This window comes from Mobula hypostoma, chromosome 17, assembly GCF_963921235.1.
Source record: "Mobula hypostoma chromosome 17, sMobHyp1.1, whole genome shotgun sequence".
NCBI lineage: Eukaryota > Metazoa > Chordata > Chondrichthyes > Myliobatiformes > Myliobatidae > Mobula > Mobula hypostoma.
The window spans coordinates 50,942,460-51,014,548 of NC_086113.1; the positions used below are offsets into that span (position 1 = coordinate 50,942,460).

Consider the following 72,089-nt stretch of genomic DNA (forward strand, 5'->3'; position numbering starts at 1 on the left):
AGCATCAATATTTGTTTGGAGAACGTTACAGCATATTTTAAAGCATTAAAGGTCCATAGCACGGGAAAATTCCTGCTGATTCTGCCTCTGGAGGCCAAAGAATGCAGGCTGGGCAATCCCCCTGCCTGACAGCTCTGAGATTTCAAGTGTGTCACAACTCTTTAGGAAATTCAGAATGATTCAAAAGAGCACCCTAATTTTTCTGCCTTAATGTGATTTGAAAAGGTTACCAAACAGAACGTATTGTATGTAGTTGTGCTTCAGGTTAAATGTATAACGGCAGAAGGGTGAATGGCGTCCTGGGTACAGACGGACGGGGTGGGGGTAGAGTGGACCTTTACCTGTACAATACATGACTTACATGAGAGTTCAGTCGCTTTTCTAGACTGATGGGATGCCATGTGATACCACTTCCCTTTCAAAATCTCCAGCTCCAAATCTACTCTTCAGTTATCTACATGTTATTAATGTCCTTAAAGAACAGTGCATGAATAATGTAATTAACTGTTGAGTGCACTTGACATAAATTGCACAAATTAATGTGAACATTTTGCGGGAACAGCTAGCAAACAAACATTTTAGTGTTGATCAGAAGTGGCAGCTATATTGTACCTATGTTGCCAGTGTTCATGAGCAGCTGGCAAAAAAAAAGGAGACGGGGTTTTGAAATGGAATGGGTAGACCTTAATTTGCAGTTAACGCAAAACGGCTAATAGAGATTTGACAGCCTGATTTACATGAGATACGTGAATGCAGAATGATGCAGAAATGTGAAGTTAGTGCACATGTGACAAGAGTCACTGTGCACTAGAGACACACTTGAACTATTTCAGTAGCCTTTAGGGAAAGGCTGTTTGGTTTTCTAGAAGTTCATCCCCACCAACAGCAGAAGATACGCATTAGCCAAGAACATCGTACTCCACTTCCTTTCACAACTTCAGCATCGCATTATTCTATGGGAAAACATTTCAGAAGCAGAGGAAACTGCAATACTGCTATTTAGTACAGCAGTTAGTGCTGCTAGTTAATATATGTCTCAGTAAGAGAATTGAATGGTGTAAGGTATTACACCATGAGCTCTGAGATCAATCAGCAACTTTACCTGAAAACATATCAGGCTCAAGGGGAAATTAATAACATGCAGCTTTCCCTCAACATCTGTCCTTTGAGCCCCCGACTCCTTGCTGTCTCTGAATCTCTTGGTCCCTCTTGATACTTTATGCCTTTACAGGAGTTGTGCCATATTGCAAATACTCCAATCCCAAATAAGTCAATTTACAGTAAACAATTAACTCATCTTTGGGGTGTGGGAAGAAACCAGAGCAATTGGGGTAAACCATGCAATCATGGGGGAAATGTGCATGCAGAAGAATCCAGCATAAAGAGCCAACATTAGAACTGTGAAGCAGCAGTACTAACATGCATCAAAGTCCTCTACTGCCACAAGCTCCCTTCCCCACTCACATTCCTGTATCCTAACCAGATAGTTGCAAATCTGCTATGCTGCTTCCACTCCCATATCTTCCATCACCCAGAAAATCATCCATACAAACAATGCAAAGACCTCTAACACCCTTGTCATTTTCTCTGCTCTCCACTCCCATCTGGAGGATTGTGTAAAAGCTTGAGGGCCTGGAGTTCCAGTCTCAAGGACAGTTTTAATCACTCTGTTTTCAGACTCTTCAATGGACCTCATACATTAAAAGATTAACTCACAACCATACCTCATCTTGACCTTTCCATTTTATTTGTTTACCTATATTGCACTTTCTCTTAATTGCTGCACTATATTCTGCATTATTTGTTTTTGCTATGTCAGTGGAATTATGTATGGAATGACCTGGGTGGCATACAGAACAGTGTATCTTGATACATGTGACAATAATAAACCAACTCCAGTTCCAACTATATACTTGCACACCTATGAGTTTCAGGGCTTTCATTGTTACTTCTCTATGGAATTGGGTTCTTTAGTGCTTAGAGAGAGAAAGTCATTCACCTCCAAGCTCTGAGCCGTCAGCCCTTCTGCTGAGTTAGATGGCAAAACCTCTCTGCTTTGGGCTCAAAAACAATATCAACTGTTTTCTTGGCATCCGTCAATTACATGATTGCCCTTTTTTGGTCCTTGTGTATCTGCCTGTCAGACCTTTAATCTGTGCATGTATGTAGCTATCTGCTTAACCATCTCTGAGTGTCGGTGGGACTGTCTCAATGTCTTTTTGTTGAATTCTGATTCTCTGTATGCCCTTTGAAGAGGAGACCTCTGGTCTTGACTCAGGTCGCTGCTATATTAAGCAAGACAGCGGCTATACTTCATTCGAAGTTTGAAGAGATTTGGTATGTCAACAAATACACTCAAAAACTTCTATAGATGTACCATGGACAGCATTCTGACAGGTTGCATCACTGTCTGGTATGGGCGGGGGTTACTGTGCAGGACCAAAAGAAGCTGCAGAGCGTTGTAAGTCAGCTCCATCTTGGGTACTAGCCTACAAAGTACCCAGGACATCTTCAGTGAGCGATGTCTCAGAAAGGCAGCGTCTATTATCAAGGACCTCCAGCACCCAGGGCATGCCCTTTTCTCACTGTTACCATCAGGTAGAAAGTACAGAAGCCTGAAGGCACACACTCAGTGATTCAGGAACAGCTTCTTCCCCTCTGCCATCCAATTCCTAAATGGACATTGAAGCCTTGGACACTACCTCACTCTTTTTTTAATATACAGTATTTCTGATTTTTGCATGTTTTTTGATCTATTCAATATACACATACTGTAATTGATTTACTTACTATTTATTTTATTTTATTTATTATTTATTTTTCTCTTCTATATTATGCATTGCATTGAACTGCTGCTGCTAAGTTAGCACATCACATGCCGGTGATAATAAACCTGATTCTGATTCTGATAGAGTTCAAAGTCGTATAGAAAATAAAATGAAGTTCAGAAAGCATTTGATCCAACTGATCTCCTGAATTGATTTTGATCACCTGTGGATGTCTTCAGATAAATGTTGTATAGTGTTTTCCATTTATTGACCTTAGTTATTCCTCTGATTTTATTTTTGCCTTTTCTAGCAGGCATAGTGCTTGTTGAAAGGGTACAACCACGATCCTCCAGCCATCTCTAATGGACAGAAAGCTAAAAGTCCATTGCTGGTGATGAGGATTAATTTGTAATGATCTGTGATTCTCTTCCTCTGCTGTACTTCATGAAGATTTTTTATCCTGCCTTTACACTGATATGTGAAAATATAAATGTATAAATTAGAAGCAGGAATAGGCTAATAAGAACCTTTCCGCCATTTCAACCCAGAAGTGTAAGGTTGAGAAAAATGATGACCATGTTTTTATTTCCTCTGAGCATTAGCTCAATAACTTGTGTTGCCTAAACACTGCAATGTAAGATTCACTCAGTGAATGTGATTGAAAAACACTTTAGCCTGGACATATAAAATGACAGATTACCTGTCTGGAGAATAAAGGTGCACATGGCGAGTCTCCATAGTTTGACTGAATTTTCGGAAGGTAATAGATAATCATTGTTCTGCAGTCTCAAAAAAAAAGCACATGTGGGATGAAGTTGCCAAATCTTGATAGACCAGCCTTCTCTTACAAACCAACTTTTGCATCGCGTATTCAAGGCAAAAGACTGGACCACACAATTACATGACAGTTCTCCACAGCTACTAATGATGGAATACTTTGTCAACAAAATATCAAAAGGTACAATTCAAGGAAGCTAAACCCCAATCAGAGGGACAAGCCAGAGGAACAGGAAGTCTGAATTCTCTTTTACAAAGAAAATGCCTAGTTTACAGTTCTATTGGTATGTACGCTCAGATAACGCACTGAATGAAATAATCCTTACAGAGCCCCAAAATTTATTTGCTCTGAGTGACATTACATTACCCCTGGTACAATAGTACAGCCATCAGCCAGATTATTCAACTTGCCTCTAGAGCTTATAGCAGAAACTGTTGGCATTTACCAGCTTTTTGTTGCAGAGGTGTATGGCTCCATGGAGACACATGCCTGCACCAGTCCAATGACTATCTCCATCACTGCTCCACTGCTGCAATGTTCAGAGCAACATGAGGTCAGCCTTACCGTGGAATCCACCAGCCCTTGCACTGGCAGGTGGCCCCCGTTACCAGCAATTCTGGCAGCATTGGCATGAGTTATGATAATAAATGGACTTAAACACGAACTTTGTTGCTTTCATTAATGAGATTACAAGAGAACTTAATGACAGTCAGGTTGATTTTGTTGTAACGCTCAGTTTGCTGCAGTCTTGATTGAAATTCATAAATTTATGCTCAAATTTACTCCAAAACTTGGGCAAAAATGCTAGACTAACACATTGCTATACTGCAGAGAGAGTTTTGCACAGTGACAGCACTGAAAATAATTTACTATAGATGAATTGCTGTAGGAGAGTATGGCACCTATTTTGTGAATCTCTTCTGTATGTGGGATGCTGACTAAAATAAAATGATTGGCTGTTCCCATTTGAAAAATATGTTGCAACCTTAGGATGATTTAATGCCTTATTATATAGCTCAGCTCTTGAATGTACTTTACTTCTCCGCGTATGAGTTTCACCTAACTGCACAGCATGGCTGCACATAATTGGATTTTTTTTTTGTTGCTTACTAATTAACAGAAAATGAGGAAAGGCATCTGTACCGTAGCATCCCCTTAATAATGAAATCTGTGCAAAGTGTTAGATGAGCAGCACGACTATTGGCAAGCGAATTGTTCAACCCATTAATTTCAGTATGTTATTTTTTAAGTGTTTCATAGTGACAAGTTTTGTGGGCAGCAGTCAAATTAGAAATAATCTTATTTCTCACTTGCTGTGATTTTGCCGAGGGTTTGGTTTCAGTGAATGGGAAGAAGTGTCTGGGCAATTAAACACTGAGACATCACTGGACTGACACTCTCATAATCACTTGAATCACATACTTTTGAAGAGGGGCTAACTTTACTATTTACTATTGGTTGGCTTTTTAAAAAATTATGCTCTAACATGTTTTCAGTGAGTTGATCTCTCTTGAGTAAAAGGCATAGCCGTTGCTTTCCGGAGGTGGTGATGCTTTCTTCACATCTAGGGATTGGATTTTGTAATGTACCAGAATAGTCACAGATCAGTAATCCTGGGTTACTAATCCAGGGATTTTATCAATCCAAACCCAACAAAGGATTCATTCATATTTTTGACTTCATATAATTTCATACAATTATGGTTGATGTTTTGGGTCGAGACCATTCATCTGGAGATGTAGCTTGGTTAACCTTGGTATGTAGAATTCTAGCATTTAGAGGCAGATAATGTTAGAAACATAGAAACATAGAAACATAGAAAATAGGTGCAGGAGTAGGCCATTCGGCCCTTCGAGCCTGCACCGCCATTTATTATGATCATGGCTGATCATCCAACTCAGAACCCAGCCTTCCCTCCATACCCCGTGACCCCTGTAGCCACAAGGGCCATATCTAACTTCCTTTTAAACATAGCTAATGAACTGGCCTCAACAGTTTGCTGTGGCAGAGAATTCCACAGATTCACCACTCTCTGTGTGAAGAAGTTTTTCCTAACCTCGGTCCTAAAAGGCTTCCCCTCTATCCTCAAACTGTGACCCCTCGTTCTAGACCTCCCCAACATCGGGAACAATCTTCCCGCATCTAGCCTGTCCAATCCCTTTAGGATCTTATACGTTTCAATCAGATCCCCCCTCAATCTTCTAAATTCCAACGAGTACAAGCCCAGTTCATCCAGTCTTTCTTCATATGAAAGACCTGCCATCCCAGGAATCAATCTGGTGAACCTTCTTTGTACTCCCTCTATGGCAAGGATGTCTTTCCTCAGATTAGGGGACCAAAACTGCACACAATACTCCAGGTGTGGTCTCACCAAGGCCTTGTACAACTGCAGTAGTACCTCCCTGCTCCTGTACTCGAATCCTCTCGCTATAAATGCCAGCATACCGTTCGCCTTTTTCACCGCCTGCTGTACCTGCATGCCCACTTTCAATGACTGGTGTATAATGACACCCAGGTCTCGTTGCACCTCCCCTTTTCCTAATCGGCCACCATTCAGATAATAATCTGTTTTCCTATTTTTGCCACCAAAGTGGATAACTTCACATTTATCCACATTAAATTGCATCTGCCATGAGTTTGCCCACTCACCCAACCTATCCAAGTCACCCTGCATCCTCTTAGCATCCTCCTCACTGCTAACACTGCCACCCAGCTTCGTGTCATCCGCAAACTTGGAGATGCTGCATTTAATTCCCTCATCCAAGTCATTAATATATATTGTAAACAACTGGGGTCCCAGCACTGAGCCTTGCGGTACCCCACTAGTCACCGCCTGCCATTCTGAAAAGGTCCCGTTTATTCCCACTCTTTGCTTCCTGTCTGCTAACCAATTCTCCACCCACACCAATACCTTACCCCCAATACCATGTGCTTTAAGTTTGCACACTAATCTCCTGTGTGGGACCTTGTCAAAAGCCTTTTGAAAATCCAAATATACCACATCCACTGGTTCTCCCCTATCCACTCTACTAGTTACATCCTCAAAAAATTCTATGAGATTCGTCAGACATGATTTTCCTTTCACAAATCCATGCTGACTTTGTCCGATCATTTCACCGCTTTCCAAATGTGCTGTTATCACATCCTTGATAACTGACTCCAGCAGTTTCCCCACCACCGACGTTAGGCTAACCGGTCTATAATTCCCCGGTTTCTCTCTCCCTCCTTTTTTAAAAAGTGGGGTTACATTAGCCACCCTCCAATCCTCAGGAACTAGTCCAGAATCTAACGAGTTTTGAAAAATTATCACTAATGCATCCACTATTTCTTGGGCCACTTCCTTAAGCACTCTGGGATGCAGACCATCTGGCCCTGGGGATTTATCTGCCTTCAATCCCTTCAATTTACCTAACACCACTTCCCTACTAACATGTATTTCGCTCAGTTCCTCCATCTCACTGGACCCTCTGTCCCTTACTATTTCTGGAAGATTATTTATGTCCTCCTTAGTGAAGACAGAACCAAAGTAATTATTCAATTGGTCTGCCATGTCCTTGCTCCCCATAATCAATTCACCTGTTTCTGTTTGCAGGGGACCTACATTTGTCTTTATCAGTCTTTTCCTTTTTACATATCTATAAAAGCTTTTACAGTCCGTTTTTATGTTCTCTGCCAGTTTTCTCTCATAATCTTTTTTCCCCTTCCTAATTAAGCCCTTTGTCCTCCTCTGCTGAACTCTGAATTTCTCCCAGTCCTCAGGTGAGCCACTTTCTCTGGCTAATTTGTATGCTACTTCTTTGGAATTGATACTATCCCTAATTTCTCTTGTCAGCCACGGGTGCACTACCTTCCTTGATTTATTCTTTTGCCAAACTGGGATGAACAATTGTTGTAGTTCATCCATGCAACCTTTAAATGCCTGCCATTGCATATCCACCGTCAATCCTTGAAGTGTCATTTGCCAGTCTATCTTAGCTAATTCACGTCTCATACCTTCAAAGTTACCCCTCTTTAAGTTCAGAACCTTTGTTTCTGAATTAACTACGTCACTCTCCATGTTAATGAAGAATTCCACCATATTATGGTCACTCTTACCCAAGGGGCCTCTCACGACAAGATCGCTAATTAACCCTTCCTCATTGCTCAAAACCCAGTCCAGAATAGCCTGCTCTCTAGTTGGTTCCTCGACATGTTGGTTCAAAAAACCATCCCGCATACATTCCAAGAAATCCTCTTCCTCAGCACCTTTACCAATTTGGTTCACCCAGTCTACATGTAGATTGAAGTCACCCATTATAACTGCTGTTCCTTTATTGCACACATTTCTAATTTCCTGTTTAATACCATCTCCGACCTCACTACTACTGTTAGGTGGCCTGTACACAACTCCCACCAGCGTCTTCTGCCCCTTAGTGTTACGCAGCTCTACCCATATCGATTCCACATCTTCCCGGCTTATGTCCTTCCTTTCTATTGCGTTAATCTCTTTTTTAACCAGCAACGCCACCCCACCTCCCCTTCCTTCATGTCTATCCCTCCTGAATATTGAATATCCCTGAACGTTGAGCTCCCATCCCTGGTCACCCTGGAGCCATGTCTCTGTGATCCCAACTATATCATAATCATTAATAACAATCTGCACTTTCAATTCATCCACCTTATTACGAATGCTCCTTGCATTGACACATAAAGCCTTCAGGCGCTCTTTTACAACTCTCTTAGCCCTTTTTAATGCTTGCCCTGGATTTGTCGGCCTGCCACTTTTACTTTTCTCCTTAGGTTGATCCTATGTTTCTCACATTGATTTGATCTTGCATAAATAGAGAGAAAATATGTAATCTGTGTATAAATGGCTGATATTTTACTTTACCATACTGGAGAGAAAGGGTTTCCTACCAATAAAGAACCCAAGGAGTCAATGGAGAGGGAAATCAGCAGGGTGTGACCTGCAAACAATTGTTTTCTGTGGCTGTTGAAAGTAAAATTGGCATTGGAATCTCATACTTTTCTGGTAGGAAGCTGTAGATGCTTTTGCGAATGGAGAATGAATACAAGTGAGAAGAGCAAATATGAACTAAGTTTGTCTTAATTGGTGCAAACGATTATTCTGTGAGAGACACAAGTATATCTGGAATCTTGTACCAAACATTCTAACCCCATACACTTCAAAATCACTTCACTGTCTTTCAAAGCATTCTGCAAAACCTTGTCGTATTACCATTATATTGCAGTCACATTAAAGAATTCCCACAGATATCAAATTCATTTGGAAAAAACGACATTTTTTGATAAACTTTTTTTAACATTTTTGAGAACTCAACTTAAAGATTGGGACCTATTCAACAAAGGAAGAAGCTGAAATAATCTGAAATCAAACTTCATTGAAATCTATTTTTTAAAGTATTTATGTGGGCTGTACAATTGTGAGACCTAGAACAGTACAGCACAGGAACAGGCTTTTCAGCTCACAATGCTATTCCAAACTATTGACTTTAGTAATCAAATCTCCAACGAATCCCTTCTGCCTACACATTGTCTACATCCTTTGATTTCTTGCATATTCACATGCCTCTTGGGCTCCCATTGGAACATCACAAGTCACAGACCTTGAACCAGAATAAGTATGATCAATCACTACCCTCTATTCACTCTAAAATTGTCAGGGTATTTTACTGTGAGAGTGATCAATGAAGTTTTCACTGGTTTGAGTGACTTCCTTAGAGAAAATTGCAAGCATGGTGTCGCAGCAACAACCTTACACTCAATGTCCACAAGACCAAAGAGCTGAATGTAAACTTCAGAAAGGGTAAGATGAGGAAACAAAAATCAGTTCTCATAGAGGGACCAGAAGTAGAGAGAATAAGCAATTTCAAGTCAATATCTCTGAGGACCTAACCTGGACACAACATATTGATGCAGCTATGAAGAAAATAAGACAGTGTCTATATTTCATTCGGAGTTTGAGGAGATTTGGTTTGTTAACTAAAACACTTGAAAACTTCTACAAATGTACCATGGAGAGTATTCTGACTGGCTGCAACACTGTCTGGTATGGGGGGGTTGGGGGTGAGGGGGGTGGCTTCTGCACAGGATTGAAGTACTTTGCAGTCACTTGTAAAATTAGTCAGATCCATTATGGGTACTAGCTTCCATACTATCCTCGACTTCTTCAAGATGCGGTGCCTTAGGAAGGCAGTGTCCATCACTAAGGACCCCTACCATCCAGGACATGTCCTCTTCAACTGTTACCATCGGCAAGGAAATACAGGAGCCTGAAGGCACACACTCAGTGATTCAGGAACAGCTTCTTCCCCTCTGCCATCTGATTCCTAAATGGACATTGAATCCATGAACACTATCTCACTACTTTTTATTTCTGTTTTTTTTTCCCACTACTTATTTTTAACTTAACTACTTAATAGACATGTATATACTTAATACAATTCAGTTCTTTCTCTATATTTATTAATCATGTACTGCTGACGTAAAGTTAACAAATTTTTCATGACATAGGTCGGTGATATTTAGCCTGATTTGGAGGATACTGAATCACTGACAATGATGTCAGGATAGTTGTGTTAAAGTGTACATATGTATATATCCCAAATATGTCTTCAGTTTTACAGTGCGATTATGCTCAATGGCAAAAATTTCGTTGATATTATATTGCAGAATCCAGGCTAACAAGTTCTTGAGCAGGGCAGCATGTTGCAAGGACAATTCCACAGTTACAGCAAGCTCATTTCCCCTCCTTCTCAGCTGTACTATATCAGCAGTCATACTGCCAACCAATTATTGTACAATTTATTACCTGGCCTCTTATGAAAGTAGCTGCAGCCTGTTTCCTCAGTTGCATTTGTGGTAAACCCTGTTCTTTAATTTTGCACATAAAAGGAATTGGGTAGAATGGACACACTGCAGGAAGAGAGCTCTTGTACAAGGATCAAGGAGCAGATTGCAGGACAGAGGAACTCCATCCTTAGAGAGATTTTATTCAGCAGGGTCAACAACAAGCTGGACTGCAATTTTCCTTCCGGCAGCTCATCCTGGCACAATTCCTGATGGCTCAGAGAAAAATGGCAGAAACCTGCATTGGCAATACATCATCTCTTCATCAACTGCCAGTCCTATGTTGGCTTTTTAAGTAATTTACAGTTACACCTCTCCTTGCTTTGCTGGATGCCTGTTTTCGTTCTGGCATGCCCAGCTCTCTCTGTTGTAGAGGTGATAATGATGGTTAAATATGACTTGTTCTATCAGTCCTTCATTATCTCCTCACTTACGTATGCCCAAACATACTTAGGTAGGGGCATCAGCACATGTACTCACTTTCCAAAGGATTTAAGTCACATGAATAATGACTGGGGAATATATTACAGTAGTTTCTTGAGACAATATGCAATACAGTACTATGTGAACGACAAGATGAATGAATTGCTTTTGTACAGAATTCATTGCAAACCTCAGGACTTCCCAGTGCTCCACAGTCACTGCTGGACTTCTGCAGCTCTCTATCTTGGTGCTACAGGAAACATAACAGGAAATTTGCACACAGTAAGTGGTCTCAAACCGCAATGAGATGATTATCAGTTTTAGTTACATGGTTGAGAAATAACTATTCAAAAGGCAAACACATTGCTGATACTGGAAATTGGAAATTAAAAACAAAATACAAGAAATACTAAGCAGACTGCACAGCATCCACTGACAAAGAAACAGTTAATGTTTCAGGTCAGTGACTTTTTATCAGAGCTAAGTAAATATTGCCAAGGGCACTAGATTATCATCCTTGGAATATCTTGTGTCATTGTTTGCAGTCTGCTTGTACCAGGCTAGTGGTAACCTGTAAGCAAAAACTCAAACCTGTTCACCTTAGTTGATCAGGGCATACAGCTTTATGGGATGAAGGTAAGAATAAAGTTACTTTTCCTGTTGTAAGGGGAACTAATGAAAGTAGTGGTTGAGTCAGCTTGTGGTCATGGCATGAAAAATGCACAATATGGCCAGCTATAAATTATTCAGGCGATACAACAATAAACTGCTTTCAATGAGAATTCATTGGTTCTCTTGGAGTAAAGAAGGTTGAGAGGAGATTTGATGGAGGTGATCAAGATCATGACCGTTCAAAACAGGGTAAACATGCAACAATAAACATACAAAAAAAATTTCTATTAGCAGATAGTTCAAAGAACAGATTATAGATTTAAAATTTGTTAGAAAGGTGCAGGGTGGATGTGAGGAAAGAAACATTTTCATTCAGAAATTAGTTAGTTTCTGGAATTCACTGCCAGGGAGGGCATTGGAAACAGAATTGATAAGTTTCTTTAAAGTAATTTAGAGAACCACGGGGGAAAAAGCAGGAGAATCTGACGGACTGGACTAATGTACTAGAAATCAGCATAGATGCAATAATATTACAATTTTATTTTATTCTGTGATCTTTATTCCATACCTTATGGAGTAAGGTAATAAGTCTCCTGTAAAGAGACTAATAAATCTCCTGTAAAGAATAACACAAGCTTTTTCCTGAAATAATATTTTTGACTTTGGATAAAGTTTTCATTTGTGTAGTTTTAGTAAATTCTGATTTTAATTGTTTTATTTTCCTTTCCAGACATCTGGATAAAATAGAAGTATCAAGCAGGGGAGAGCTTGCACTGAACATGGCAAATGGGTTTACATTATGTTACTAAGTATGTTCACTTACGGGAGACCTTTAACTTGAGCAGTGAATCAAACCACAAACACTCCAATGAAGGTCTGCTGGGTTCATACAAGAGGATTTGACAGTGATTCCTAATCAGTTCTGCAGCGCAGCCTTTGGTGGATTAACAAATGTAAATGTTTCTAACAAAAACCATAGTCCGAGGTTTGTTTGAAAGAAGTTGATTTGAGTTAATTGACATGTTTTCATTTCATGATGAGTTTTGTTTTAAATTGGTGTTATATAGCTAAGATGATTGAATGAATTTTCAAAGCATTCCCTTCTTTGCTTCTAAGTCGACTCAGTCCAGAGGAGTTCTATGGGACAGCTGTAGCCCTTTTATCACTGAATGCAAAACTTATGATTGAAGATGTCTTAGACTTAATCCTTTAGTATTTAGATGTGTAATTGCCAATCAAAATCAGTAGAATCAGCTATTGGTATTTATTAACGGGACTAGTTAATAAAAGGCATGTCTTGCTAATGACAATAGCATTCTTATTAACTCTCCAGGTCCTGGGAGGGGGGGGATGTGTTAATTTTTCCTGGGTCATGACTAATTGTGCTCATCATATGATACATCAGTAAACAATGAAGACATTTGGTGCAGTCGACACATCCTCCTCTAAACTGATGAGATCCATCATAAATTGCGGGACCGCTTTGTCGAGTACCTCCACTCCATCCGCCACAAGCAGGACTTCCCGGTGGCCAAGCATTTTAATTCCCATTCCCATTCCTGTTCCGACAAATCAGTCTGGTGCTTCCTCTTGTGCCATGATAAGGTCACTCTCAGTGTGGAGAAGCAACACCTCCAACTTGATGGCATGAATATTGATTTCTCCTTATGGCAAAAAAAATCCCTTCCTCTCCCTTTTTCATCTATTTCCCACTCTGGCCTCTTACTTCTTCTCATCTGCTTAACTTCTCCCCCAGGTGCCCCGCCTCCTTTCCTTTCTCATATGGCCCACTCTCCCCTCCTATCAGGTTCTTTCCTCTCCAGCCCGTTACCTTTCCTTTCCACCTGGCTTCACCTGTCATAGTCTAGTTACCCTACTTCCCCTCCTGCCACCTTTTTTATTCTGTCATCTTTCCCCCTTCCTTTCCAGTCCTGAAGAAGGATATCAGCCCGAAGCGTTGACTGTCTATTCATTCCCACAGATGCTGCCTGACCTGCATTTTGTTCCTTCAGCTTTTTGTGTGTGTTGATTTGGATTTCTAGCTTCCACAGAGTTCCTCATGTTTATACAATTAGATAGCACATTTTACAATTTTAAGACATTTTGAACCAAGGAGATATTTTAGAAGTGTATTAATTGTTGTAAGTGTTGGCTGAAAATTCATAGTAAGATCCTGGCTGAAGAAACAGTGCAAACAGTAGTTTAATACCAATATTGAGTCGCAGTTTGTTCTAAACACTTGCTTTGATAGTTTTGCTATGGGGTAAATTCACACTTGGATACAGATTGATGTAAAAATGATGGTAATAAATTTTGGCTTTCAGCTAATTCAGACATATCTGAAGCTACATCCATGAAATTTCAGACAGGACTTCTAGTCTGCACAGGGTATAGTTTACCTTCACTGTGACATGAACAGGCATTGCAGAAATGCAGCCCAGATGGGAACTTGATCTTATTAGAGATCATCTTGTGTGGACTGGGGCCAAGAATCCTATAGAGTCTATGATGGCTCTTTGGAATGGCTATCCAGTTAGTTATTCTCTTCAGCTCTTTCCTTGGGGCTCTAGATATTTTTGCTTTCAAGTATTTGAAACTTGCCATTGAAGCTCCTACTAATTGGTCATGGGAAAACATTGTTAAAACCTATTTCTCCCTCTTTTCACAGAGAAATGCTATCCTTCATTATATTCACACTCCTTAACTTCCATAGCTGGCTGGTGGCGTAGTGGCATCAGTGCTGGACCTCGGAGCGAAGGCTCCCGAGCTCGAATCCAGCCGGCTCTCTTGCACGCCTTCCATCTGTGCTGGGTTGAGCGTTGAGCTAGCAACTTGTAAAAAATAAGAAAGCCTGCTTAAAAAAAATGCCATCATGACGGCATCCGAATGACTCCACTCGGAGTTAAGGGCTTTCTCCTTCTTCTTAGTGCCTCATTCTCTCATTCCTAGTGCCTCTCCTCTGACATCATTTCAGTTATTTTTCATTTTTTCTTTTTCATTATTTTTCCCTTCAGGATTACGTGCATTCATCTCATCACGCCCTCTTCCCACGCACTATCCCTCAATAGGATAAAGGATGTAAGCGAACTGATGGCCCTCTCCTCCCATCTTTTCCCATCAAATGCCTTCATAAAGGCTTTGTATGCTGTGAAATTCAGCCTAGAAGTTAGGAGAATCTAATCAGAGTGAGAAAAACAAATCCCTGTAAAGGCTTCATTTCACAGGTGCAATCAACATAAATGATCACCAGCTTGTACCACTGTTCACAAATGTCAAATGGCTTCAGAAAAAAGTATCAATAAAGAGCCAATAATAGAGCATAAGCACCAAGGTAAATATTTTGCAAAAAAATAAACCATTGGAGGTATATAGCAAATTGAGAAACGTCTATGGAGGCAAAGGGATGGTTGATGTTTTGGTTTATGGGCCTATGTCAAGGCAGAAAGTGTAGAGTGAAGGTAGCAAGTATATACAAACGTTTGCCGAGCAACTCTGAGGGTGGCCAGGGATGGGGGGGCGGGGGCTACACATTTGTAGAAGTGAGAGAGCTGGGTGAGACATAGGTAGGTATGTTGTGTTGGATGTTCACTTTCCATGGCCCAAGAGGCTTATTACTAACTTCAGCTTTCTAGCACAGCTCCATGACCTTACCAAAGGTCACCAATATTCCTTGCTCAGCTTCATGTTGTAAACAAGAACCAGTCTTCAGTTCTTAATGTAAATTACAAGAAATAACCAGTCTGGGGGAGTGCATTTTGAACATTTTGGCACCCCGAAAAGCTTTTGGCCAAGTCTTAAATCTGTTTATCTATTCCTGGCCGCCACACATAGCTCCGGGTAAGACTCTTCATTTTGACTGTGTCCTTCATGCAGATTCTCTAACACTCTGGTGCACAGTTTGGAGGGAACCACAACACGAGATCCACACATCAGTATTCTCTGACATACTGACAGTTGGTCTCCTCTCACTGAGAACTCTAGAAACATAGTGTTACCATGAGCTGGCCATCCATGCATGGTGATGTCATAGACTTTTGACAATGCTGGGTTATTCCTTGTTTCCCTTTGTATTTCGGAAATTTGTTACTGGCAGCTGGTCCACCGATGCGGTGTGGAACACTTCTGCTGGGTCACAGTATGAAGACATTTCTTCTCCAGTTGCCAACAGTGGAAGACAATACTTTATACTTTATTGTCGCCAAACAATTGATACTAGAACATACAATCGTCACAGTGATATTTGATTCTGCGCTTTGCCCTCCCTGGAGTACAAATTGATAGTAAATTTAAAAAAAAAATTAAATTATAAATCACAAATAGAAAATAGAAAAGGGAAAGCAAGGTAGTGCAAAAAAATCGAGAGGCAGGTCCGGATATTTGGAGGGTACGGCCCAGATCCGGGTCAGGATCCGTTCAGCAGTCATATCACAGTTGGATGGAAGCTGTTCCCAAATCTGGCCGTACGAGTCTTCAAGCTCCTGAGCCTTCTCCCGGAGGGAAGAGGGATGAAAAGTGTGTTGGCTGGGTGGGTCGTGTCCTTGATTATCCTGACAGCACTGCTCTGACAGCGTGCGGTGTAAAGTGAGTCCAAGGACGGAAGATTGATTTGTGTGATGTGCTGGGCTGTGTTCACAATCTTCTGCAGCTTCTTCTGGTCTTGGACAGGACAACTTCCATACCAGGTTGTGATACACCCTAGAAGAATGCTTCCTACAGTGGATCAATAAAAATTAGTGAGGGTTTTAGGGGACAGGCCAAATTTCTTTAGCTTTCTCAGGAAGTAAAGGCGCTGGTGGGCCTTCTTGGCAGTGGACTCTGCTTGGTTGGACCAAGTCAGGTCATTTGTGATATTGACCCCGAGGAACTTAAAGCTTTTGACCTGTTCCACTTGCGCACCACCGATGTAAATGGGGTCGTGCGGTCCGCTACTCCTTCTGAAGTCAACAACCAATTCCTTCGTCTTGCTGATGTTGAGGGATAGGTTATTGTCTTTGCACCATGCCACCAAGTTCTTAATTTCCTCTCTGTACTCAAACTCATCATTACCCGAGATACGGCCTACAATTGTGTGTCATCAGCAAACTTATATATTGAGTTTGATGGAAACTTGGCTACGCAATCATGGGTGTACAGTGAGTACAGCAGGGGGCTGAGTACACAGTCTTGTGGGGCACCAGTGCTCAGAGTGATTGTAGAGGAGAGCTTGTCCCCTATTTTTACAGCCTGGGTCCTGTCTGTGAGGAAGTTGAAGATCCAGCTGCAGATCTGAGTGCTAAGGCCCAGGTTCCGGAGGTTAGGAATCAGTTTATTTGGAATGATGGTATTAAAGGCAGAGCTGTAGTCAATGAAAAGGACCCTTACATATGCTCCGTGACAAGCCATCAGCATTGCTGTGTTGTTTGGTACAGTTGAATTCTATGTCATAAGAGTGGGCTCCGAGGAATAGTGCCCAACGTTGTAACCGGGTAGCAGTCATCACTGGAATTCCCTTCCTGGGATTGAAAATGGACACAGGGAGCTGGTGACCTGTCACTAGTGTAAACGTTCATCCATAGAGGTAGTGATGGAACTTCTTTATTCCCTATACTAGACTAAGGGCCTCTCAGTCAATCTGTGCGTAGTTGCATTCTGTACTCATCAGTGATCTTGAAGCAAATGCAATCCGGCGTTCAGATCCATCTTTCATAACGTGTGACAAAATGGTTCCAATGCCATAAGGGGATGCATTGCAAACCAGTCTCTTAGGCAGGGATGGGTCATAATGGGTGAGCAATTCATCAGATGTTATAAGTCTCTTTGTTTCCTTGGAAGCTTTTTCACATCTTTCTGACCATTCCCACTTTGCTCCTGTCTGTAACAGTGCGTTCAATGGATGCAGCACTGTAGCAATGTTTGGGAGAAACTGGTGGCAGTACTTTACAAGGCCCAAGTATGACCTGAGTTGTGACACATTTTCCGGTTTGTGTGTCTGTAGCACTGTTTCAGTCTTCTCTTGTGACTTATGCAAGCCATGCTTGTGAATGACATGTCCACAATGTTAGATTTCATTCTTTAAAAACTCACATTTCTCTCTCTTTGCACGCAGACCATACTCACTCAGCCTGGCAAGCACATTACCGAGGTTCTGGGGGTGACGTATTAATCTGTTGTCTGCCCATGTGCTGTTGTCTATGCCATACATTGCACTCTCTCTCGCTGCCATGTGAATACACCAGTTAAAGCCATCCCATCCTCATTGCCAATTCGTTGTTGTCTGTGCACAACTGCATATCGATTAAGTAAAAGCACGCACATGCACGATGGCTTTATCTGATGTATTCACATTGCAGCAAGGGAGAGAGAGAGAGAGGGAGAACAATGTGCATGCATAGACAACCGATTAATATGTAGTGCTGGGGGGGGGGTGGTCATTACTCTAAAGGAAATAGATACATACATTACCCTTACAATCTGAAAATCACAATTTATCATTATTCTCTCACATATACATACAAACACATTTTTTAAAGAAGAAAATCTGTTCTGAATCTTACTTTTCATATATTTTAAAAATTAACCTTCTCACTTTTTTTGAATGATGTTATAAACCTCAATCACATGGTTTCACACCAGCGGCAATTTACGGGAGCAAATTTTTTGAGTTTTTGGAGGAAAATGGAGCAACTAAGTGAACCCCGCCCTGTCATAGGGAAAAGTGCAAACTCCACCCAGCCAGCACCAGTTATCAGGAAATCACACAGGTCAGGGATTTTTGAGGCAACAATCTACTTGCTGCACCATTACACCACCCTCTGACTGTATGTCTGAATGCTCTAGTGTGAACAACCTTGGGACATTCGCCCACATTTAAGGCACCAGATAAATGTAGGGACAGAAACCCTCATCACGTCTAAAATGCCCCTCAACATATATTTGAAGAACTGTGAACTGCAGATTTACTCATCAAATACTGGAAGGCTGGATTAGGCTGGGTAATTACTTCTTTGGCTGATGCAGGCACAATGAAACGAATGGCCTCTGACATCTAAAACGTTCTATAGTCCCACACTATAGTTTGATATCAAATTGTGTAGTTGCTAGAACACCATCATCAAGGTTTTGTTGTGAAGAGTGAGGATCTCAGTTAATCCTCCTCCACGTGCTTTCAAGAATCAGTTAGCTTATTGAAAAACATGACAGTTAACTTTCATTAGGATGTACTGAATTACATAGCACCATAACTGCTAATATATAGGATCCTATTTACGCGAAGAAGGCAACTAATCTGCTGGTAACTACTCTGACAGCTATTTTTCCTGGATTAGAACATTAATCACAAAGATTTTGAAATTGATACCTCATGCCCAATTGTTCAATTAATTATGTGATAGTCACCAACAATTGGGTGACACATGTAAATGGAATAGCCCACTGAATATTTTACATCACTTCACTTGATATACTCTGGTTGCTAAATTAATTGACACAGGTATCTTTATATACCAAGGATCGCTATTTATGACTCTCATTACTAAAGACCCTGGCTTAATAAAAGTTTGCTGCTAGCTACAGAGCAAAATACAATGTGCTTTTTGATTGAATCTGTCAGACAGTATTATGGACAAACCGCTGATCAATCCAGCACATGAGCAGTCTGGTGACTGATATTACAGAGAAGGAAAGTCAGAAATGGATAGGGACCAGAATATGCTATGGGCATCAATTTAGGGAATGCGAATGGCAAGATTTCTCTTTATCTTTAATTTGGATTGACACATGTAGAATGGTTAATTACAATGTATGTCTGTGTTGCATATTTAATATTTCAGTAATGTTTGAGTAATATTGCAAACATAATGTTTGATTAAGCATTATTTGTTGTTTACATAGTTCATTATGGGTCATATGTAAAACTATGTGAATGGCATATGTCATTACGCCACCACATCATATGGGAATGGCTTACTAACATAGAAACGAAGTAGACACATGTTCCTGGGCTCCCAGGTTTTTCTTCAGAATAGTTTTGGAATTACAAAACATAACAATGCTGATAAAGTAGTTTTAAAATGAACCCAAGACGACTACCTTCCTGTTGAAGTATAGCATGTTTTTTTCTTCAGAAGGGGGAGAGAGTTTCAAAAATTAAGCACAGTGTGTATTTCTTTGGAAGGGAGAGATTCAGTCGAGTTAAAAAAAAAGGCAGAAAATGGATAAAATTCATGGGCTCAGAAATAGTGAGTACCAGGTGATAATAATAATAAATAAATAAACAAAAGAGCACAAATGGCTGGCTACGTTGGAAAGTTCAATTGTTCTACTGATAATTGGGTGATGTACAGTATACTGAACAAATTGAGCAGTATTTTAAAGGAAATGGGATAACTGATAAGAAATGAGTGCCAGTTTTGCTGAGTGCAATTGATAGAAAAGCATACAGTTTTCTTGGAAATTTGACTGCTCCAACCAAACCAGCAGAAACGAGCTTTGCTGATATCATGAACGTGATGTTAGAATATTTAGAACTAAAATCACTGTTGAATGCAGAATGCTTTAGGTTTCATGAGAAGAATCAAAAGGTAGGGGAGTCCATTTCAGATTACGTAGCTGAGTTGAAGAAATTGTCTGAGTTCAGTGATGGGCTTAATGATGTATTGAGAAATCATTTAATTTGTGAGATCTTTCAAGAAAGCATTCAAAAACAGCTCCTAATGGAAGTACAACTTACATTTAGAAGAACTGTTAAAATAGCTGTATCTGTCACAACTGCAGAATCGGCAACACGGTAGATATGGCAATTGCACTCATGAATATGCATGTGTCAGCTAATTATTATTTCATTGTGATAGTATTTAACTCCATTCTTTTCGTCATAGTGCTTGTTGAGACTTGAACAAAACGCAACAACATTTTGCTGCGTGCTTGCATTCGGCGTTGCCTGAGAAATTCGACTGTTGAATCAATTGAGTCTGAAGACTAGCGGTATTCGTTTTATATTCGGTTATTCCTTTCAGCCGCAGTGTTGGCTTTGTTTTCCATTTGACAGAGACAGAGACGCAGTTGAGTTGAAGTCAGGAATGAAAATGAGCATGAACAAAATTGCCATATCGAAGCAGATACCTGTCTGGCTAAACACCAGTGTTACCGCTGTGGCAAGCTCACAAACAGTACACCAGGCTAATGCAGGTTTAAAAGCAAAACTTGCAGAAAATGCAACAAAGTAGGACACATACAAAGAGCATGTCAGGTAGAAAAGAAAATTGACAGCATAAGAAAGGGTAAAAGATAAAAGTCAAGTTGCATTTACTAAAAAAGCATTAGTCTGCACGCTGACGCAGGACTCGGTAGCCCTGAAGTTTACAATGCGAAAGCTAACAAAAGACAAGCAATATGGCCTATACCAGGAGTGAATGGCAAATCAATTAAAATGAAATCTGTCATTGGCTTAGCTGTTTCAATCATTTCAGGAAATGAGTTTGAATGGCATTTCAAAACTACTGAACTGAAGTCTGCAGATATTCAAACTTAATGTAGCCCACTCACAGGGCTCATATGCAAACTTGACCCATTAGCCATTTCTGGTAACAGCCACCTGACTTTGCGTGAGAAGGCCACCTTTCACAAACAATATATGTCCAGGGTCAGTATGATTTTGATTTCAACTAAATGGTCATGTCGTAATGTTCCAGTGAAAGGAACCTGCCCATACACAATTGTCAGTCGGCAAGAACTAACAGATCGTACACCATATAAAATTATAAAGAAAGTATATTTACAAATTTCAGCTTTGTCAAAGAGTTAGTATAACAGGCCCAATACAATTAAACCTGTCCACTGTGCACAGAAGGTTGGAGATCTTCCTGAAGTTGTCTTTACTAATGCACTTATCCACAGTCTGCGTGAATGCACACACCACATTCCGAATTTCCCTCAAAATCCATTTTGAGCAAACAGGCTCTCTCTCATGAGTATTGGCCCTTCCTCCTTGGAGCCATTCATCTGCACAAAGCAGACTTGCTGTCCAACTGTATTCTGTAGCATCTTTCCTTCTGTCCCCCTTCTCAGCTCCCGCCAAAAGCCCCGAACCAGACTGCTGTCCATCTCTCTCCGCCTTGCTCTCTCTAGAACTTTCTGCTGTTTCTACCATCCTGATTGGCAGACACAATATTCCTAAGCTGAATAGCAGGGCTTCTTATCGTTAGCCAAAACCAAAACATTCTATCTGCAGAACACACTGCTTTTGCAGAAACTGTTAAAATGAAATACCTACAGCATAGTAGTAGAAATCTTAACCAGGGCATTACACTAAGAACTTACACTGGAGAAAGGATAACTCCTGTGGGAATGACATTTGTAATTGTGAAGTACAACAACCAACAAGCCACCTTGGGCTTGTATGTGGTTCAAAAAAAGGAGAGCCAGCATTGAGGGGCTGTGATTGGCTGAGACAATTACAACTTGATTGAAGATCCATCCAGAATTTCCATGCCACATCCCTGCAATAGAGTCGACTGAAAGTGGATTAAGAAAGGAAGTGGATCATGCCACAGCATTTTTCAAGGATGGCATTGGAAAACTCAAACATAACAAGGGTAAAATAGTGTTAATTAAAATGCCACACTGAAGTTTTACAAGCCCATCCATTTCCTAATGCCATTATAATAAAGTAGCCCATGAGCTAGAGCACTTGGAGGCTGAAGGAATTCTTTCCATGGTTGAATGGAGTCCATAGGCAACAGCAATAGTTCCAGTAGCCAAGAAGGATGGGTCTGTCTAGATCTGTAGTGATTTTAATGTCACCATCAACCCAGTACTTTAATTACATCAATACCCTCTGCCCAGGATAGATGATATCTTTGCAAACCTTTCTGGAGGGAAACACTTCAGCAAATTGGACTTAGCTGAGGCCCATCTACAGATGAAGATGGAAGAAGAGACCAAAGTGTTTCTCACCATAAACACTTACAAAGGACAACTCGCTATCAAAGGCTTATTTTTGCACTTGCACTCTGGCAGAAAGCTATGGAACAGGGGCTACAAGGCTGCCCAGTCACTCAGTGTAACCCGAATGACATCATTGTTACCAACAAGGATGACAAGGGACATTTCTCCAAAATCCCAAGACAGCATCAAATGATTAGAAGAATATGGGCTCTGGCATGATGCAACAAGTGTGAATTGTTTAAACCAAGCATCACTTACTGTGGTCACACCATTATTACACAAGTGTGCTGAGAAAATTCAAGCAGTGGTGGATGCACCAAGGCCAAAGGACGTATCACAGTTGTGGTCCTTTTTAGGATTTCTCAATGACTATAACAGGTTCCTGCCAAACTTAGCTACTGTGCTGCACCCCTTGAACTCATTACTACAGACCAGGAAGAAATGCCAATGGATAAAGTAATGCGAGATGACTTTCCAAAAGAGAAAGGAAACGGTGACGTCAGACACTGTACTCACACATTGTGATCCACATGGTCCAGTGAAGCTTGCCTGTGATGCTTCGCCTTATTGTATAGGTGCAGTCATGTCACGTTATGAGCAATAGAATTGAACTCCCCATAGCTTTTGCATCACGTTCCCTTACCACTGCAGACAATTGACAGAGGGGCCCCAACCCTGCTTTGAGGTGTAGAACATTTCAGCCAGTACTTATATGGGAGAGAGCATATCCTTATTACTGATCATCAACCACTGGTGTCCATTTTCAATCCACTAACAACCACAGCTCAGATGCAGAGATGGGCTCTGTTCCTTGGAGACACAATTACAAGATCGAATTCAAGAGGACGAGGAATCATGGAAATGCTGATGGATTGTCCTGTTTACCTTTGGAAAAGGAAATACCTGAAAAATTTACAAAAGAGGACATTTCTTGGTAGTAGTGGATGCAGGTACAACGTAGCCAGAAGTTTTCCCAATAGCCTCCACTACAACCTCACAGCTGTTGATATGTTGAGAAGACTCTTCTCAAGGACTGGTGTTCTCGAACACTTAGTCAGTGACAATGGACCAGAACAATCTCAGTCATTCCTGAAAATGAATGGAATAAGACATACAGTAGTACATCTGCATTGTATTGCCCAGCTATAAGTGGCTTAGCAGAAAGGTTTGTGCAGAATCTAAAGAATGCACCATGAGCAATGTCAGCAGAACTCACTACACAGACACTGAATCAGAAGCTTGCCAATTTCCTCCTTGTATATCGTAATGCAGCACCCGCCACAGCCCACAGCTCACCTGCAATGCTGTTCCTGGGTCGTCCCTTACGTTCAGGCTTGGATCTGCTCACAGCCTCAAGTCTCTCCTGCCAAACAGAGTGACATCCTCCACCCCCACTCCCCGTCAGGAACAATGTTATACCACAAGAGTCAAAAATCATCCACAGTGATTAAATCTTCAGGCCTGAATGGGATAATTTCATATATATACTCTGTGGTGGTTGTCCAACGATGACAGGAAACCTGACGTGTGTGGGAGAGTGTTTAAAGTGGAAAACCCGTCGCACTGGGATAGTTCCACTCTCTCGAACTCCAGTGGTACTAACAAGTGTCACAAACCTCCTTGGTTGCAGTGGATGAGCAGGAAGCTTTCTATGCCTTGCTCTCCACAGAACGTTGTAGTACCATCCTCCTAGCCATTGGATATCACTGTAGATCTCATCCGCCCAGTCTGCCAGAGCTCACTTCACAAGTTGGGACCGCATGTCCTGCCTCACTGGGGTATGAGGCTGCCATCTACTCTCGCCTGGTTTAGCCCGCCTGTCAAAGCAGTGTGCCAGGGTGTGGCCGCTGTCGCGTGCAAACAGCTACTTGGAGCCACAGGTGAGAACTGAGTGTCCGGAGGGGACCAAAGGCAAGTGAGCTGCCCCGGAATGGACACCACAAGCCCCTTCACCAGAGGTGCTACCCCTCCCTGGACACCCCATACACCCCATATATACTTATATTTGTATTTATAAGTTGAGATGCATTCTATATTGATTTGGAGTTTATAGCTAAACAAGGAGAAGTGTTGTGTATTTAATATGTGAGTAATGTTTTATGTTGTTTCATTAAGCATTCTTTGTTGTTTACATAATTCATTACGGGTTATATGTAAAAGTACGTGAATGGTACACCACCAACCTAATTAAAGTAAAAATGAAGTAAACACGTTTTCCCGGCTCCCGTGTTTTTCTTTTGATTAGTTTTAGGAGTTACAGAACATAACAGTGTGAATAACCATGGATCTCAATTGAGCAAAAGAATGACTACAGAGGGAATGCATTAGACTATTGCTGTTAAGATCAGTCATGAAACTTTAAGCATTAGATTAATGCCATTAGTGTAAATGAGAAAGGAATTGCCCACAGGGACCATTTGCTGAAATGCTGACTTCTGCAGCCCCATCTCTTTAGCACGGAATTGATGACGACATTAATCCTCCAACTACCAGTTTTGAACTTGCTTCCAGAATCTGTTTACACATTTTTTGCTCCAATTTAATCAGAGCCATAGCAGCTGTTTTACAACACTCTACAACTGTGTGATTTACAAACAGCCCAGGAATGCCTCAGATGGTGGCAATCCTGTCACGGCTGATGAGAGTTCTGATCTGCATAATGTTGCAGAGACATTATGGAGAGGTGACAGATGACATGATACTGGCATCTGGCCAGGACAGAGACACTAAGAATGGTTCTGCTGTGGGAACTGCCCCAAACAGATGGCAGAGAGCATGGCGGCACATAAAAGAGGAATAAGAAGGAAGCTGTTTTTCTTCATTGGAGATAACGCAAGTACAATTTGGGTGGAAGAACAGGAAAGTGGCTTATTACGTGGAAGGTATGAATCTTAGTAGAATAAAAATAATCTTAAAGAGCAAATACACCAGCCTCTGAAATTTACACCTCAGATTTGCAAGGCAATAGGAAAACAAATCAACATAAGAAGATAAGAAATAGGAGCAGGAGTAGGCCATCTGGCCTGTCGACCCTGCTCCATCATGCAATAAGATGATGGCTGATCTGACCATGGACTTATCTTCACCTTCCTGCCTTTTCCCCATAACCCTTAGTTCCCCTACTATGCAAAAATCTATCCAACCTTGTCTTAAATATATTTACTGAGGTAGCCTCCACTGCTTCATTGGGCAGAGAATTCTACAGGTTCACCACTCTTTGGGAAAAGCAATTCCTTCTAATCTCTGTCCTAACTTTACTCCCTCAAATCTTGAGGCTATTTTCCCTAGTTCTAGTCTCTCCTACCGGTGGAAACAACTTTCCTGCCTCTATCTTATCTATCCCTTTCATAATTTTATGTGTTTCTTTAAGATCTCCTGTCTTTCTTCTGAATTCCAGTGAGTACAGTCTTTGGCAACTCAATCTCTCCTCATAGACTAACACCCTCATCTCTGGAATCAACCTGCTGAATCTCCTCTTCACCGCCTCCAAAGCCAATATTTCCTTCCTCAAGTAAGGAGACCAGAATTGCATGCAGTACTCCTAATATTGATTGGCACCTGATTAGTTCCAAGGGTTTAGATGGGGCAGAGTTTGTTAAGTGTGTCCAAGATGGATTCCTGTTACAGTATGTTGACAGGCCGACTAGGGGGAATGCCATACTAGATCTAGTATTAGGTAACGAACCAGGTCAGGTCACAGATCTCTCAGTGGGTGAGCATCTGGGGGATAGTGACCACCGCTCCCTGGCCTTTAACATTATCATGGAAAAGGATAGAATCAGAGAGAACAAGAAAATTTTTAATTGGGGAAGGGCTAATTATGAGGCTATAAGGCTAGAACTTACGGGTGTGAATTGGGATGACGTTTTTGCAGGGAAACGTACTATGTACATGTGGTCGATGTTTAGAGATCTCTTGCAGGATGTTAGGGATAAATTTGTCCCGGTGAGGAAGATAAAGAATGGTAGGGTGAAGGAACGATGGGTGACAAGTGAGGTGGAGAATCTAGTCAGGTGAAAGAAGGTAGCATACATGATGTTTAGGAAGCAAGGATCAGATGGGTCTATTGAGGAATATAGGGTAGCAAAAAAGGAGCTTAAGAAGGGGCTGAGGACAGCAAGAAGGGGGCATGAGAAGGCCTTGGCAAGTAGGATAAAGGAAAACCCCAAGGCATTCTTCAATTATGTGAAGAACAAAAGGATGACAGGAGTGAAGGTAGGACCGATTAGAGATAAAGGTGGGAAGATGTGCCTGGAGGCTGTGGAAGTGAGCGAGGTCCTTAATGAATACTTCTCTTCGGTATTCACCAATGAGAGGGAACTTGATGATGGTGAGGACAATATGAGTGAGGTTGATGTTCTGGAGCATGTTGATATTCAGGGAGAGGAGGTGTTGGAGTTGTTAAAATACATTAAGATGGATAAGTCCCCGGGGCCTGACGGAATATTCCCCAGGCTGCTTCACGAGGCGAGGGAAGAGATTGCTGAGCCTCTGGCTGGGATCTTTATGTCCTCATTGTCCACGGGAATGGTACTGGAGGATTGGAGGAAGATGAATGTTGTCCCCTTGTTCAAAAAAAGTTAGTAGGGATAGTCTGGGTAATTATAGACCAGTGAGCCTAACGTCTGTGGTGGGAAAGCTGTTGGAAAAGATTCTTAGAGATAGGATCAATGGGTATTTAGAGAATCATGGTCTGATCAGGAACAGTCAGCATGGCTTTGTGAAGGGCAGATTGTGTCTAACAAGCCTGATAGAGTTCTTTGAGGAGGTGACCAGGCATATAGATGAGGGTAGTGCAGTGGATGTGATCTACATGGATTTTAGTAAGGCATTTGACAAGATTCCACATGGTAGGCTTATTCAGAAAGTCAGAAGGCATGGGATCCAGGGAAGTTTGGCCAGGTGGATTCAGAATTGGCTTGCCTGCAGAAAGCAGAGGGTCGTTGTGGAGGGAGTACATTCGGATTGGAGGGTTGTAACAAGTGGTGTCCCACAAGGATTGGTTCTGGGACCTCTACTTTTCGTGATTTTTATTAACGACCTGGATGTGGGGGTAGAAGAGTGAGTTGGCAAGTTTGCAAATGACACAAAGGTTGGTGGTGTTGTGGATAGTGTAGAGGATTGTCGAAGACTGCAGAAAGAAATTGATAGGATGCAGAAGTGGGCTAAGAAGTGGCAGATGGAGTTCAACCTGGAGAAGTATGAGGTGGTACACTTTGGAAGGACAAATTCCAAGGCAGAGTACAGAGTAAATGGCAGGATACTTGGAAGTGTGGAGGAGTAGAAGAATCTGGGGGTACATGTCCACAGATCCCTGAAAGTTGCCTCACAGGTAGATAGGGTAGTTAAGAAAGTTTATGGAGTGTTAGCTTTCATAAGTTCAGGGATAGAATTTGAGAGTCGCAGGGTAATGATGCAGCTCTATAAAACTTTGGTTAGGTCACACTTGGAGTACTGTGTCCAGTTCTGATCGCCTCACTATAGGAAGGATGTGGAAGCACTGGAAAGGGTACAGAGGAGATTTACCAGGAGGCTGCCTGGTTTAGAGAGTATGCATTATGATCAGAGATTAAGGGAGCTAGTGCTTTACTCTCTGGAGAGAAGGAGGATGAGAGGAGACATGATAGAGGTATACAAGATATTAAGAGCAACACACACAAAAAATGCTGGTGAATGCAGCAGGCCAGGCAGCATCTCTAGGGAGAGATACAGTTAATGTCTCAGCCCGAATCATCGACTGTACCTCTTCCTATAGATGCTACCTGGCCTGCTGTGTTCACCAGCACTTTTTGTGTGTGTTGCTTGAAATTCCAGCATCTGCAGATTTCCTCATGTTTGCGAAGATATTAGGAGGAATAGATAGAGTGGACAGCCAGCGCCTCTTCCCCAGGGCACCACTGCTCAATACAAAAGGACATGGCTTTAAGGTAAGGGATGGGAAGTTCAAGGGGGATATTACAAGAAAGTTTTTTACTCAGAAAGTGGTTGGGGCGTGGAATGCACTGCCTGAGTCAGTGGTGAAGGCAGATACACTAGTGAAATTTAAGAGACTACTAGACAGGTATAGGGAGGAACTTAAGGTGGGGGTTGTATGGGAGTCAGGGTTTAAGGGTCAGCACAACATTGTGGGCCGAAGGGCCTGTACTGTGCTGTACTGTTTTATGTTCTATGTAGATACGACCTCACCAGTACCCTGTACAGTTGCAGTATAACCTCCCTGCTCTTAAATTCAATCCCTCTAGCAATGAAGGCCAACATTTCATTTGTCTTCTTGATAGCCTGTTGCACCTGCATGCCAACTTACTGTGCTTCATGCATGAGCTCTCCAAAAGACCTTCTGCACAGTAGTATGCTGCAATCTTTTACCATTTAAATAATAATAGAATCTTCCATTTTCCTTCCAAAGTGGATGACCTCGCAGTTCCCAACATTGTATTCCACTTGCCAGACCCCTGCCCACTCACTTAACCTATCTATATATCTCTGCAGACTCTTCGTATCCTCTGCAAAATTTGCTTTTCCACTCAATTTAGTGTCATCAGCAAACTTAGATACACTACACTCGGTTCCCTCTTCCAGATCGTTAATGTATATCGTGAACAGTTGTGGGCTCAGCACTGACCCGTGCGGCACATCACTCACCACTGATTGGAAGCAGAGTAACACCCATGTATCCCAACTCTCTGCTTTCTTTCAGTTAACCAACCCTCTATCCTTTTCTTATGGTTAAGTGTTTTATGTGGCACCTGAGTCAACGCTTTCTGGAAATTCAAGTAAATAACTTCCATCTGTTCCCCTCTATCCACTGCTCTTGTTATATCCTCAGAGAATTCCAGTAAGTTTGTCAAACAGTATATCCTCAAAGAACTCCAGTAAATATGTCAATTCAAGCACTAGATTATGGCTGTGAAAAGTAGGAAGTTCCATTAAACAGGCCTTGGTTGAAGCACGCAGAGTAGTGCCCATAGTTTTGTTCAATGTATTATTAACAGGACTTGCACAATGACGGATAATTTGTATCTGCAAACTGAACTTTCCAATATCTCACAGCTATAGTATATTCCTTTTGGCATGTTTTAATATAAATGGGAGAGCTGGACATCTTTGATACTTTTGGAATTTACAAGACTATTAAGATGTACAGATGTGACTCTGCAACTAACTGCATGTCTGATGAATATGGTGATTTTAACAGAGACAATCCACCAGTTACGGACATATTTGCATCACCAACAAATATCTACAATTTAATAAATCACCCAACAGCATTGTGTTGGCAAAACTGCATAATATCGTTTTGTAAAATTCTTTGCTTTGGTCAGGTGACCTCTTCCAAACATTTTTATTAATGTTGGGAACTTCACCTTTTCCTAGTATGAGTTGGTGAAAGACCATATTGATGAGGAATGAAAAGTAGGCAAGGAGCACCAAGAAATTCACAAGTTTTATGCTGAAATGTTGCTCCCTGTGCCGGGGTCAGGGGGAGACATGCAAATTGGTTCAGTATCAGTATCGTATGATTTTTTTACAGACTAATTTGTGCTTTGGAGGTAGAATCTCCGGAATTCGTCAACTCAGAGAGTTATGGAGACAGGACCATTGTGGATATTTAAATTAAAAGTAGATTAAAAGAAACACCCAGGGCTAAAAAAAACTGGAACAGAACGAGATGTGGCCTGGGGCAGTTCAGCCATAGTCATATTGTATGGTGGGGTAGACTGATGGGACCATCCTGTACCTGATTACTTATATCCTTATGTTGAAATCTTACACAGGCTCATGTATAGGACATACAGTACATCAATGAGTTGGACTATTTGGCATGTTTCTATCCTTGATATTAAATGATTCTTAATTAGGCTGAGGAAGAGATTTGAGACCATTGCTGCTAGAGAAAGTATTTGAGGCAGGGACATTAACACATTTCAAAGGTACCTGCACACGTACATGGATAGGAAAAGTTTGGAGGGAAAAGGGTCAAACGCAGGTAAATGGGACTAGCTTCGATGGGGATCTTGTTGGCATGGACCAGTTGGGCCAAAATTCTGTTCTCATGTTGTATGATTCTGTGACTATGACACTTGGTGTGTAGTCTCCAGAAAACCCAGGAAAGGAGTGTTTTCACATTTTCATTGGACAGCCCAGGATCTATTTTGTAGAATGCTATGTTGGAAGTAAGCTTAAACCAAGAGGCTATAAAAGGAAAGTTGAGTTTCAAAGCTTTGGAATGATAGGAGTACTGATAAGTGAAAGGGGATGCACAGCTTTATTTCTACTTCACACCACTTCTGATGTTTGCAATGGGAATCCCTGCAGAGTCATATCTCAGCCAGTAATGGCTGCTGCCCTGCTTTCTTCAGAATTGCACTTACGTGCTGGGTCCAGGACAAGTCCTCTGAAATGATAACACCAAGGAATTTGAAATTGATGACCTTCTCCAGCTCTGATCCCCTGATGAGTGCTGGCTCAAGGACCTCTGGTTTTCTCCTCCTGACGTCAATAATCACCTCCTTTTTCTTGCTGACGTTGAATGTGAGGTTGTTGTAGCACCACTCAGCCAGATGTTCAATCTCCCTCCATTTTGCTGATATGTCACCAGTGTGATCTGGCCAACAACAGCAAACTTAAATATGGCATTAGTGTTGTGCTTAGCCACACAGTCATAAGTGTAAAGCGAGTAGAGCGGAGGTCTAAGCACACCGCCTCGTGGTGCATCTGTGCCATTGGAGATTGTGGAGAAGATGTTGTTGCCAATCTGAACTGACTGGGGTCGGCAAGTGAGGAAATCGAGGATCCATTTACAGAAGGAGTTATTGAGGCCAAGGCCTTAGATCTTACTGATTAGTTTTGAGGCGATGATAGCATTGAATGCTGAGCTGTGGTCAATAAAGGGCATCCTGATGTATGCTATTCAGATGTTCCAGATGTTGGAATTATATGCCTTGTGTTCATCCTTAAACCATATCTTCGATTTCTCTACCATTTTCATTTGCCCCTTTCTAGTTGCACAGGCTTCTTCATGGCATTCTGTAGGAACATATATCAACAAGTGAACCCTGCTGATAAGCCAGAATAAAGAGCTTACTTGATCAATGAAGATCTTATAGGGGTCCTGATGCAGCTCCCAAAGTTCATCCTGAATCTGATATCATGCCATCAACACTGTAGCAAAGAATACATCATAGTATAAATCAAACAGAGAGAGCAGAGTTTGTTTTTCAATTATTATTATACAACTTCTTTGCAAAATTGGTGGGCAGCTTGAGAATGAGGCTCTGCAAGGAAAGCACAGTGTCTATATTAAAACAGTAACAGAACAATTCACCAATGGCACTAGAATTGAGTCAGTCTGAAAAACTTCTCACTCCATGTTGGAGATTCAAGTTATGATATTGTGGAAGGAATATAGTACTTTCTATTTAGTGAATTTTGTGATAGAAGAGAGTTTTTTTTAACTCATTGAGAGATGGATGCAACAAGCTCTTATATTATGATACATCTATGGGACTATAAAGTCAGACTCTGAAACAATTGGATAGGTGCTCTGCTTGCACCAACCATTGCAAGATGAGGATCTGGATAGATATCTGCTGGATAATGCTATCAGAAAAGAAGGGCCACGAATAGCTACAGTATACTGTATTTCACATGTAGGATTTTCACACAGTCTGAGGTTTTATGTGAGTGTTGGTTTTGATTATTAAATAACATTGGATAATATATGTCAATTCTCAGTGGTATTGTCATTGGCATTGCTTTATTATTGTCACATGCACCAAAATACATGGAGAAACTTGTCTTGCATAATGGTTTATACAGATCCAATCATTGCATAGTGTATTGAGCTAGAATAAGGTAAAACAATAACAATGCAAAATAAAGTGTAAAATCTATCAAAAAAGTGCAGTTTCAGGTTTTAAAGTGTAAAATCATAACGGAGTAAATTGTGAAGCCAAACGTCCATCTTATTGTAAAATAGGTCCATGCAAGAATCTAATTATGCTATAGAATCTGTCCTTGAGCCTGGTGGTAAGTGTTTTCAGGCTTTTGTACCTCCTGCGCGATGGGAGGGGGAGAGGAGAGAATATCAGGAAATGTGGAGGGGGCTTGACCCAAAAGCTGAGACTATGCAGTCAACAATTACTGAAAAAAAATGCAAAATAACAATCTACAATGGGCCACAAAATCAGAAAGAACATAAACTAAACACAATAGGTGACAAGGTAAAGTTCAGAGAGGGAGAATGAACACTAGGAGCAACTTGTTGAGTCCGGCTGGTTTGATGAGTGAACAAGGACTGTAGATGAGAACAGGGTTTAAATAGGCTGCAGGTGATGAGTCTGGTATGAGCGGCAGGTGAATCCTCTTAGCTGAATGGAGACTGGAAAAGCCTGCATGTGCAGACTGGGAGGTATCAGCATGAGCAGGTCTGACAGGACCACTCCACCTTCCTCACTACCCTACAGATAGTCCCTGAAAACCTGGGATGATCCAGATGGGTCCTCTGAAACTCATCAAAGAGCATTGGATCCAAGACGTAACTGGACGGCACCCAAGACCTCTCCCCCAGGTTGTACCCTTCCCGCTCAACCAAGAACAGAACACTTCATCCCCAGTGATGTGAATTCATCAACCAGCAACAGAAGGCAAACAGTGGTTGTAGACGGGTCATATTCCTCATGGAGCTTGGTGACCAGAGGTGTGCCTCAGTGATCTGTTCTGGGACCCCCTACTCTTTGTGATTTTTATAAATGACCTGGATGAGGAAGTGGAGGGATGGGTTAGTAAATTTGCTGATGACACAAAGGTTGGAGGTGTTGTGGATAGTGTGGAGGGCTGTCAGAGGTTGCAACGGGACATTGATAGGATGTAAAACTGGGCTGAGAAGTGGCAGATGGAGTTTAACCCAGATAAGTGTGAGGTAGTTCATTTTGGTAGGTCAAATATGATGGCAGAATATAGTATTAATGGTAAGACTCTTGGCAGTGTGGAGGATCAGAGGGATCTTGGGGTCCGGGTCCATAGGACAGTCAAAGTTTCTATGCAGGTTGACTCTGTGGTTAAGAAGGCATATGGAGTATTGGCCTTCATCAACTGTGGGATTCATCAACTGAGCCGAGAGGTAATGTTACAGCTATATAGGACCCTGGTCAGACCCCACTTGGAATATTGCGCTCAGTTCTGGTCACCTCACTACAGGAAGGATGTGGAAACTACAGAAAGGGTGCAGAGGAAATTTATAGACTATGGACAATAGACAATAGGTGCAGAAGTGGACCATTTGGCCTTTCGAGCCCGCACCGCCATTCTGAGATCATGGCTGATCATCTACTATCAATACCCAGTTCCTGCCTTGTCCCCATAACCCTTGATTCCCCTATTCATAAGATACTTATACCTATTTACAAGGAAGTTGTCTGGATTGGGGAGCATGCCTTATGAGAATAGGTTGAGTGAACTCAGCCTTTTCTCCTCGGAGCGACGGAGGATGAGACATGACTTGATAGAGGTGTACAAGATAGTGTGAGGTATTGATCGTGTAGATAGTCAGAGGCTTTTCCCCAGGGCTGAAATGATTAGCACAAGAGGGCACAGTTTTAAGGTACTAGCAAGTAGGTATAGAGGAGATGTCAAGGGTAAGTTTTTTACGCAGAGTGGTGAGTGCGTGGAATGGGCTGCCGGCGGCGGTGGTGGAGGTGGAAATGATAGGGTCTTTTAAGAGACTCCTGAATGGAGACATGGAGCTTAGAAGAATATTGGGCTATGGGTAAAGCCTAGGTAGTTCTAAGGTAGGGACATGTTTGGCACAGCTTTGTGGGCCGAAGGGCCTGTATTGTATGTTTCTATGTTTCAAACCACCTTCATCCTACATTCTGGAAGTGTACTTTCAGGAGGGTTGTGTTCCATGGACAAAGGGCTTGGGGCATGAAACATGGAAGGTAGGTATGATCCTGAGGGACAGTGGCAACTGGAGATGACAAGTGACTGGAGTGATGCAATGGGTGATCTTGAAAAGACCATAAACGGGGCCAAGAGCTTGTAGGAATCAGTGCACTGGGGCAGATCTCGGGTGGACAGCCAGACACGCACTCTGGACTGGAGTAAATCCAGATGGGTGTCAACGTTGCTTGACCTGGTGGCAGTAAGTGAAATTGACAGCTAGGATGCCTTCTGTGCCCTCCCCCGAGCATTCTGGCAGTGGAAAACCAGGGCCCTTGCAGACAGGACCTCCACGGTGGGCTCCTCCATGGGGAACAATGGGGTTTTGTAGCCATGAAGCACTTCAAAGTGAAATATACCCATGTGGAATGGTAAGAGGCAGCGAAGCAGGAATGTCTTCACTTGCTGATTGGCTCCTTCTTACTGACATTCTTTCTTCTGCTCCCTCATCCCCATCTCACTGAGTTTGTCCTTCAGAAGATAGCCACAGGACAAATTCAATGAGATGCAAATGAGGGAGCAGAAGTCTCAACAGAAGCTGGAGATGAACTGTGAGCACCAGTCTGACGCAGTGTCCTGAGGGAAGCCATGGAAGTAAACTGAGAAGCAGGTGTGTTGCCCTAGTGGCTGACAGAAGCATGGGGAAGCCAATGAAGTGGGCCGCCTTGGAGAACTGGTCCACTACAGTCACGATCACCATGAAGGAGGCAAACCTGTGATGTGGGACCATGGGTGTCGAGGGACTGGTAGGGGCCGCAGGAGCCCAGGAGCCTGCTAGTTGGAGGAGTTGGATGGGCCAGGTTGAAGGCAGGCTGCGACAAACTGACGCAGATCTGCGATCATGGTGGGCCACCAGCACCGGAGTCGCAGAAAATACAGATTCTGCCGTTTGCCTGGATGGCCTGAGAGGAGTGAGGAGCGGAATCACTGGAGTGCATCGAAGTACCCAGCTGCTGGCATGTACACACGGTTGTCAGGTATACCAGCCGGAGCAGGCTCGTGTTGTAGGGCCTGGTGGATCTGGTTCTGAGGGTCCCAGATGATTGACGTCAGGATCTAAGAGGATGGAATGACAGGCTGAGGGTCCTTCTTCATTTCAACTGGGTTGAACTGTTGTGACAGGGTGTCTTTCTTAGTGTTCTTGGAGCCGGGTTGGTAGAAGATGGTGAAGATGTATCGCTGGAACAAGAGGGCCCAGCGAACTAGAAGCGGGTTGAGATGGCAGGTATTTTGTATAGATTTGAGGGACTGGTGGTCTGTTCAAATCAGGAAGGGCTCAGTGTCTCCCTTCAGCCAACGCCTCCATTTCTGCAAGGCCCATTTAATTCCGAATAGCTCCCTGTCTTCCAACCCTTAACAATGCTGTGCAGAGTTGAACTTGCGAAAGAGGAAGGGTGTCTCTTTCCATCTGCTCCTCGCTGGGTGAGGATGGCCCCAGTACTCAAGTCAGATGCGTCTATCTCTACCACCAAAGGTCTGGAGGGGTTCAGATGGTGTGGAATGGGAGCAATGGTGAAGCATCTCTTGATCTCTTTGAAAGTGTGGTCCGCGGCAGCATACTAGGTTATTACCAAGCTAGGTAACTTGATGAGGGAGGTTAGAGGTGCAGTGATTTGGCTGTAGTTTCTGAATTTGGCAGTAGATGCTGCAGAAGCTCAGGAAGCTCTATAACTGTTTGATTGAGAGTGGTTGGGGCCACTGAATGATGGTGTGCACTTTCTCTGGGTTCATGTTTACTCTTGGGGTGAAGGGACATAATGCAGGAAGGAAATGACCGGGATGTGGGACCCGCATCTTTCAAACTTGCAGTACAGTTAGATTATCAAGCAGATGTAGAAGGACTAAACAGACAGAACAGATGTAGTCATGGGGATCCTTTGAGAAGATGAGGATGTTGTTAAGGTAGACGATCACACAGTGTGTAACTAGTTTCAGAGGATCTCAGTGAAGGCTTGGAAAATGGCTGGAATGTTGGGAAGTCCAAGTGTTCATAGAGGCCAGTAGGTGTATTGAACGCCATCTCGCACTGGCGGATGTATGCTCTCTGTAGATCCAGTCTGGTGAAGATCTAGGCCCCATGGAGAATAATGAAAGCATTATCCACCAAGGGGAGAGGGTAGCAGTTCTTACTGGTGATTCTGTTGAGTCCATGGTCATCAATGCAGGGATGAATACCCACCATTTTTCCTTTTTTTGCAAAGAAGAATCCTGCACTGGCTGGGGACTGGTTTGGGAGAAAGAAGCTGTGCTAAGTAACACTTCAGTGATGTAGTCATTCATGCTTGGGTGTCAGGAGGAGAGAGGGAGAACAGGCAGCCTCTGGGACGGTTGCTGCCCAGGAGGATGTTGATCACGCAGTGGTATGTTCTGTGAAGCGGCAGAGTGATGGCTTCACTTTTACTGAATGCGATGGCTAAGTCATGTAGGAGTTGGGGGAGGCTGAGGGTGTCCTCTGTCTCCACGGATTTACGGGTGAAGTCAGCTGAGGTTGCAAGTAGTGTTACGTCAGGTGGCTCCCAACTCAACCGAGGTTCTGGCTGAGCCGGAAATTGTTCTGGGAATGGAACCGGGGGTCTGGCTGATGATCTGGGGGGTCTTTCCATACTTGTCAATATGGAGAACCAGAGTGATGAGGCTTTCAACAGCTCCTGGGTAGACAGTTCATCTTTCAAGTACTTCGAGAGGCTGTGGCAGTAATGGGCTAGCAGCACATCCGCACACTTCAGCTACGGGTGCTCTGGATTCTGCAGTGTAACTCTGTGCAGAGTGTGAGCCTTGGCGCAGGCGAAGTATCAACTCTGCAGCCTTCCTTCCACTTCCTGCATGGTCAAAAACCCGACACAGCTCAACGGTGGAATCCCCATATTTGTTGCAAATGGAGATTTCATCATCCCACGTCAGAGCCTGCCCAGTCAAGAGAGGGAGATGCAGAAGGCAGACTTGGCTTGGTCTGTAGAATACAGAGATGGCTGGAGCTCAAAGTGAAAAATACAATGGGATAGGGTATTGTGGCATTGGGTTAGAGATTGATCGAATCACTCTGGCACAGGAATCCAGGGCTCCGATGGAAATTTCCTGATCAGTCAGGGTATCAAAAGTTATGGCGAGAACCCAGGTGTATGGGGTTCAGTGGGATCCGGGATCAGCCATGTTGGAATGGCAGCGCAGACTCGATGGGCTGAATGGCCTAATTTTGTCCCTGTGGTCTAAGATGGACTGGTGTGGAGTTGCTGCACTGAGGCATAGCGTTAGATGAGAGTGGCGAACAGATGGTAATGGTTTCCTGCTGCATCTGGAATATGTGCTCATGTTGACAGCCAACTTCCTTTAGGGAAGCATACTCTGCTGGGCCAATCGATGGGTCATTCATCCTGTTAGGAAATATAGAGGAGGCTTGAACCAAACCAGACGATTTAGCAGTAAATGATAACTTTAATAATAGACCACAAAATAACAAACCAAGAGAGGACGCAAAACAAGAGGCAACAGAAACAAATCACAACAGGCAAGCTTCAGAGAGGGAGAGGGAAGACTAGAAGTATCTGGCTGAGGCTGCCTGGTTCAATGAGCGAACAAGAATTGTGAATGAGAACTGGGGTTAAATAGGCTGCAGGTGACGAATCTGTTATGAGCGGCAGGTGAATCCTCTTAGCTGAGTGGAAAGCGGGAGGTGCCTGCATGGGCAGGCTGGGAGGTGTCAGTGGGAGCAGGCCTGACAGAGAAGGTCTAGGGAGACTGGGATGTTTGATTATGCTGGCTGCCTTACAGAGGCAGTTGGGAATATAGACAGCCTGTAGAGGGGAGTTTGATTCTTGTGACGTGCTAAACTGTGTCCACAGCTACCTGTAGTTTTTTTTTCACAGTCATGTGCAGAGCAGCTGATATACCAGATGGAATGCTTTCTATGTTGACGGGGACGTGCCCAATTTCTTCACCTTCCTGAGGAATTAGAGGCATTAGTGAGCTTTCTTAACTGTGACCTCAATGTGGTTGAACCTGGACAGGCTTTTGGTGATGTTTACAGCTAGGAATTGAAATTCTCAACCCTCTCATCCTCAGCACTATTGATGTGGACAGGCTCATATGCGCGGGCCTCCTTTCTGAAGTCAATGACCAGCTCTTTGTTATCTTGACGTTGAGAGAAATGTTGTTGTCATGACACCATGTGACTAAGCTCTCTTATTTCCTTCCTGTACTTCGACTCATCATTATTTGTGATGTGACCCACTACATAGGTGTCATCTGCAGATATGTAGATGGAATGAAAGCAGAATTTGGCCATACAGTTATGAATGCACAGGGCGTGGACTAGGGAGGCTGAGAAAGCACGCATGTGGTACACCAATACTTAGAATAATCATGGTGGAGGTGTTGCTGCCTATTCTTACTAATTGCAGTCTATTGGGCAGAAAGTCAAAGATCCAGTTGCAGAGGGAGACATTAACTCCCAGAATCTGGTGATGCTTTTGCTTGGAATAATAGTATTGACAGCAAGATTATAGTTGATACGCAATATTCTAATATAGGTGCCTACACTAAAGGCTCTGTAGTAGATGCTCTGGAGATGAGTGTGGGGCCAAGGAGAAGGTGTCCACTGTAGACTGGTTTCAGTGACAGGCAAATTGAAGTGGGCCAATGTTGTCTGGACAGTTGGAGTTGATCTAATCCTGACCAGCCTCTCTAAGCACTTCATGATGGTGGACGTTAGAACAACTGGGTGGTAGACATGAAGACGTGTTATCTTGTTTATCTTGGGTATTGGGATGATAGTGGTTTTCTTAAAGCAGAGGAGAACCACAGACTGAAGCAGGGAGGGATTATAAATTTCCACAAGCACAATTATCACATCAAGTTTGAAATAACTACAAGGCAATGGCGAAGCTGGTGTGCGATTATATTTTTTTAAAAACAAGAACTCACCCTGATGTTAGAGGGAAAAGCATATGCCTCAGTGAGTACTTGACAGACATGTTGGTAAAGACTGGTCATGTTGTTTCCATCATGTGTGCTGGTGTGCTATGTAAACATTCCAGGGAGATGAAGTAAATCTACTACACAATCTGCCAGGAAATGGGTTTAGCATCAAAAGTGATTCTGTCAGTGACTTTGTCACATGAATTTTTCTTACTGAGGTTGTTGGCAGTTTGATTGAATGCTGGAAACCATTCATAAAATTTATGCTAGGCCTTAGGCTGACAAACGTGATCGCACTGGTGGTTATTTTTTCTCCATTTCCACCCAAGCTTTTACCCATTTACTTAATCCAGGACTTAACCACAAGACCATGAGACACAGGAACAGGATTAGGCCATTTGATCATAACAGATTCATCATCCCTCTCAACTTCATTCTGCCCCCTCCCCATTGCCTTTGACACCCTTACCAATCACGAACCTATCAGCCTCCAGTTTAACTGTACCCATTAACTTAGCCTCCACAGCAAACTATGGCAATTAAACATGATTGCTAATTAGCAGGATAGTCCTGGTCCCCTAAAAGGGCCACGCCAGCTATCCATTCTCTGGAGAGTGAGGATGCCTTATCCCCAGATGCTGGTGCGGTTGGGTGCATCTCGTAACAGGATGCCCTCCCCTATGGCCAACTCCTGACAACCTGGCTGTTCAGCGAGATGGTGATGGTAGTAGTGTATGAGAACTGGATCCAAGATGTCTCTTTCAGGCGCCCTGCATCTTTCCTCGATCCGAATCCCTCCCAGTCCGTGAGGTATTGCTAAACAGTTTGTGAGTCCAAAAGTCTTCTCACTATGAAGACCTGTTTCCCATCGATAAACATGGATGGTGGTAGGGCCAAGAGGCTGATGCGGACTGGTTTTATTTTGGAAATGTGGGAGGTGAGATTGATCTTTAGGATCTTAGGGGCTGCAAGGTGTAAGCTACCAGATATACTTCCCCTCAGGACTCTGAAAGATCCAGTGAACGTGGGCACCAACTTTATAGACTCTACCTGGAGAGGCAAACCATGAGTGGACAGCCAGACCTATTGCCCAAGCTGCAAAGCAGGTCCTTACCTTCTCCTTCAGTTCACTTTGGTCTCTGCTGTCCGGGAGAGTCCAGCAAAATCTCCTTTGCTCCAGCCCATTTCTGCTTGGTCGCAGGAACTCCAACCTTAATCTCCTGTTCTGGAAAGAGTGGCAGAGGATAACTTGAATGGTGACATCCCTTGCACTGAACACTGTAAGGTGTTTGGGTGACCCCTGCCCCCATCAAATGGTCACACCACTCCTCAGGTCTTTCTGAGGTCAGGCCAGGGTGCATTCTAAATCTTGGTTGGTCTGCTCCACCTGGCTGTGGGACTGCAGGTGAAACCCAGGGGAAAGACATGCCCCAATCAAATTACAGAATACCCTCTAGAAAAGTGATGTGAGTTCTGGCATATGACACAATGTCTATTGGAAATCCATGGATCTTGAAGATCTGGTCCAGGATGATTTCGGCCGTCTCCACCAGAGATGGTAGTTTATCAAAGGCAATGAAGTTGCAGGCTTTCGAAAACCAATCAACAATGACCATAACGACAGTCATGGATGATGGGAGAAATGTGACAAAGTCCATGGGGATGTGTGCCCAGGGTATTTTTGGAATGGGTAGTGGGGGGAGGAGCCCTTGAGGTCAGGCACAGGGTTTCTTGTTCTGGATGGACACCTCGCATACCTGCATGTACTGCCAAACCTCTTTCATCATTCCAGGCCACCAATACCTTTTCTTGATAAACTTGAGGGTCCTGGCAATCCCTGGGTGAGCAGTCATTCTCAATGAATATCCCCATTGGGGTACCTGAGACCGGACGGGACTCGGGGCGAATAGCTGACATGGAGGACCATTCCTAGGGATCTCCCCTTCTGCTTGGGCCTTGCGATCAAGAGCATCGATTTCCCCAACGAATTCCCCACCTTGGCTCGAAGCAAAATGGTGGCAGGCTGCTTTTCTCATTCAGGGTTATCAGGGCTTCTGGTTTCTGGCTTTTTGACTCTGATCGATAGTTTAGGATGAAATCAAAGCAGTTGAAGAAGAAAGACCACCTGGCCTACCTAGAATTCAGTCTCTTGGCCTCCTGAATATACGCCTGGTTTTTGTGGCCTGTCCAAATGATAAAAGCGTTCTTAGCTCCCTCTAGCCAGAGACACCATTCCTCCAAAGCTAGCTTAACTGCAAGAAGCTCCTATGTCATAGTTTCTCTCTGCTGGGGACAACCCACCTGACGAAAGTACATGGGTGCAGTTTACCATCCAAAGGTGATTGTTGAGACAATAGTGCTCCCATTCCGATGTCTGAGGTGTCCATCTACATGAAATGTAAGGATGAAGTTAAAGGGAAAGAGAGAATAAGATAAGTTAAGAAAGACAACCGAATTAATGGGGCAGGAAGTTCAGGAAGGGATCAGAGAGTATGGCCAAGTGCAATAGGAATCGATGTGAAAGGTGAGGGGAGTAATGGATTAAAAGTATTACATATGAATGCACGAAGTATAAGAAATAAAGTGGATGAGCTTGAGGCTCAGTTGGAAATTGGCAAGTATGATGTTGTAGGAATAACAGAGACCAGGGCTGGGAAATGAATATTCAAAGGTATACGTCCTATCAAAAGGACAGACAGGTTGGCAGAGGGGGTGGAGTGACTCTGTTGGTGAGGAATGTAATTCAGTCCCTTGCGAGGGGTGACATAGAATCAGGAGATGTAGAGTCAGTATGGATAGAACTGAGAAATTGTAAGGGCAAAAAGACCCTAATGGGAGTTACCTCCAGGCCCCCAAACAGTAACCTGGATACAAGGTGTAAGTTAAATCAAGAGTTAAAATTGGCATGTCGCAAAGTTAATGCTACAATTGTTATGGGGGATTTCAACATGGGGGTAGACTGGGAAAATCAGGTTGGTACTGGACCCCAAGAAAGGGAGTTTGTGGAATGCCTCCGAGATGGATTCTCAGAGCAGCTTGTACTGGAGCCTACTAGGGAGAGGGAATTCTGGATCTAGTGTTGTGCAATGAACCGGATTTGATAAGGGAACTCAAGGTAAAGGAGCCACTAGGAGGTAGTAACCATAATATGATGTTTTAATCTACAATTTGAGAGGGAGAAGAGAAAATCGGAAGTGTCAGTATTACAGTTGAACAAAGGGAACTATGGAGCCATAAGGGAGGAGCTGGCCAAAGTTGACTGGAAAGACACCCTAGCAGGGATGACAGTGGAACAACAATGGCAGGTATCTCTGGGAATAATACAGAAGGTGCAGGATCAGTTCATTCCAAAGAGGAAGAAAGATTCTAAGGGGAGTAAGGGGTGACCGTGGCTGACAAGGGAAGTCAAGAACAGTATAAAAATGAAAGAGAAGAAGTATAACATAGCAAAGATGAGCGGGAAGTCAGATGATTAGGAAACTTTTAAAGAGCAACAGAAGATAACTAAAAAGGCAATACGGGGAGAAAAGATGAGGTACGAAGGTAAGCTAGCCAAGAATATAAAGGAGGGCAGTAAAAGCTTCTTTAGGTATGTGAAGAGGAAAAAGTTAGTTAAGACCAAAGTTAGGCCCTTGAAGACAGAAACGGGTGAACTTACTAGGGGGAACAAAGAAATGGCAGGCAAGATGAACAGGTACTTTGGATCTGTCTTCACTAGGGAAGACACAAACAATCTCCCAGATGTAATAGTGGCTAGAGGAACTAGGGTAACGGAGGATCTGAAGGAAATTCACATTAGGCAGAAAATGGTGTTGGATAGTGATGGGACTGAAGGCTGATAAATCCCCAGGGCCTGGTGGTTTGCATCCCAGGGTACTTAAGGAGGTGGCTTTTTAAATCGTGGACGCGTTGGTAATCATTTTCCAATGTTCTATAGATTCAGGATCAGTTCCTGTGGATTGGAGGGTAGCTAATGTTATCCCACTTTTTAAGAAAGGAGGGAGGGAGAAAACAGGGAATCATAGACTAGTTAGTCTGACATCAGTGGTGGGGAAGATGCTAGAGTCAATTATAGAAGATGAAATAGCGACACATTTGGAGAGCAATAACAGGATCGGTCCAAGTTAGCATGGATTTACAAAGGGGAAATCATGCTTGACTAATTTTCTGGAATTTTTTGAGGATGTAACAATGAAAATGGACAAGGGACAGCCAGTGGATATAGTGTACCTGGACTTTCAGAAAGCCTTTGATAAAGTCCCACATAGAAGATTAGTGTGCAAAATTAGAGTACATGGTATTAGGAGTAGGGTACTGACATGGATAGAAAATTGGTTGGCAGACAGGAAAAAAAGAGTAGGGATTAACGGGTCCCTTTCAGAATGGCAGGCAGTGACAAATGGGGTAACGCAAGGCTCGGTGCTGGGACCGCAGCTATTTACAATATACATTAATGATTTCGATGAAGGGATTAAAAGGAACATTAGCAAATTTGCAGATGACACAAAGCTGGGTAACAGTGTGAAATGTGAGGTGGATGTTATGAGAATGCAGGGTGACTTGGACAGGTTGGGTGAGTGGGCAGATGCATGGCAGATGCAGTTTAATGTGGATAAGTGTGAGGTTATCAATTTTGGTGGCAAGAACAGGAAGGCAGATTACTATCTGAATTGTGTCAAGTTAGGAAAAGAGGAAGTACAATGAGATCTAGGTGTCCTTGTTCATCAGTCACTGAAAGTAAGCATGCATGTACAGCAGGCAGTGAAGAAAGCTAATGGCATGTTGGCTTTCATAACAAGGGGAGTTGAGTATAGGAGCAAAGAGGTCCTTCTGCAGTTGTACAGAGCCCTGGTGAGACCACACCTGGAGTATTGTGTGCAGTTTTGGTCTCCAAATTTGAGGAAGGACTTTCTTGCTATTGGGGGAGTGCTGCATAGGTTCATGAGGTTAATTCCCAGGATGGCGGGACTGTCATATGTTGAAAGATTGGAGAAACTGGGCTTGTAAACACTGGAATGTAGAAGGATGAGAGGGGATCTGATTGAAACATATAAGATTATTAAGGGATTAGACACGCTAGAGGCAGGAAACATGTTCCCAATGTTGGGGGAGTCCATGGTTTAAGAATAAGGGGTAGGCTATTTAGAACGGAGTTGACGAAAAAAATTTTCACCCAGAGAGTTGTGAATCTGTGGAATGCTCTGCCTCGGAAGGCAGTGGAGGCCAATTCTCTGGGTGCTTTTAAGAAAGAGTTAGATAGGGCTCTTAAAGATAGTGGAGTCAAGGGATATGGGGAGAAGACAGGAACGGGGTACTGATTGTGAATGATCAGCCATGATCACAGTGAATGGCGGTGCTGGTTTGAAGGGCCAAATAGCCTACTCCTGCACCTATTGTCTATTGTCTATAATGAAGAAGGGAAGGTCAGAGTTGGGAGAAATCAAGATGGCAACTGATGTGCACCACAAAAAGGCCTGTGAATTTCTTAGTTAGCACTGTCAGTGGAGCTGCCACCAAGCTGAAGTTCCTGATGAACTTCCAGTAAAAATTTGAAAACCACAGGAATCATTGGACATTTGACACTGGACGGTTATGGCCAGTCTCTGACTGCTTGAGTCTTCTTAGGGTCCATCTTGAGATTGCCAATGGAGATGATGAAACTCAAAAATGAAATGGTTGTCATGTGAAATTCAGACTTCTCTAGTTTAACAAAGTCCTATGGTCCAGAAGCCTCTTTAAAATGTCCCTGACGTAAGCGACGTGCTCCTCGATAGACTTGAAGAAGATTAGGATATTATCCAAGTAGATGAACACATAATAATGGAGAGTATCCCAGGGCACATAATTTATAAAAGTATGAAAGACTGCTGGAGCATTCAAAGGAATTGTAGGTACTCATAGTGCCCCACGGGTGTATTGAATGTAGTCTTCCGCTCACCACCCTCCTTTATACGGACCAGATTGTATGCACTCTACAGGTCTAGTTTTGTGAGCACTCTTGCCCCTTGGAGCATCTCAAAGTCTTATTTATGAGTAGAAGGGGATAAAAATTTTTGGCCATTAACCCCCTATAATCAATGTATGGCTGCAGGCTTCCATCTTTCTTTTGCATGAAGAGGAAGCTGGTGCCAGCCGGTGACGTGCAAGGTTGAATGTAGCCCATGGCAAGAGCCTCCTTCATATACTCCTCAATGGTGCTTCCCTCTGGGCCTGAGAGCGTGTGCAATTGGTCCCACGGGGGACAAGTACCAGGCACCAGTCTATTGCACAGTTGTAGGGTCGGTGCAGTGGAAGAGTCGAGGCCTTTCCCTTGCTGAAGGCCTCCTCCAAGTCTTTGTAAATGGAAAGGACTTTGACCAGTTCAACCGTTGCAGTCTCCTCCCGACTTTCCATCAAGGATGATTCCTGAGGCTTCGTGGCAGAGGTGATTTGATAGACCTCAGAGTTCCCTCCCCAGGTTTACAAATCTCATTCATAAAAACAGTGGCCAAATCAGAGTCTATATCCTCGTCTGTGTTCTCAGGCGATGGCAGCGAGGCATTACAAATGATCCTTGCACACCCGCAGAATAGGATTCAAGGATCTGTGTATCGGAATCTTCCCATTCTTTGAGGACTGGCAGCAGGATTCCATAGGCTTAGCTGCAAGTTTTCCAGGCTCCCCAGACACCCCTATAGTCTTCTCCTGAACTAGAGATTCCCTCTATCTATCTTCAACCTCTTGATGTAGTCCCACTTACATTCTGCCAGACAATTATCGAGAACAACGGATTGGTCAATCAGAACCTCCAGGTCCTCTGCTCGCTCTCCCAAGGTGAGGGAATCCTTCAGTTCGTCTCAGAGTACGTGGCAGTATAGAGTGGGCAAGGCCTCCTGTCTCTTAGACCAAGGTCCAAAACTCAATGTCACAGCTGGCTGCTGACTGGTCGCCCTGTCAAATCTTCATCAGGCGGTCCGAGGCTCAGCTGGCTCTAGCAGGGTGATGGAACACCTTCTTCATGGCAGCCATGAATCCATACAAACCTTCAACTTTTATTCCCAATGTGCGGTGGTCGGGCTAGGGCTCTTCTAGTCAGAAGAGAGATAATGAAGGCCACCTTTCCCCACTCTAAAGGGAGCCAGGATAGCTGGAGTTCAAACACTAATGAGCATTGGATGAGGAAGATGTGGTGTGGCAAGAGCCCGGGTCCCTGTCGAACTTCTCCAGGACTGGAAGTGTACTGGCTCCGCAGAGTAACTGACTGGCTCTGCCAAGCAACTTTGGCTTCCTCCTTGCGAAAGTTGACAAATGGCTACCTGGAGGTTGTGTATCTCCAGGTTCTGTCAGGAAATCTTCTTGCTGTGGCTGGTCACAGTGGACGAAAGACTCTGATACCCTGCTGGGCCCATACCGGCTTTATTGTACTGTGACGAGAGTCCTTGACGAGGATGTTTTGGACCCAAATGCTGAAGTATTCAAGGCCAGGAGTGATGCACAGAATAAAACTGGATTGAGAACTGAGCACAAAACAAAATGCTGGATGATATCTCTTACATTTGAGCTCTGAGGTCCCATTCAATTACTCTTTAAATACTCAGTCCTTGACACACAAAACTTGATTGCCTATTAGCAGGATGAATCTGAACCCATAAAGGGGCTGGGTCAGCTATCTATACTCTGGAGAATTAGAGTATCTAAAGCCGAGAAGCTGACATGGTTAGATGCATCTCATAACATAATGGGCCCAAAATTGCTCACAATACTTCACATGCAGTCTGACTAATGCCTTATAAAGCCTCAGCAACATAACCTTGCATTTATATTCCAGTCTCCTTGAAATGTCAAGTCAAGTCACTTTTTATTGTCATTTCAACAATAACTGCCGGTACAGTACACAGCAAAAATGAGACAACGTTTTTCAGGACCATGGCGCTACATGAACAATACAAAAACGACACTGAACTACGTAAAAAAACAACACAAAACTACACTAGACTACAGACCTACCCAGGACTGCATGAAGTGCACAAAGCAGTGCAGGCATTACAATAAATAATAAACAAGACAATAGTCACAGTAGAGGGCAGTAGGTTGGTGTCAGTCCAGGCTCTGGGTATTGAGGAGTCTGATGGCTTGGGGGAAGAAACTGCTACATAGTCTGGTCGTGAGAGCCCGAATACTTCGGTGCCTTTTGCCAGATGGCAGGAGAGAGAAGAGTTTGTATGAGGGGTGCATGGGGTTCTTCATAATGCTGTTTGCTTTACGGATGCAGTGCGTGGTGAAAGCGTCTCTAATGGCGGGAAGAGAGACCCCGATGATCTTCTGAGCTGACCTCACTATCCACTGCAGGGTCTTGCGATCCGAGATGGTTCAATTTCTGAACCAGGCTGTGATGCAGCCGCTCAGGATGCTCTCAATACAACCTCTGTAGTATGTGGTGAGGATGGGGGTGGAAGATGGACTTTTCTCAGCCTTCACAGAAAGTAGAGATGTTGCTGGGCTTCCATTGCTATGGAGCTGGTGTTGAGGGACCAGGTACGTAATGTAATGCTAACATTACATTCATCTTCCTTTCTATTGACTGTACCTGCAAGTTAACCTTTAGGGAATGCTGCACTAGGACTTCTGAATCCCTTTACACCTCTAATTCTGAATTTGCTCCATGTTTAGAAAATAGTCTACATCTTTATTTCTTTCCCAAAGTGCACGACCATACATTTCCCTATACTGTATTCCATCTGCCACTTCCTTGACCTGTCTTCTAATCTGTCCAAGCCCTATAACATCAATGACCAGTGCATCGAATAGACAAATTATGTATGACAGTGATTTATGCGGGCCTTTGAACGCCACATGCATCATTATGAAAGTAAAATATAAGCATTGTAAATAGAAAAGCCATTGAGACTGGTCTGTGTCGATTGCTTCCTTGAGAAATAAACACTGACCGTACATGAAAGTTGGATATAGACGTAGTCTTACAGGATTTCATTCAAAAGTGTAAGCTAGTTATATCAATAGGACTACCTGGATGAAAGTTTGAAGAATTTTGAAATATTTACATTAAATTACATTTCAATGGACAATTGGGCAATGAAGGACAATGGATCATACACAAGTTATCAGGAAATACCACCCCACAGAACTCATTGTAGTTTGCCATTTGCTTTAAATACTGATGTCATGCTCCAATTTATTTCAGGGAAATGGGCAAATGTCTGAAATTACTCGAAGTTGAAGGATTAATGGTGTATCTCCTAGGACTGTTTGCCAGGCTCTCCTGGGATCTATGCACATATGTTTGTGGGTTGGTGGGGATTTCCCACAAGATTTCCCCACAGTGGTAGATTATCCAAGATTTCTTCCTTTCTCATTTGCTTTTCTCAAGAGATTGGAAGCCTTGGTGGGATTGTGGAAATGAGTAATGACACTGTACATACAAACACAGAATGGAACTAACTTGAATGAACATTTGGATTTTTGTATCCTTTTGCATTTATCTTTTTGCTCCTGGGCATACCTGCTACATACTCAGAGTAAGAGAGTTTGGGTGCAAATTGACAGTCAATCCTGAGGAGCTTCAAAGTTTCTGCAAGAGAAGTACTATAGTGTTAAGTAGCTAAAGCAGTGTAGTTTAACTCTATAGAGGAGAGCAAACTTAATGCTATCAATCTAGCCAGAATTTCTGTCAGGAATTTTCTTTAAGATCATTTAGCCAATTCCTTGTGATCCGGCTTAAGTGCATTACCAAAATCCACCTTTATTCTCTCAATGCCCAATAATGCAATAATGATGATTTTTTTTTTCAGATGGAAGATGATCATGTTTGGGTCTCACAGGAGTGTATTATAAAGGGTTAATCTTTGTGATCGTCATACGTCTCACCACTACTGTGGCCTTGAACATAGCAGAACTTTGATTTCTACTATGGAAATACAACCATGAGAATGCAGTACTACTGTGGGACCAGCCATGGGAATGTGAAACTTCGTTGAACACCAGGGTGAGACTCGTGATGAATGGTGGCAAGTGATGACTGGTTCTGATTGGGTGGTTTGAGATGGAGCTATATGTTGGTTCACTTACTGCAGCATTTCATATCAGTAGAGAGAGTATAAAAGTGCATAAGTTGGGGGCTTGGGGGTAGTTGTTCGAGGACCCACATATCCTATTGGAGGTGTGCTGCAGAGAGAGGGTCCTAATAAGCATAGTTTTGTAGGTCGAAGTAGATAATCAGAATTTGTGTGTCTTAGCTTATCAGAGAGACATTGGAAAACCTTTTAATGTAACAAAACAAGGTGTCAGCTTTCTGGTTCTTGCATGACCAACAAGAGGATTTCTATCTGTTCTTGTGCATCCCACTTTTCCCACCTGTCATATGTAAAGTACTCTCCTTCATATTAAGGTGAAATTCCTTCTCACCAAACCTTCAGATGACATATGAACAAAGGTGAGTGACCCTGACAATCCTTGCGAAGTTAATTATTTCCTAGTCTATTCATTAACGTTCCATTGACTAATCCAGTTAGTTTCCAATATTATCTATGGCTGAATCTGGGATGCTTGACTCTAAGTGATCTAAAGCTGAGGTGACATGTAAGAATCTAGCCCTGTGGATCTCAAGCCGATCTTTGCTCATTAACAATCCCTTGATATAATGCAACCTGAGTGATCTCGGTGTCAGTTACTAATTCTACCATCAGTAAGATTTTAACTAATCTGTAATATTACTGAAATTGCGTATTCTGAAATGCCTGGCCTCTACTTCAATGGGCTGGATCATCTGACCCACCCCAGGCTTTCCGGCTTCCATTTCAGTCACTCCTGGGTCTGGGATCTGTTCTTCATCCCCCCTCGCAATTGCAAACTGCAGACATACCTGCTTCTGTAGCAGATCTTTCAGATCCAAACTGATCACCTACCTGGAGCAAAGTAATGAACCACAGAGATCCAAGGGATGTGTGTTTAAAATAAAAATATCAACTACTGTGGTAAAAGTTTCCATGGGGAAGATTTAATGGCATGGTTTTAAATATATATGTAACAAATACAAGTGGTTATATGGGATAAAATGCTTTTATCCTCAGAAACACATGTCTACTGACCTGCAAATTACTGCAATTAATAAAAGTCAGTACTACTTTATTGGAAATTTTATCTACTATATTGCAGCTGCAATTCTATCCCACAATCTACTGGTCCTGAGCCAAGTGACATGGCTTAGTTTTGTCATTAGTTCAGTTACAGAGGAGGTACCTCAACCCCAAAGGAACACCATTTATCACCTCTCCATGGGCGTAATGGCTCCAGCTGAGGCTGTTGTTTGTTGTATCCGTAAAGAAAAGCAAGTAAGGGTTTAATTGCCAGATAGACGAAAGTTATGAAACTTGGATTAACTATAACGAGGAAAAAATACTTTTGGAACAACTTATCTCATGAGATTAAGCTGAAGAGAGAAAAAACATGATAGGTTAAATGATGCAGTGTCTGAGGAAAAAGAGGATTCAGTGATCTGAATATCCTGTTCTTATTCCACACCCGCTTCGCTGTAAGTAATTAACAGATTTTGTATGTAGTCATGTACCAATTAAAACAGGGATTGTGACCGTGCATACTGATTTGACGTCAGCACTTTAACAGTCACAGCTGTCAGAGCAGTGTGTTTTATCAGTGCAATACTGTAAGTAAAAATCTCTTCTTTTCACAAAGCTATAAATGCTTGCACTTGGAATAGTGTGAGGTACTGGTTCAGATATCACTTTTCCTTGGAGCCAGTGTAGCTCAGTTTGATGGATTGGATCATGAAGGCTGTAATTTCTATTGTGTGAGTGCATGTCAAAACTATATGTATCATGTGATCCGACACTGGATATATCGAGGGCAGCTTTACTGGGCACAGCTAACCATCAATAAAAGATGTTGGACATATTAAACTGAAGATGCTAGGGTCCTGAGTAGCAAGCAAGGTGCTGGAAGGACTCAGTGGTTCAGGCAGCATCTGCAGAGTGAAATGGACAGTGTTGATGTGGCTCAAGACTCTTCATCTGGACTGAAAGATAGAGGGAATATAGCCAGTTAAAAAAAAAAGGTGGAGGAATGAGAAGGAGCAAACAATAAGTGGATCCAGTTGAGGAGGGTGATAGGTAGAAAGAGGAAGAGGAACCGTGACAAGAAGCTGGAAGGTGATAGGTGGAGACAACAAAGAGCTGGAAGCTGTTCGTCCAGAAGCTGGACCCTGTTAATTCACTTTCTGAAGGAGCAATATAACAAAGGGACAATGGGTGTGGTATTGGCAATCAGTTTGGGATATTGCTGCTGAAGAATTGATAAGGCAGGGACCAAGCTTGCGAGAAAAGTGAGCTGGTTTTTTGAAAAGACCGGTTAATGATGCTAGGTGGTGGACTTAACAGACAGTTGTGGAGCAGGAACAGGATAATAAGTTGTAGTGTTCTGCTGTTAACAGTCTTTTCCTTAATAGTGTACTGTCTCTTCACATTTGGGCTACCAGGATGCAACACCTCATATTTGACCGGGTGAAGCTCCACCTGCCATTTCTCCATTCACATCTGAATTTCTTCATTCATAACTGATCTATATCCTGTTGCATTCTTTGCCAGTCTTCTATGCTATCCACTACACCACCAATCTTCATATAATCTGCAAACTTAATAACCCACTCATCTACAATACATTTTCATCCAGGTCATTTATACACATCAAAAACAGCTGCTGTTCCAGTACATATCCTGCAGAACCCGAATAATGAAAAAAATCTTCAGCTGGAATAAGTCCTTTCAACCACTACCCTCTGTCTTCTATAGGCGAGCCAGTTCGATATCCAAATGCCCAATTCACCATGGATCCATGAATCTTAATCTTATGGATGAGACTATCATGAAAGACCTTGTCAAACACCTTACTAAAATCCATGTAGACAACACCCACAGCTCTACCTTCACCCTCGTGTGTGTGTGTGTGTGTGTGTGTGTGTGTGGCCTCCGTTGGTCGTGGTTGACCATGGGTACTGCACCTCTGGTAGTCACTGGTTTGTTGAGCAGCATCGACTGTGGCTATTGAGGCCAACCCTGGAACGGCAGGCTCTGCCACAGTTGCTGCATGTCTAGTGCGTTGTGGAATTGTTGTCCGCTGTCCGCTGTGCTCTCCGTTTAGCTCTCCGCTCCTCAAACTGACTCAGGATCACTCTTTCGCCTCGCTCTAGGTGTTGCTGAAGAGTTCCTCGCTATTCATTGCGGTCATCTGCTGTATCCTCCCAGCACTCTGTCTTGACTTTTAAGGCTTTCATGTCACGCTTGCAGAGGTCCTTGAAGCGAAGCTGGGGTCTACCAACGTTCCTCTTGCCTGTTGCTAGTTCTCCACAGAGGATGCCCTTTGGCAGTCTACCATCCTTCATACGACGGACGTGGCCCAGCCAGCGCAGTCTGTGTTGTCTTAAAAGTGTGAACACTGTGGGAAGTCCAGCATGGGAGAGGACCTCAGAGTTTGGGACTCTGTCTCTCCCGGTGATGCCGAGGATGCGGTGAAAGCTGCTCTGACGAGAATACACATAAATTAAGATGTTTGCTGGCCTGGGCTAGCACCAGTGGCATCAGCAGTTGGTCTGCCACCTGTCCTCAGGGGAAGGAGAGATAAGGAACACAATGAAGCAGCATTTGGAGATGTTAATGAAGGAGCCATCAGTCTGAGTATTGTCAAGAGCGGCTCCCCCTTTGAACCCTGAACTGTTTGAAGTGATGGACAGGCGATACCCCAGCAGGGGGATAAAAAGGGACAAGTTCGCTAAGGCAGGACACACACGACACCCGAGGTAACGAGACCCTGGAAGCGGTGCGCCTCTCACGAGTCGGTGGGAAGTATCGGACAACGCATAGGGTGGAAAGGTACGATCAGCGGGAACCCAGTGTGTGTCCACCCTTGCTTGGGTGCCGGGTTCACTGCAAAGAATCGACTGCATCTGGAGGAGGGGTCACAGTCGGTGACCCCAGGTGTCATCACAAAGGACCCGCCCGAAAGCTGCTTGTGAGCAATATCGCCGGTCTGTGAGTGGAAGCCGTTCTGAATGATTAGTCGTTCTCGTTCTCTCTCTCCCTCCCCCCACGTTGTCCATCGCCATGGCAACGATTACTGCGAACTGGACTTTTGTGTCACTTTGAAATTGGTCATTTACCCCTAGACAACGATAGAGCTTGATTGATGCTGTTATCTTAATTCTGTGCACATGTGTGTTTATCATTGCTGAACTGTTGCATTTATTATCCTTTCGATTACTGTGTTGCTTATTTCTTTAATAAAACTTTCTTAGTTCTAGTAACCAGACTCCAACTGAGTGATCCATTTCTGCTGGTTTGGCAACCCAGTTACAGGGTACGTAACACTGCGCAGATGAAAACTATTGAGTTTCCTTTCCTGCTTGGATTAGATGGTCCAAGTCTCGCTACCATACAAGAGGGTGCTGATAACAGATGCATTGTACACAGCAGTCTTGGTCTTAGTAGTGAGTTTCGGAATCTCCCAGACCCGCGAGGAGAGTCGAGCAAGGATCACTGTTGCTTTGCCGATACACCTATTGATTTCAGCATCAAAGGAGAGAGTGTCACTACTGGTCGACCCCAAGTATGTGAACTCGTGGACCACTTCTAGATCGTATTGTTGATGGTAGTGACTGGTGTCTCCATTACATCCTGGGCAAGGACATTTGTTATCTTTAGGCTGATGGTACCTAGATACCTCATCAAAATACTCAGTCAGGCTCGTAAGGCACAATTTGCCTTACACAATGCCATGCTGGCTCTCCCTAATTAGGCCATGGTAGTTTTAATTATTTCCTCTTTCTGGAGACATGAAGTTTGGAGGAGTTGTCCGATATAAGGAAGAACCAGTCTGTGAAATCTACCATTTGATAAAAGGAGAATTAAAGGTTTAGACATAAACCACAGCCCACAAAGAGCAGTTTTAATTAAATAAACAAAACAGGCTGCATTTTTGGTTTTTAATCCCACCACTACCTCCTACTCATTCTTCTTCTGTCACCCTCCCCTCCTTTGAAGACCCCACCTATTATGCACTCTTTTTCTTTGAAATCAGAAATAAATAGCTCTCTTAGCAGAATCAATATATGAAAAAATTCCATGACACCACTTGAAGGAAAACAGGGTGTTTTTAGAATGTCCTGGCCAACATTCCTCCTTAAACCTACGTAACCAAGAACAGATTAACTGATGAATCATCTCCTTCTTTTGATTACATTTTGCCAAAGTGTTTTATAATAATTCATGGCATACAAAGCATGCAGAGATGTTTCTAAGGAAATAAGTGCAATAGGATGCAAAAGAAAACTTTTTTTTTGTTTCAATAGTTAAGGCTTGTGTGGACAACGGGATTAATGAAGAATTTTTTTTCAGTTACCATCGGTAATGATAAGGGTTCGTCTGGACTTCTATTTAGTTTAAATGTTCAGTAATTGCAGGAAACGTAGTGGTATTTGGCTGGCCTTGCAGTCACTTTGCTCGGTGTGATACAATGAAATGGCGACTTTTAGCTCATGCAGAATCAAAGCTCCTAATCCAATCCAGCAGCGAATAATATATGAGTGAAAATAGTTTTTGACTGAATATTAAATTTTTTTTCACAGGGATGTATGCTGGCATGTAAAGAACTTTTTAGACATGTATTTGTAATGCTACAATGACACTGTAACTTCCTTTGGGATCAATAAAGTATCTATCTATCCAATTATACTTTACACGTGATTGTTTTCTGAGCTGGAATAGATACAAGTCAGGAAGGAGGAAAGTAATGGAGGGATTTGACAGCAAAGGTACTTGAGAAGAGAGGAAGCACAAGAGACCAGGATTGGAGGAGTACTGTGATTTAGAAAGCTGAAAAGCAACACATTTCAGCTACTGAAATCTGAAATAAAAATTGAAATTAGTGGAAATGCTGGGCAGGTCAGGCAGCATCAGTGGAAAGAGAAAATGAGATAATGTTCCAAGTCAAAGAGCAGGTCTGACAAGAAGTGAAAAAGTTTTCCAAAAATGTTGTCTGCCCTGCTGAGTATTTCCAGCCTTTTCTCTTTTTAATTCCAGAGAATTTATGGTACGGTGAAGACCTTTTAGGTGGTGAGACCTACAGTATTCGAAGGCAATGTTCAGAATTTTAAAATTACCATATTGAAGGAACTGAAAACCAGAGTTGGTCTGCATGTATAAGGGTAATAGTGAAATGGAAATGGTGCAGAATTCAAACAATTGAGAGAGGGCACAATTATGAACTGTGAAGTTCATGATTATGAATTATGAAGGGATAATTATGAGGCTATAAGGTGTGAATTGGGATCATGTTTTTGCAGGGAAATGTACTATGGACATGTGGTTGATGTTTAGGGATCTCTGGCAGGATGTTAGGGATAAATTTGTCCCGGTGAGGAAGATAAAGAATGGTAGGGTGAAGGAACCATGGGTGACAAGTGAGGTGGAAAATCTAGTCAGGTGGAAGAAAGCAGCATACATGAGGTTTAGGAAGCAAGGATCAGACGGGCCGATTGAGGAATATAGAGCAGCAAGAAAGGAGCTTAAGAAGGGGCTGAGAAGAGCAAGAAGGGGGCATGAGAAGGCCTTGCTGAGTAGGGTAAAAGAAAACCCAAGGCATTCTTCAATTATATGAAGAACAAAAGGATGACAGGAGCGAAGGTAGGACTGATTAGAGATAAAGGTGGGAAGATGTGCCTGGAGGCTGTGGAAATGAGCGAGGTCCTCAATGAATATTTCTCTTCGGTATTCACCAATGAGAGGGATCTTGATGACGGTGAGGACAATATGAGTGAGGTTGATGTTTTGGAGCATGTTGATATTAAGGGAGAGGAAGTGTTGGAGTTGTTAAAATACATTAGGACAGATAAGTCCCCGGAGCCTGACGGAATATTCTCCAGGCTGCTCCACGAGGTGAGGGAAGAGATTGCTGAGCCTCTGGCTAGGATCTTTATGTCCTCGTTGTCCACGGGAATGGTACCGGAGGATTGGAGGGAGGCGAATGTTGTCCCCTTGTTCAAAAAAGGTAGTAGGGATAGTCCGGGTAATTATAGACCAGTGATCCTTATGTCTGTGGTGGGAAAGCTGTAGGAAAAGATTCTTAGAGATAGAATCTGTGGGCATTTAGAGAATCATGGTCTGATTAGGGGCAGTCAGCATGGCTTTGTGAAGGGCAGATCATGTCAAACAAGCCTGATAGAGTTCTTTGAGGAGGTGACCAGGCATATAGATGAGGGTAGTGTAGTGGATGTGATCTACATGGATTTTAGTAAGGCATTTAACAATGTTCTATATGGTAGGCTTATTCAGAAAGTCAGCAGACATGGGATCCAGGGAAGTTTGGCCAGGTGGATTCAGAATTGGTTTGCCTGCAGAAGGCAGAGGGTCATGGTGGAGGGAGTACATTTGGATTGGAGGGTTGTGTCTAGTGGTGTCCCACAAGGATCGGTCCTGGGACCTCTACTTTTCATGATTTTTATTAACGACCTGGATGTTGGGGTAGAAGGGTGGGTTGGCAAGTTTGCAGCAGACACAAAGGTTGGTGGTGTTGAGATAGTGCAGAGGATTGTCGAAGATTGCAGAGAGACATTGATAGGATGCAGAAGTGGGCTGAGAAGTGGCAGATGGAGTTCAACCTGTAGAAGTGTGAGCTGGTACACTTTGGAAGGACAAACTCCAAGGCAGAGTACAAAGTAAATGGCAGGATACTTGGTAGTGTGGAGGAGCAGAAGGATCTGGGGGTACATGTCCACAGATCCCTGAAAGTTGCCTCACAGATAGATAGGGTAGTTGAGAAAGCTGATGTGGTGTTAGCTTTCATAAGTCAAGGGATAGAGTTTGAGTCGCGAGGTAATGATGCATTGGAAAGGGTACAGAGGAGATTTACCAGGATACTGCCTGGTTTAGAGAGTATGAATTACGATCAGAGATTAAGGGAGCTAGGGTTTTACTCTCTGGAGAGAAGGAGGATGAGAGGAGACATGATAGAGGTATACAAAATATTAAGAGGGATAGATAGAGTGGATAGCCAGCGCCTCTTCACCAGGGCACTACTGCTCAATACAAGAGGACATGGCTTTAAGGTAAGGGGTGGGAAGTTCAAGAGGGATATTAGAGGAAGGTTTTTTACTCAGAGAGTGGTTGGTGCGTGGAATGCACTGCCTGAGTCAGTGTTGGAGGCAGATACAATAGTGAAGTGTAAGAGACTTAAGGCATTCGTTAGTCTTGCGAGACCATGGATCTGCGCCTGGAAAGTCTTCACTCTCCAGGGCGCAGGCCTGGACAAGGTTGTATAGAAGACCAGCAGTTGCCCATGCTGCAAGTCTCCCCTCTCCACGACACCAATGTTGTCCAAGGGAAGGGCATTAGGACCCATACAGCTTGGCACCAGTGTCGTCGCAGAGCAATGTGTGATTAAATGCCTTGCTCAAGGACACAACACATTGCCTCGGCTGCGTCTTGTACTCACGACCTTCAGGTCGCTAGTCCAATGCCTTAACCACTTGGCCACGTGCCCACTAAGAGACTAGTAGACAGGTATATGGAGGAATTTAAAGTGGCGGGTTATATGGGAGGCAGGGTTTGAGGGTCAGCACAACATTGTGGGCTGAAGGGCCTGTACTGTGCTGTACTATTCTGTTTTTATGTTAAATCTGATTTTTAAAATTCAGTCTTGCACATTCTGATTACCTGGCCTCTCAACAGACTGGCAAATAGTCACACAAGACAGTTTGTCTATGGCTGTGTTAATATTTGCCACTGATGTTACTGCTGCCTGTGGAGGGACTATATAAATCATCTCATCACCTTCAAAGCACCCGGAGCTCTCTTTTTAAGTTGCAGCAACTACTGGAGGCTAAGCTGTAAAGAATCATGAATCGCACTGCAACAGGGAGTAAGGTCCTCATTAAAGCCTATTTCTTTGGCCCAGTACTATTCTTCTATTCTTTGGCTCAGTGCCAGTAGTTGCCTGATAACCTGTTTGTGTGGCATCTTGGGATATTTAAAGATGCAGCATAAATGAAATTGTTTGCTGCTGTTAACATTATGGAGTGAAATCTTTATAAGAAATAGAGAGGCTCCATCTCACAAGTAACTTTGGCAGGAGATGTTTTTCAAATACTTTGCTGGTCAGATGGTGAAATTGGAAAATGAGCAAGTGCAATTGTTCCTTCTTTATTGAGGCAGTGTCTAAAATATTGCTAGTTTGCATTTGTCCAATTTCTGTGATTCATCAGCCACCAATGACCACCACACCTTCATCAACCCCTTTCCCCTCCCAAACCCTCAAACAACCTTGAATCTTCACTCTTTTAGGAATGCATAAAGGGACCACTGCATGTATCCTTTTCCCATTTTTTAGCCTGCAGGAGGCTGAGCACACTGAGAAAGGCTGGCTGTAGAATTTACTCATAGGATCACTCCTTGAAGGACTTTGAAGCACAAAGGAGTGATGTACATCCCTAGTGCGAAAACATTCCAAAGACATTTAATTATGCTGAACATCATTTCTCTGTTCGCTGTTGAAGATTATTTTGTTTAAGGAGTGAAAGCCTGTAATGTTAGCAGTGGAAACTGGCTGGAAGCAACTTGAGCTCAACAGTTGGACGGAGCTGAATTATCACCAGCAGGGTGATTGAGTCATTAATTCCAAATGCTTCAACAACCTGGCCACTTCAGCCTTGTATGTTAATTTGGCTCCCTCACTCAATTGGACTCAGGGACTCCTCCATGGCAATAATGTACTCCCCATTATATCGCCATCAGTTCTCACCATTCCAACAAAGCTTCTGGAAAGCTGTGAGAAGGAAACCAAATCAAGGAGGAATGTTGAAATGAAGAGCATCACTTGGTACCAGTTTTTTAATGAGACTCTTGCTTTAAATTAAAAAAAAACTCCTGTGTTAGCAAAAAAAAAGAAATCCGGTTTTAATTGGTTAAAAATTTAACAATTAGGCTGCAACGAATGTTCAGATATTTACAATGCCTTAAAATGTAGTTTTGGTTTTAAAAGGAACTGCAAAGTACTTGCATTGGTTTAATTGTATGGAACATCTGATTGAAACGGTGCCACTAATATTAACATTATAAGCATGCTTTAAATCAGAAATGAGGCATTTGAAAGCTTGCATAACAAACAGAGGCTGGGATTTCTCAAAATGCTGTACACGTTGGGTGTAAAATCTAAATACCCTATAATGTCAATAATTGATGCTCTTGAGAAGTGGTAATTAAATTAGTTAATTATGCTGGTGAAATTACATGTAATTATGTGACTGCAGGGTATGCTTAGTAAATTACTCCCTCCAATACTCAGTGCATGTTTCTTTGCCAATTTTGCTACTTGATGAATAGGTGGCTTTTGGAACATCTTAATTAAATTAATGTTTGCATCTTCAATTTAGCTCTTGGTTGTAAGAAATTACTTCCGCGCAGCCCTTCTAAAATAAATCTTTTTGGGATGTAGTACCTAAACTAACAGATGATGAAATACTGACAAATGAAGTTGTGCTTATTGCTTCAAACTGAGTCAGTGAATACTTTGAGATCTTTTTTTTCCCAAAGTGCAAGAATGTAGAGGAAGGGTCTTGGTGAAGACAGCAGCAATCTTAAAACCATAAGAACATAAGATATAGGAGCAGAAATAGATCATTTTGCCCATCAAGTCTGCTCTGCTATTTCATCATGGCTGATGCATTTTCCCTCTGAGCTCCAATCTCCTGTCTCCTTCCTGTATCCCTTCATGCCCTGACTAATCAAGCACTTATCAAACTCTCTTTAAATATACCCAATGACTTGGCCTCCACAGCCGTCTGGGGGACGCATTCCACTAGTTCATCACCTCCATTCTAAAAGGTTGCCCCTCTATTCTGAGGCTGTGTTATCTGGTCTTAGATTCACCCTTCCATAGGAAAGATTCTCTCCACATCCACTCTATCTTCTGGTGAAGTATAAACAACTCACCTAATTTAATCACCTCATAACAATGACATGAAAAAATAATTAAATATATTCCTACTTGTAACTTTTGACAGTAGCCAAGAAAGTACACATGCTGTAATAAATGTTTCCCTGTTAAAATGCACGTCACCAGTTTATATCTGCAGTCGCTGTTTCCATGCAGTATACACCTTTCTGCTGGTGGTGAGGTGGGATAAATTATGTCTGCTCTGGAGGTTAGACTTCTTTAGGCTTGCCGCCAATGCTTTTCAGGGATTGGCCAGAGAGAGGTGGGCACCCTGCCAATGTTTGCTTCTCTGGCACAGATCTGTATCTGGGGAACCAGCTGAGAGCTGGTACAACTCGCCAAATGAGAGCAGGTGAGTTGGACTGTCACTGCAGTTTAATATTATGCAGCTGAACCCACTGCTTTTACTCTCCACATGTCAGCAATACTTTTGATTTACATCCTGTTACTCAATAAAGATAATTAAAACTGTAAGTAGAAGTTTACCTCTCATCAGAACTGAGAAGCATTATCTTCATGAAAGTTATAAACAACTGTCTTTAGTTTTCAAATGGCAGAGCCGTTGGTATGTTGCTGTGAAAAGATTTTGAAATATAATCCAAACAGAAGTTTGGTTCTAAAAATAAGAAACATTTTTTTTTCGTTTTGGGATTTTGGGCTGATTTAAATGAAGGAATAAGAGGAAAGATTTAGCAAGAAGTGATGGTTGGTAGTTGATATGATTATAAAATCATCGAGTTATATTGAATGGAAGCAGGCCTTTCAGCCCATCTCATCTATGCTGATCTAGTCCTATTTGCCTACGACCAATATTCCTCGAAACCTTTCCTATCCATCTACTGTTCCCGTCCAAAAGTCTTTTAAACATTGTAGTTTTACCCCTCCCCATTTACCACTTCCCCTGGCAGCTTGATTTAGATACCCATTGCCACTTGTATGAGAAACGTGTCTCTCATAGCTCCTTTAAACCTTTCCCCCATCCACCTATGTCTCTCTAATTTTAGACTTCTCTACCCTGGGAAAAAGAATGTGAACAGCCACTTTCTAGATACCCGTTATGATTTAGTAAACCTCTATAAGGCCACCCCTCAGTCACTTTCATTCCAGAGAAAACAGTCCAAGCTTATTCAATCTCTCTTTATGGCTTAAGCCCCCTAGTCGTGGTAGCAAACTTGTGAATCTTGTCTGCACCCTCTCTGGCTCAATCACATCTTGCTTAGACTTTGGAAAAGCAACAAAAGAAGAAAAAAGGGAAAGAAAACTAGAGAAGCAGATGAAAAGAAGGAGGAAGCACTATAAATTTGTACATGCAATATGTAGCATCTTGTAATAGTCCAGGACACATAAAAGCATTTAAGGAATAATTAAGTACTTTTATTTATGTTTTTACAATTATCTGCATAAATAGAAACTTCAATCTGAAAGATCAACATTCAGTTTGTGTTGGAACAAAATAAATACTACTCAAAGATGTTAACGATCTGCCTCATACTTTAATGCCTCAGAGAAGATAACTTGGTGAGGAACCTTTTTAGAGTCAAAGAGTCATAGAGAAATACAGTACATAAACAGGCCATTCACCCCATCCAGTCCCTGCTGAGCCATTTAAACTGACTGCTCCTATCGACCCATAGAGTCATAGAAAAATACAGCACGGAAACTTCTGTTATGTCTTTGCTTAGATAGAGATTTTGCTTGTGTCAGGCAGCAATCTAATGAATGGTTAGTGTCAACATTCTGTACAAGTTAGCATCCTCGGTGTGTTGTGAAAATAAATGCAGTAAAGTGAATTCAAAACATAATTTGCTCTATTTTCCATCCCTATGATTTCTTCCCATTAATAGTCTTGTTTCTAGTTTATTAAATTGATGATATGATTAGAGTGTAGGTTTTTTCAAATAAACTGATGTGAGGCATTAATGTTTCAGAAAAAACCATAACACATTTTATTGAACTTCAAAACCTGAACACTAAGCCGCGAAAAACCCTTTACATAATTACATCATCACATCAGACCTGCCTCTTAAAGTGAAACCCCAAATCAATGTCAGTGGTTGTGAATTATGTACCTTTCCACCAATTCCGTTACCCTACACAGGCACCCCCACAATTCACTAAAATTGGCATTGTGAGCCAGTCTGGAGCTCGGACAAGCCACCTGGCAGGTCCTGTGTCCCATGGATGGAGGAACAGCAGGTGCCTCTGGCTTGTCCAAAGGTATGTTGACATGCTCATGGCCACGTCGTGATGGCAGGGGGATGGTAGCGGAATCCTCCAGGACTTGGTGAGCCGGTTTAAGGCAATCTACCGAAACACGTCCAGGCTCAGGCCAGACGGGGTTATCACAGTCATTTTGGGAATGTTCTCCAAGCACACAGGCACCTGATGGTAGCTACTAACTAGATCGACTTTGGAAACTCAGCCTTCGCAGTTGCCAGTATTTCTAGGTCCAGTCTAAGCACGCGGGCATGGACTGGCGGGCCAGTTGTGGAAATGTGGTGCTCGACCCTATGTTTTGTGACTGTTGTGGAGAGTGTGGGCTTGGTGAGGTCTGGGAATTCACCCGGCAGTCGAGGAAACTCACATGCAGTGTTGCACATGCTTGACAGAGTCGTTGTGAGGAATTTACTGGGGGAGCAGGGTAATGAGCCAAAGTCCTCGACATCTACAAGTCGGCAGTTCTTAAGATCAACAAATAGACCCTGGGCACATAGTAGATCTGCACCGAACAGCGGTCTAGCCACTTTAGCCCGGATGAAATCCCATGTGTAGCGTCACCCACTGAAGCAGAGTGTCACCCATCGTGTCCCGTAGGTCTGGATCCTGCGGCCATTGGCAGCCTCCAGTGAGGTTTCATTGCTCTTTGCCTTCTTATCACTAACTGATGCTGGCAGCACACTCACTTAAACACCAGTGTCACACAGAAGGCATTGCCCTCAAAGGGTGTCCACACTGAACAGTAGACAAACCTGGCAGCTGGAACCCATGGTATTCACTGATGTCCCCATATGCTGGCACTGTTGAAGTTGCAAAGTGGTTGGCACTTCCTAGCATTCGTACCAAAGTAAGCATAGTGAAAATTCAGGCCTGGCATTATCTGTTTTGCAGCCACAGGCGTCCTTATGTTGGGTCCTTGTTGACCACGCTTATTGAGGTAGAGAATGGAGTAGGAGTGGTGTACTGCCACCCGACTGAGTATAGATTATCAGCCATTTTAGCAAGCTCCCTATAGTCCTTCACAGATACATTAGTGAGGGATATGTGAACTTGATTAGGAATTTGCTGCATGAAGAGTTCTTTAAAAATAAAACAAGGATGGAGATTTCCCAGGAGAGACAGCATGTGGTCCATTAGCTCTGAAGGCTTGGCATCGCTGAGGGTTGTCAAGGAGAACAACTGGTTGGCGCACTTAGACGTCATTAGTCCAAAAGTCTCCAAAAAGGTGATTTTTCAGTCATTGGTATTTATTGTGTTCTGGTGGGTGTTCTAGTAGACTCTGCACTCTTGCAGCCATGGGATTATTAAGCGATACTACCACATAAAAAAATTTAGTGTCATCGGTGACGATTTCTTGCAGTGCAAGTTGGACCCCAGTTGTATAAACCAAGTTTTGCTCCCAAAACTCCAGCCGTTCCAAAGCAATTGTGTTGGCCAACAGGTTCACTAACTCTGGAATCGCCCTGGAGCATCAGGGTCACCACTGTAGGTTTTTGCAAATAAAATGATGTGAGGCGTTTTATGTTTCATAAAAAAATAACACATTTTATTGAACTCCAAAGCCTGAACATCAGCACAGTAAAACCCTTTACCTAATTATGTCATTATGTAAGACCCACCTCTTAAAGTGAACCCCAACTCAGTATCAGTGGTTGCGAATTATCTACATAACCACCAATTACGTTACCCTGCAGGAGCCAAGCCATATTCTCTGGTGGGGAAGGGAATTTCATTACAAAGGGGAATAAACCTTTTCACAAATTGGATAGTGACAGTTTCAAGTTCTTCTCATAAAAATGTGCTTGAGATTCAATAATTTCAAAAGTGAGATGAACCGATATTCGTTAGGTGACAATTTTAGGGAACAGAAAGAGAGAGAAAGTCGGTTAATGGTGTTCAGATAGCAGTAATCAGGTTGATTGATGAACTATGTTTGCAAAGATGAATAGCTCATTTCACTTTCTACATTCCAATCTGGTATACATTTAATTTATTACTTCTAATTTTACCAAGCCTATCATCAATGGCAGACTATGCCATGACATTCTGCAAACAAAATCCTCTTCCCAAACAGAGCACACTTTGGGCAGATAAAAGTCTATGACACGGTTGCACTGCTGGTAATTCCCTAGTGTTCAACGTGAGACAGAATAAAGACCTTGCATTTTACTGATAACTCAGTATAAACATCACCTCGTCCACAGGAGTCCAATGGATTTTATAAGATATATTAGTATACATCTGTTATTCACGTTGCACCATGTGACGGCGGGCGCTCAGCAAACACACTCTTTACATACACACACACACACACACACACACACACACACACACACACTCACACTCACACTCACACACACACTCACACCCACACGTTGCCTTGTCATTCTGCTGATGGTGCGCTAAGTGTATACACTTCAATGTCTTCCTTCTCCCTCACTCCCCGGTATATTCTGCTAATGGGGCCTAAAGAGTTGGCTTTATGGTGCCTTTCCTGCCGTACACTACAGAATATTCCATTTATTTAGTAATGGGGATGTGTATATATGTATATATTGTTTGCATGCTGTACTTAAGGTAGATATTTTTGTTTATTTTGTAATATGATTGTAACCACATTGTGGGGTGCATCATACTCTAATATCGGGTCTAGACTTAGCTTAACTTTGTGGTACGTCCTGGGGCCTAATAAACAGGGTTCATCACTCTCTGCAACAGAGAGAGATTGAGCTGCTAGGAGTTCCCACTGGACAATATTATGGAGATATTTATTGTGTTTTCTGGTCTATATCTTTTTGTAACTATTTGCAGATTACTTTTCATTTTTTTTGCTGACTGTTAGTTTGATTTTTGATGCCTTTAATAAACACCCTTGACTATAGTACTAAGTGACTCTGGACATTTTTTTCTTCCTCATAACACACGACTGAAAATAATCATGATTGTTTTTCATTCAATATGTTGTAAAAATTTAAATAATGTGCATAATATTTCACATCTTTGACACCCCAGCTATCCAATGATTTCACACACCGTATGCAGCGACATAGTGGTGCAGCTAATAGACCCACTGCCTTGCAGAGACATTGACCCAGGTTCAGTCCTGACCTCAGGGGCAATCTGCATGGAGTTTGCGCATTCTCACTGTGACAGTGTGAGTGTCCTTTGAGTGATCCAGTTTCCTGCCACATCCCAGAGATAGGTAGATAGATTGCCCCCAGAGCGTATCAGAGCGGTAGAATCTGGGAGTAGTGGATAGGAATGTGGAAATAATAAAAAGAATGAGAGTAACGTAGGGTTATTACGAATAGGTGGTTGATGTTTGACATGAATTTTAGAGGGTCAAAGGGTCAAGTTCCATTCTCTGTGATTCAATGACTGCCTGCCTATGACACTCACTTCATTTAACTTGCACTAATATGCAGAAATGCCAAAAGCATGAAATAGCATTCAAAGAATGTTCTGCATTCTAACTCCAAACACCAATATTTTTAATTAGGCATACTACGGGAATGTTTGAGAATTTCTGATATATCTGGTGCTTTAAAATGATTCGTTAAATTAAATCACCCCAAAATTGCAGCTAGCTGACATATCTGGTGTAAAATTCTTGGGATACAAGCCATAAAACCATAGCACTTTGGAGCAGAATTAGGTCATTTGGTCCTTCAAGTCTCCTCTGCCATTTCATCATGGCGCTTCCATTTCTCTCTCAACTCCATTCTCCCCATAACATTTCACTCCCTGACTTACCAAGAATCTATCCTCCATGTTAAATACACTCAATGATCTGGCCTCCACAGCCACCTGTGGTAAAAATTCAATAGATTCACCACCTCCTGGCTAAAGAAATTCCTCCTAATTTCTGTTCTAAGTGGACGTTCCTCTATTCTGAGTTTGTGCTTTCTGGTCCTAGACTCTGCCACTATAGGAAATATGCTCTTCACATCCACTCTATTTAGGTCTTTCAAAATTTTAAATTCCAGCAAGTACCTCAGATTTTTAAATTTTCTCCCACTTAGAAAATAGTTTACACTTTTATTCCTTTTACCAAAGTGCATGAGCATATACTTCCGGACACTGCATTCCAGCTGCCCATTCTCCTAATCTGTCTAAGTCCTTCTGCAGCATCCTGGCTTTCTCAACACTACCTGTCCCTCTACCTATCTTCATATCGTCTTCAAACTTGTCCCCAAAGCCATCAATTCCATCATCCGAATCATTGACATAAAACATAAAAAGAATCAGTGCCAACACCGACCCCTGCGGAGCACAACTAGTTACTGGCAACCAATCAGAAAAGGCTCCCTTTATTCCCGTCTGTCCATCAGCTAATGCTCTATCCATGTTAGTATCTTTTCTGTAGTACTGTGGACTTTTATCTTGCTAAGCAGCCTCATGTATGACACCTTTTTGGCCCATTTTATCATGTGCCTCCAAGTACCTCGAAACCTCATCCTTAACAATTGACTCCAATACCATCCCAACCACTAAGGTCAGGATAACTGGCTTCCTCCCTTCTTGAAGAGTAGAGTGACATTTGCAATTTTCCAGTCCTCCATGGCAGAATCTAGTGATTCTTGAAAGAGTATTACGAATGCCCCCACAATCTCTTCAGCTACCTCTTTAAGAACCATCTGGTCCAGGTGACTTATCTACTTTCAGCCTTTCAGGTTCCCAAGCACCTTCTCCCTAGTAATAGCAACTGCACTTGATTCTGCCTATGACACTCTCGAACTATCTGACAAAAAGGACTCGGTTTTGGTGAGAGAGTGTCAGATCCTGTACTACTCGATCCCCAACCAAAGATGTTTTATCATAATGTTTAGATTATGAGAACACTCAGTCCTCTTTTATTGTCATTTAGAAATGCATACCTGCATTAAGAAATTATACAATGTTTCTCCGGAGTGATATCACAGAAAACAGGACAAACCAAAGACTAATGCTGACAGAACCACATAATTATAACATATAGTTACAGCAGTGCAAAGCAATACCATAATTTGATGAAGAACAAACCATGGGCACGGGAAAAATAGTCTCAAAGTCCCCGAGTCAATCAACTCCCGAGTCCCCGATAGCAGGCGGTAAAAGGAAGAAACTCCCTGCCATAAACCTCCAGGCACCGTCAACAGCCGATGCCTTGGAAGCAGCCGACCACAGCCGACACTGAGTCCATCTGTCCGAAAACTTCGAGCCTCCAACCAGCCACTCCGATGCAGCCTCCCGAGTGCCTTCAACCTCGCCCTGGCTGCTGAAACACGCAAAGCCGAGGATTTCCGGGCCTTCTGCTCCGGAGATTCCGGTTACCACACAGTAGCAGTGGCAGTGAAGCGGGCATTTCAGAAGTTTTCCAGATGTTCCTCCGTACTCTCATGTCCGTCTCCATCAAATCAGAATTGTGCACAGTCCCCTACTTGACAGATTACAGATATCTCTCACCGGAGAGGCTGCGTGCACTGCCGTCGGCCTCTCACAATGCAATGTTCTTTCACAGTGCAATTTTGAGGAGACAGATCACCTCAGGTTCTAAGACAATGATAGATAAAAATGAGACTGGTACTTAACAGTTTAATTTCTTCAAGTAAGCCTCCACACGAATCCTAGTATTCCAGACAGAGTGAGATGGGATTTGGAAACATCTGCAAAAGCAACTCACACGGTACCCATGTGCAGAGTTTACACGAATCACCACATATATGAGAGAGCAGCTGGCCACTAGCAGGGACGACAGCAGAGCAGCAATGACTGGGGTTTCTGGGTGCAATCCAGAAGGCATGGGATAGATACATTCCAAAGAAGAAGTATTCTAACAGCAAGGTGATATAACCATGGCTGACAAGTGAAATCAAAATCAGCATAAAAGCAAAAGACAGGGCATATAATAAAGCAAAAATTAATGGGAAGTTTGTGGATTGAATCTCTATTTATAGAAACATAGAAACATAGAAAATAGGTGCAGGAGTAGGCCATTCGGCCCTTCGAGCCTGCACCACCATTTATTATGATCATGGCCGATCATCCAACTCAGAACCCCGCCCCAGCCTTCCCTCCACACCCCCTCATCCCCGTAGCCACAAGGGCCATATCTAACTCCCTCTTAAATATAGCCAATGAACTGGCCTCAACAGTTTCCTGTGGCAGAGAATTCCACAGATTCACCACTCTCTGTGTGAAGAAGTTTTTCCTAATCTCGGTCCTAAAAGGCTTCCCCTCTATCCTCAAACTGTGACCCCTCGTTCTGGACTTCCCCGACATCAGGAACAATCTTCAATCTTCCTGCATCTAGCCTGTCCAATCCCTTTAGGATCTTATACGTTTCAATCAGATCCCCCCTCAATCTTCTAAATTCCAACGAGTACAAGCCCAATTCATCCAGTCTTTCTTCATATGAAAGTCCTGCCATCCCAGGAATCAATCTGGTGAACCTTCTTTGTACTCCCTCTATGGCAAAGATGTCTTTCCTCAGATTAGGGGACCAAAACTGCACACAATACTCCAGGTGTGGTCTCACCAAGGCCTTGTACAACTGCAGTAGTACCTCCCTGCTCCTGTACTCGAATCCTCTCGCTATAAATGCCAGCATACCATTCGCCTTTTTCACCGCCTGCTGTACCTGCATGCCCACTTTCAATGACTGGTGTATAATGACACCCAGGTCTCGTTGCACCTCCCCTTTTCCTAATCGGCCACCATTCAGATAATAATCTGTTTTCCTATTTTTGCCACCAAAGTGGATAACTTCACATTTATCCACATTAAATTGCATCTGCCATGAATTTGCCCACTCACCCAACCTATCCAAGTCACCCTGCATCCTCTTAGCATCCTCCTCACTGCTAACACTGCCACCCAGCTTCGTGTCATCCGCAAACTTGGAGATGCTGCATTTAATTCCCTCATCCAAGTCATTAATATATATTGTAAACAACTGAGGTCCCAGCACTGAGCCTTGCGGTACCCCACTAGTCACCGCCTGCCATTCTGAAAAGGTCCCGTTTATTCCCACTCTTTGCTTCCTGTCTGCTAACCAATTCTCCACCCACACCAATACCTTACCCCCAATACCGTGTGCTTTAAGATTGCACACTAATCTCCTGTGTGGGACCTTGTCAAAAGCCTTTTGAAAATCCAAATATACCACATCCACTGGTTCTCCCCTATCCACTCTACTAGTTACATCCTCAAAAAATTCTATGAGATTCGTCAGACATGATTTTCCTTTCACAAATCCATGCTGACTTTGTTCGATCATTTCACCGCTCTCCAAATGTGCTGTTATCACATCCTTGATAACTGACTCCAGCAGTTTCCCCACCACCGACGTTAGGCTAACCGGTCTATAATTCCCCGGTTTCTCTCTCCCTCCTTTTTTAAAAAGTGGGGTTACATTAGCCACCCTCCAATCCTCAGGAACTAGTCCAGAATCTAACGAGTTTTGAAAAATTATCACTAATGCATCCACTATTTCTTGGGCTACTTCCTTAAGCACTCTGGGATGCAGACCATCTGGCCCTGGGGATTTATCTGCCTTCAATCCCTTCAATTTACCTAACACCACTTCCCTACTAACATGTATTTCGCTCAGTTCCTCCATCTCACTGGACCCTCTGTCCCTTACTATTTCTGGAAGATTATTTATGTCCTCCTTAGTGAAGACAGAACCAAAGTAATTATTCAATTGGTCTGCCATGTCCTTGCTCCCCATAATCAATTCACCTGTTTCTATCTGCAGGGGACCTACATTTGTCTTTACCATTCTTTCCCTTTTTCATACCTATAAAAGCTTTTACAGTCCGTTTTTATGTTCCCTGCCAGTTTTCTCTCATAATCTTTTTTCCCCTTCCTAATTAAGCCCTTTGTCCTCCTCTGCTGAACTCTAAATTTCTCCCAGTCCTCAGGTGAGCCACTTTCTCTGTCTAATTTGTATGCTTCTTCTTTGGAATTGATACTATCCCTAATTTCTCTTGTCAGCCACGGGTGCACTACCTTCCTTGATTTATTCTTTTGCCAAACTGGGATGAACAATTGTTGTAGTTCATCCATGCAACCTTTAAATGCTTGCCATTGCATATCCACCGTCAATCCTTTAAGTGTCATTTGCCAGTCTATCTTAGCTAATTCACGTCTCATACCTTCAAAGTTACCCCTCTTTAAGTTCAGAACCTTTGTTTCTGAATTAACTATGTCACTCTCATATTAAGGCACCTTTCGCTTGGGTCTTGGAACTTCACCTAGACCGAGGAATCTTGATCAATCAGTGCCTAGGATGAACCCAGGGTGATTTCACAAGACAGAATTTGGAGTTCCCCTGACAGCAGTGACAATCATGTCCCCAATGACAGCAACAAACAAGTGGAGACTAAGAATCATGAGTCACGAAATCTTTGTGGAAATCTTTGTATCTTACTATGCAGTATTTAGTGTGGTTTATTTGTGCTTTCTATTTTAGGGGAATAAATTAGGCTGAAGTTACTTTGTTGTACTTGTCCAGCTATTACCACACTCCTGGTCACTGAAATTGGTTTGGGTCCTTTGGGTCTGATCAACCCAGCCTATTACAAACTAGGCCTTTGAGTCCTGTCAACCCTCGAGTAAATCTCTGCACTCTTTCCAGCTGAATTACTAGTAGAAAAAGGAGGTGGTAAACTGTTAGCTATTTCAGAGAGGTTACAGCAGGATAGTTATCCTTTAACATTCTGTGGTTAAGAACTCATTAGTGTATTGAAGAGTTGAAGCAAGAGAAACTAAGGGAAGTATGGTGCGGGGGGAATGAGCAGAGAGTTGGGAGAAAATTGGAGTGATTTTGTGAGGAGACTCGGCAAGTTTGGGTCCATGACTGGGAGGGAATAAAGATCAAAGTGGAAAAGAGAGGACACAGAATTGGAAGGATGTTAGGACTGGGGAGGGGAAGGGGGTGAGATAGTAGAGAAAGAGGTTGCAAGGGGGCAAAGATCCTGGCAGGAAGATGTATGAACTAAGGAGAAGATTGATAGTAGCTGGAGATTGAGCAGAGGAGATCAGAAGGAGGATGTAGAGAGTGAGGGAATGACGGAAGGTCAAGGTGTCAGAAAACAACTGGGAACATTTCAGAGAAGATCTTGGGGAGGAGGTGGTGGGCTGACACGATGCTCATAAAAGTTTGTGAGACAGAGGGTGGCTAAACAAGCGTCTATGAAAAATATCTCCAGAGAATGGATTTCAGTCACGCGATGGTGCATTGGGAAATGTGGGAGTGATCTCTGAGAATGTGAAAAGACTGTTAACAGGAACTCACCTTACAAAAGAATGACCTATTCGGGAAGATGTGTCAGAATCCCTGGGCATAAGACATAGGAGCAGAATTAGGCCATTTGCCCATCGTGTCTGCTCTACTATTCCATCATAGCTATTTATTATCCCTCTAAACCACATTCTCTTGCCTTCTCCCTGTAACCTTTAATACCCTGACCTATCAAGAACCTATTGACCTCTGACTTAAGTATACACTTGGTCTCCACAGCTGTCTGTAACAATGTAATCCACAGATTCACTACCCTCTGGCTAAAGATATTCCTCCTCATTTCTTTATGTAAATAGGCATCCTTCTGTTCTAAGTGCCCTCTGGTCCTAGACTCCTCCACTACAGGAAACATCCTCTCCACACCCACTCGGCTGTATCTAGGCCTTTT

At 42.8% G+C, this 72,089-nt stretch overlaps 1 long non-coding RNA gene across 1 annotated transcript; it reads right to left on the reverse strand.

Moving 5' to 3' along the window:
- Positions 1–11,030: 11,030 nt before the first annotated feature.
- On the reverse strand, positions 11,031–40,432 carry LOC134357737 (uncharacterized). Its single transcript, XR_010020716.1, has 3 exons — positions 40,322–40,432; positions 31,439–31,515; positions 11,031–11,068 (listed from the first exon to the last, which is right to left on the reverse strand). It is a non-coding gene; the product is annotated as an uncharacterized LOC134357737 (long non-coding RNA).
- Positions 40,433–72,089: the final 31,657 nt, after the last annotated feature.